This window comes from Mycetomoellerius zeteki, unplaced genomic scaffold (assembly GCF_001594055.1).
Source record: "Mycetomoellerius zeteki isolate Tzet28-1 unplaced genomic scaffold, Tzet1.0 scaffold667, whole genome shotgun sequence".
In the NCBI taxonomy this organism is placed as follows: Eukaryota; Metazoa; Arthropoda; class Insecta; order Hymenoptera; family Formicidae; genus Mycetomoellerius; species Mycetomoellerius zeteki.
This window is the reverse complement of record NW_017257683.1, coordinates 388986-461074: the sequence shown is the minus strand read 5'-3', so window position 1 is coordinate 461074 and position 72089 is coordinate 388986. Positions and strand designations below refer to the sequence as shown.

The 72089-nt window shown below is 38.8% G+C and overlaps 2 protein-coding genes across 3 annotated transcripts in view; both read right to left on the bottom strand.

Moving 5' to 3' along the window:
• The window catches only part of LOC108728920 (C-Maf-inducing protein), a gene marked incomplete at its 3' end in the record, with an annotated part of 34035 nt that extends 65 nt beyond the window's left edge, over positions 1-33970 (bottom strand). Inside the window, exons 1-8 of the mRNA XM_018457740.1 lie at positions 31807-33970; positions 6066-6251; positions 4137-4559; positions 3512-3660; positions 3335-3424; positions 2965-3217; positions 1139-1396; positions 1-236 (exon numbers count right to left, since the gene is read on the bottom strand). The exon at positions 1-236 is cut by the window's left edge and continues 65 nt beyond it. Of these exons, the coding sequence (XP_018313242.1) occupies positions 1-236; positions 1139-1396; positions 2965-3217; positions 3335-3424; positions 3512-3660; positions 4137-4559; positions 6066-6251; positions 31807-33096 (2885 nt within the window). The remainder of the gene's footprint in view (positions 237-1138; positions 1397-2964; positions 3218-3334; positions 3425-3511; positions 3661-4136; positions 4560-6065; positions 6252-31806) is intronic.
• Positions 33971-39709: 5739 nt separating this feature from the next.
• LOC108728931 (xaa-Pro dipeptidase) lies at positions 39710-61802 on the bottom strand. Of its 2 annotated transcripts, XM_018457758.1 has the most exons (10): positions 57267-57469; positions 56596-56800; positions 50237-50476; positions 44199-44260; positions 44064-44108; positions 41610-43100; positions 40816-41085; positions 40265-40709; positions 40016-40167; positions 39710-39938 (listed from the first exon to the last, which is right to left on the bottom strand). In XM_018457758.1, the coding sequence occupies exons 1-10, from the start codon at positions 57434-57436 to the stop codon at positions 39905-39907; spliced, it is 3114 nt and encodes a 1037-aa protein (XP_018313260.1). In that variant the 5' UTR covers positions 57437-57469; the 3' UTR covers positions 39710-39904. The 2 variants fall into 2 exon arrangements, with proteins under 2 accessions (XP_018313260.1, XP_018313259.1); XM_018457757.1 differs by lacking the exons at positions 41610-43100; positions 57267-57469 and adding an exon at positions 61513-61802.
• Positions 61803-72089: the final 10287 nt, after the last annotated feature.

Genomic DNA, 72089 nt, shown 5'->3' with positions numbered 1-72089 from the left:
TGCAGATGCTCGCTAATCATCTGTAGGCCGGCGTCGCCGAACTGCGTAGCCCACAGGTTCAAATATCTCAGCGCCGGTAACTTTATCAATTGTTCCGCACACGCGGACGTCACAGAGGTGAAGGCCAGGCTGAGGCATTCGAGATTACCGAGAGCACGACCGCCTAACAGAAGGGCAACGTCGGCATCGGTCGCTCGAACTGGGAGAGTTAATTTCCGGGGTCCACCCTTTTGTTGCTAGCAAAATTAAGATCGAAAATTATTTCCGGGGTCCACCCTTTTGTTGCTAGCAAAATTAAGATCGAAAATTATTCAACACTGTTAAATTCATAATGTTAAATCACACTCAATTGGGAGATTTTAATAATTTCTATAGATCACCATTGTTCCTACACAATATGTCGTTAATTTGACTAAAACAATGGAGTTGAATAATTTAATTCAAGAAAATGTATCAAATTTGATTTACTAAAGACATATACGTTAATATGGGCGATGTTTACTTTGAAACTAATCAGAATTGAATTAATTTTGACACACATGGAAAATAAAGAAAATGTTATATTTAGGAATTGGGTTATCATTGCTCCTTTATATCCAACAGTGCAGACGCTTAACTGCGAGCATGTCATTTGTGAATATGTTCTTGTACATTGAATTATTTTACGAAATTCAAGAATTACATCAATTTAAGAAATTTTATCCAAAGCTTCTTTACATGTTTTTAGTCTGGTTGGATTAACGCCACGATCGGATTTGGCAACTTGTTTTGTGACTCAACCCTAATGGACTAAGGACGGATTTAGCTTTTTGTACTTAATTGCTGAGAACTCCAAAGAGAGACGAAACGTTCGATCATGAATGACATTAATGTCATTATATATAATCCAATAAAGAAGGAAAATATTTTTTATTATTATATTTATGCTTTGTTATCCACATCATGCTGTACTCTCACATGCTCTATTTGTTTAAATTTACATATATATATAAATATATATATATATCGTGCGTATATAGAATCACTTTAGGATCCAACAGAATTTGTCAACGATTTGTCATTGACATTAGTATAAAAAAAAAAGAAGGCGAAGGGGCAGCTGATTCTTCGCGTCGAAACGATTCGCGAATTCGCTTACCAACTCCTGGAGATTTTTCTGCCTCTGGCAGAGAGCGGCGTAGCGCTCCTTTCCGGATTCCGTGGACTCAAGCGTGTTAACTATTTGAAGTCTCGCCTCCTCGTTCGGCAGTAAGCGCCACTCGAGCATCAAGCAGAGCGCTTCCTGCGCAGCGTCGCAACCCCGCACCGCCAGCAGAATGCAATCATCACCCGCTTGCTTTAACAGGGATGCGATGAATCTCTTCCGCCGACAGCAGCACGCCAGCAAAGTCGTGAGCTGTTGAGAACACGCTATTATAACGCCTGTCGCGTAAATATTTCATGTAACGTGCATTCTAAATGATGGAGAAAAATTCCCACATTTGTTTAATTTAATTTAAGTTAAAATAGATAACGTGTGTGTGTATCGCGGATTCTCTATTCATTCGTTAAAATTCCTCGATGACGGAATCGACGGTGGATATAATCTCTGCTGTAATTAAGAATGGAATTTAGAATGCAAGAATCATCGGACATCCTCCTGTTCCGTTTGTCATTCCGCGATTAACCGGATTTCATTAATTCCGTGCGTTTGTGACAGTTCGATTCCGTGTTATTTCCGAAAGAATTAGAATTGATGTTGTTTATTTGGGTCCATTCTTGATACCCATCTATCTCAAAAGAGAGATTCATGAATATTTAGATGGATTTCCAATCGAATCTCGCGTCGAGTAATCGTCTGCCATCTCGACCTTTAGGGGATGAATCGTTTCTGAACTAAATTAACTAAATAGATCTTACTACGGCGTGTGTTATCGCACGGGAGCTAGAGAGACGCAATTCGCAACGCTTGGTTCGCGAGGTTACGCTACTGAATACATCACAATCATTTCACGTGCGAATAAATTCGATACCGTTGCACCGATAAGCGCAATAATTGCGTATCCATCCGTACGTATTCTCTCTATTTCGCCGTTAGATATTAATTTCTCTTGCCACGTGCGACCTGAATACAAATTTAAGCAGTAGAAACAATTTAGACAAAGATTAATGAGAATTGTATAGATCAAAGAAAGAAAGATATATTAGCACTGTAAATTTTTGCCCCGAATATTTTAGTCTTCGCGAGAATCTAATTAAAAATTTAACCTCAAGGAAACTTTCTGTATGTGTGAAACGCTCCTCATAAATCCTTCAAATATCATCATATCGTTTCCTCACTTCAAAATGATGCAATTCAAAAAATGTGATTCTTTAGTTATTATCATGAATGAGTTAGGCAAAGATTACTCTCCATCCGTTTGATAAATAGTTTGATAATTGTGTCATTTTTACACTAAGAAAACATGATGTTATATCAACAGCATTATTTTAATTAAAAGTAATTTTGTTAATTCACAATAGCACTATTAATGAAACAAATATGTTATGATCTTGTTTTAATAAAATTTCATTTGTTTCATTATATATGTTTTTATTATATATATGTATATATAAATCAACAAGATTATTTTTAATTAAAATAATGCTATTGCTACATCATTTTTTTCAGTATAAGGTTCTTCATATTTAATTAATAAAACTTTTAAAAGCAAAGAAAACGATGTGTTTTTTAAAATCCTAGGTAAAATCTAGCACAAACTCTACACTAAAATAATCAACGAAACGTAATTATTTGAAGAAAGAAAAATATGACGTAGGTTGGTATTCATAGTCTGAATCTATATTTAAGATAAACAGTCTTAGGATAAGCCAATCACAGAATCGTATTTTAAGACAATATTTAAAACGGTCTCAAAATAACGAACTATAAATAGTGACCATAGTCTTCGCAAAGAAAAGAAATGAAATTTGATAAAATTTTACCATATCGCCAAATAGTTCCCCACGATCTGGACAAGCCGGGCTGGACGGTGCGGCGATGTGGATCCACCCTGGACGTGGTTCCCTGACGGGAAGCAAGACGCGATGCACCGTGCATCTCGGGTCTTTCGCCAGTCGTTGCATCACGCACATCAGTACGGACTCCTGAACTTCTCTCACGGCCAAAGCCTCTTCTGGGAATGGGACAGGTTGCAGCAGTGCTCCAAGACCCGAACGCCAGTCAGCGTATTCCGACCTATAACGTCGTTTCCTCGATACGTGAGAAGCGTTTAGACTCGAAAGTTTCAAGCGCAAAGCAGAAAGGATGCGAGAAGCATGTCAGGCTTTGTTTGTCAGTGAACGCAACACTTACGCGATATTCAAGACGAGCAAATAACACTGCAATGGCGGCAACGACGGTGGTTTGTCCTCATTCGATGACGCGCGACTCGACACTTCGAACCTGAGAAATCAGAATCAACATCGTTGAGAATCTCATCAGACTTGCGATACGAATATCCAATTCCATTACAACTCGGGTGAAACTTGCCTGTGAAATATAGCCGCAACACAGATGGACATGAGATTGGGAAGCACTCTCGGGTGTGGACAATCGCTACCCGGTCCATGAATCGACGAGATGTAATCCCTGATCGCTTGCTCACCGTCATTGTTCTCGTACAAAGCGGCGACGAACACCTACACGTACGTAATGCAACATCGTAACTACTCTCTAAAACTTTCAGAGTACATCTCACTCTGAAGAGTGAAATGTCATTTCTAAAGATTGAAAATTGAGCCACTTTTTTTCAAGATCGGCTCAGTTTTCACTTTTTAGAATGAGATTCTATTCCAAGAATTTAGAGAGTACACATTCATGTATCACTTATCCTAAGTTACAAGTCACTTAACTAATTAGAACAGGATAGCAAAGTCTCGTTTTTCCGTACTCTCAAATTCTTTGGAGTGAAATCTCACTCTAAAGGGTGAAAATTGAGCCAGTCTTAAAAAAAAAAAAGTAAAAAAGAGATTTTACTCTTCAGAGGGAAATTCACTCTAAAAGATTCAGAGAATATAATTCTTACAAACAAAAGGAAACGAACGGTCTCTCTTGATCTCGCCACCCGCTATGTTATAATCAAACAAAGTAACGTGAGACTTGTCAGACGCCTTACCTGTAACAGCTTTCTCATGTCCGGCGACTTGCCAAAGTCAACGGTGTGCTTCAGGCATCTCGTGATCGCCGGACTGAGCATCGGGACCAGTTGCGATCGCGGATGCTGTTGCGCCAGTTTGGCGAGTGCCCTCGCGAGCGCCGCCGGCGGTGCCGCTTTTTCCAAAAGCGGAGCCACCACTGCGAGAACGGCCTCCGCCCAGCTCCTACGATCACGAACAACCTCCTCTGTTTTCCCGTCCAAGTCAGGCTCCATGCTGGGTTCGTCCAACAATTTAGCAACTGCCTCCAGCGGGGCGCCTGCCACTCTCTCATCCTGGAGCGGTGTCCACAGGGCAAAGTCCACCATGGTGCGCAATTCGCGCAATATTACCTCTTCCCGAGAGTTCATCGAGACGAAATGTTGATACTTGAAGATACTTTTCTGCGGGAAGATGAATCAGATCCGGATCATTCGCGAATTCGAATTCGAGTTTAATCGGCGAGTTCCATCATTAAGAATTCGGAAATAAAGAGATCCTAAGGCCTATACGAGACGGTAACTATATAATATAATAAAAAAATATAGCATACTAAAGTGTGTATAACATGGTTATCATCTCTTCGATTTTCAGCCGGAATCTTCGGCTCTCCAGAAAAAAATCTCTGGCTAACGATTTAAATCTATTGACCTTTTTTTTAAAACCACTGCAAATTGAAGAGAAAGTACTGATTGCGGTAGTGGTTATCGATTTTTACCAGGGTAGCGGAATCTCCAAAAGAAAAACCGTCGATCTACACTGAAAAACTAATTGAAAGGTAGCAACCCGAATAACAAAGTAAAAAGGATTTAAAAAATTTGAATTTTTTCGATTCTGATATCCTCGTTACAATACTTTTAATATCAACAAGAGAGATAAAAATTGTTCGCTGTTAACTTAAAAAGAAAATTTTCTTTGCTAAAAAATTAAATGTCAAAACGTTCTTTTGACGCATCATCCGTATGAAGTGGAAATTGAACTGAAACAAATCTCTCGGCGAACAGGGTCAATCTCGGCAGAAGTCATCGACATTCAGATCGTCAACGTACGGACGATGTTTTCATCAGAAATATAACGCCGTAAACAATAAAATTCAATCAATCGTTATGGTCGATCCGATCGCTGCGATTTACTCGTCGCGCGGCCACGACGAGAGGCCGCTGATTAATTTCCCGACCGGATATTAAACCGCTCGCGGCAACCTCCATAAAACACTGACGTATCCGGGAGATTTGATCCGGTCGAGGACGATCGAGAACGTTCGCCTCTCGCGCTGTTATCACTTCCTCCTGCTTCAACCTCACATTGTCGAGCGTTAATAACGCTTGTTTGCCATTCTCTGCCGATCTACGAGAGGCATCGAAAAGCCAATATTAAAAAAAAATATTTCATATCAACATTCGCATTCATGAGACAACAATCATTCTTTGCTCGGAAAATCCCACCGGTCGAAAGATGAGTACAAATCAATGTTACTGTTAACTAAAAAAAATTATAAGTTAAATGGAAAAATCCATCAATTTTTATCGCTATTTACATGGTAAACAAACAATGGTAAATCTCGTAAGGTTGTCAGATAAAATATGAACGTTAAATCCAGTAAATCTCGACGAGTTGCATTATAAACGTGAATTTTATTCTTCAAAACCTTTAAAATAATTGCAATGGAAATAATTAATTAAAATTAATTATTATAATAATTAGCTGTTATGATAATTAGTTATTATAATAACGGATAATAAATAATGATGGCAAATCGGTGCGCAGTTTGCTTGAAATGGAAATTGTAAAAATTCACACAAAAATATTATTAGGCACCAAGACCTTTCATTGAATATGGTCCTCTTCATTCATTTGTGTTAAATAAATAATGATTTTTCTTAAATAATAAATAATAATTCTTAATGTACCTTCCATAATATCGAATGGTACCACTGGTCTCTCGTGTAAGCGTTGTTAGCTTGCAGAAGAAGCGAACCGTCCGGCAAAACGATGCTGAGGCAGTTTTTATATGCGGGATCCCACCTGGCGACAACGTATTTCCGGACCTCCGACATGCTGCTGTACGGAATAGGTTGCTGAAGAAAACCCGTGAGCTAAAAAAAGAATAAACGAAATTCAAAATTCACAGAAGAAGAAAATTTAATGTCCTTTCTTGAAAGCGTTATAATCAAATGATAATAACTAACGAGCATAACTGGATTAAAAGTGTTACAAGCTATTTCGAACTCGTTATCATTGAAAATAATTTAATTATGCAAAGTACTGAATGAGCGTAACGTAAAATCGTAATACGTAGAAATAACTCGATTTCCATATATCAGAATGTATATATAGATATATATATATATAAAGGCATAGTTACATGAAAACGATATATTAAACTAACAAAAACGGTAATAAAATTAATTACGTATAGTAATCGGTCCTTTAACGGTTTCGCTTATTATACATAATTAAGTCGCTGAGTAAAAATAAACTGTCATTAATTTTATGACGAAGTTAGAATGATTTTGTATTTGTTATCCCGAAAGACGTCATTTCGCAATTGGCAAAAAAAAAACATGATAATCATATTCCATGAAAAAGAGAAGTGGAGAAAGAAATTGTAATAAGAGCGTGATGTATAGCACTTGTCATAAATCAAGATAGTGTTTCGCGTTTTATTATGGAAAATACAATCAAAAGGAACCTGTTATTTGTACATCGATCATAATTTTCCGATTTATGTCAGGCGTAATCGTGTATTATTATTGTCGTTTGACGTATAAGCTCGACAAATGAACGTCATCATACCGATTATATCAATTTATACATTAGACATAATAAGATATCTCACACTTAATACCTGTATTATTCTGCGAAATTCATTACACCGATATCGTTAATCAAATAGAAAAATGCCACATCAATTTCTTTAAAGCGATCTTAAAATTAACACATAAATTGCCTATTATAATATATAAATAGTTCGAATGATTTATAATTTAGGAAAAAACAGTAAGAATTATTAGACTTCTTATTATTAGACACGTCATTTGTTTTTTTCTATTAAAAAAATTTCGTTTCTTTTTAATATAATATATTAAAGAAAAAGAAACAGTTTCATTCTAAATAATTAAAAATCTATTGAAACCGATATATTATAGAGAGTCACTATTTTAATTTACAAAAATCGCGATTTTATTTTCAACTTGGTTTGGCCAACTCAATAAATTGATTCTTGCAGTAGTTTAATATTAACTTTGAGGTAGTTTTCCAGAGGTAGTTTTCGGCGAGAGCAGAGTCCGGTCTTTAGAAATGACGCAATCATACTTGTCATAACGAAAGGTGCATGAATAATAAAGCGATACCAGCAAATCTGACCGTGGCAACAAAAAAGTCGACTTGGCAAAGATGCGAGAAAGAGAGACGGAGAGAGGAAGGGTGAAAAAGGGACGGTGAATCAAGGGAGAAGTTGCATAATACAGCCTGACGAGGACAATGCGCCCTGGTTCGCGCATCACTTCGACGGTGTCTCGAGTTCTGAGACTGTAACGGGGGATGACGCGGTACCTCGTGTATGTATACGTGTGTCCGTGTGAATACGCGTTCGCGTGCCCGCGTGTAAACGTAATATCGGCGACCAACACATGGGAGACACGAGCACCTGCGTGTGGAATAGTGAATGACGTCAGCGCGGGGTGCCGCGAATCTAGGCCGAGGGTTGAACGACTGTTGGAGCAGACTCGGCCGAATCTGGGGCACCGCATCCCCATCGCTAAACGCGGCCAAAAGCGACGCTATGCGAGCGAACCGGTGCCGATCGCGCCGGAATTCGCGCAATATTCTTATACGGAAGCGCCCGGCCGGTTCCAATTGTGCTCGACCGAGGATACGTGTTACTTTGTGCGTTCTAACCTCTTGAAACCCAATCCGGGTTGGGAAAAAAATACAACCAAGAGAGAGAAGGGAATACGAGTGAGGTGGAAGAGGAGCCAATAAATCATTGGGAAACTACACGATGCGATCCTCTCAATGCTGTGTACTGATAAATATAGATAAATGATCTCAGAAACGCAGAGAGAAAAAGAAACCCGCTATATATGGCAAGGAATCGGAGTCTTCTCCGTTTCCTGCATTTATACGGATTAGAAGAATGATTTATTTTCTTTACCCGACGAGCTGAGTCAAATCGAACATAGTTGTGCGTGTTGTTATATAGCTGAATTAAATGGCTAAATAAAATTCACTTGAATGCGACAAATAGCTTTACTTCATGAATAAAGATCCGCCCATTTAGTCCGGCCTGAGTTTATTAAAACTTTATGCATATAAGTAATTAAATAAATTTCATTGTTTACGGCGAGAATGTGGCATTTATATGTGCGATGCGCTAAAAAAAAAGCGGTCCGCTACGCTGCGGGCATTCGCCGTTACAAAGGGTGCACGACGTGAATAATATGCAACTTTTTTTGTTGTATCTTCCGATTCCAAGGTCATCTTTTGTAAACGGCTTCACGCTCTTTTTATGCATCTGTGCTACGGAGACTGTCATGCATATGCATGCACCATGCATATTCATGCGTGACGTAAACGATAACGAAACGACTGCGCCTATTACTTAACTCCGAGAATAGTTAAATTTCGTGTACTCGTAATAATAACTTGATGCACAGGTGCGGCTATTATTCCCGTAGCTCTCCCGCAATCTTCTCTCAGCGTCCACACATCCAAATCGCACGTTTCACGCGTAGCAACGCCTAGTCATAGTGGAAGCCCCGCGCTCGTATATGTGCTTCTCGTAATTAAAACGATGGATAACATTATCTTACGATGCATACACCCGCTGCTATCAAGGATGTCGAACGTCAATGCATAAAATGATGAACAAGTGTGAACGATACGCGCGCGGCTTATGTCTCTTATGCAGTTTTCTTTTCACAGAACTATCAAATTGACAATGATGAATTATACGTGGAATTTTAAGGATGTATTAGATGTATAATCCCTGCAAAGAAAATTAAACTGGGAAGTATGTTTAATATTTACGCTTCAAATAAACTATATACTTATGAAAGTTGTGTGGATAAGATTATATTTTTGTTTAATAACACATTTTTGTAGTTTATTTATTTATTATTTTTATTGTTAAAAATTCAAATTTTAAAAATGATAAAAAAATTTACAGTTTTCTTTTATAAATACTTTAAATATTCAAAATAATTTATGCAAAGTTTCATCGCGATTCACTGATTAGTTACAAAGATATAGACAAATAAATAGTTTGTTTTTTTACTGAACAACTAGTTCATGCATCGCAATTAACTCTACGTAAATAATCTTTTCATAATTTTATCATTTTGAAAATATGTATAAAACATCCTTAAATGTAACGCACGAAAACTCTGCAGCTCATTGCTTATTAATAACTGAAACGTAAATCCCTCGCCGACCTATCGTTAGATACCTGCGAATGTTAGAATCACGTTCGTTTTATTTTCGACTCCCGATTCATCTTTTTTATTTGCGATACCTTTTTACGCCTACGCGACACGCAATTGCATAATTCGTTGCAATTACTGTCAAGCGGGACGTAAGCACGACGACCCACTCATTAATGTGCATAGGCCAAGATGACGTTGTTGGATTCGCAATTGCGTGGGACCATACTGCGATTGTTTAAATGCCACGAGACATCGGCAATTCGTGTCACGAGTTCGCGATTCGCGCCGCTTCCGGTGCATCGCGATTCTGCAATTGCGGATTAGGGGTTCGTGCAAAGAGTGATCGCATATTTCGTCTCCATGAAAAAAAGGACAGCAGCAAACCATCTCCTTACATGAATGAAATTACAATATTAAACGAAGTTTAATATTGTAATTTCTTTTAAAAGCGTAATTTGAAACACAACAAATAGGAAATAAAAACCCTAAACAATCAAGCTGGATCTTTTGTGCTTAAATAATTCGGTGTGAATTTATATATTCATCTAATTCTACAAACTGTACATCGAATTTAATTTTCAATCTTGAATCGTAATCCTAACAGAAACATAGTAGTATAATATCGTAAATATATTTAGGGCTTTTATTTGTTGGAATTGTAATATTTTAAAAGCATCGCGCACAAGCGATCATTGTGAACGTTCAACTCTAGCTGGTTCGTCGCACTGAAAAGTAAAACGTCAGCTTGAATATGCATCGTGCAGAATTTGTAAAGCAACGGTGGTTGGAAAACCGTGTAAATTCCACCAAAAATTCTCAATTCAATGGTAGTAAAAATGTCACAGTCGGGTCTGAATCCGACATTGATCAACAACAAGGAACCTTTGGCTCCGTGTTGTTCGGAGAATTGATATCTTCTTTTCATTATATTGTATGTTATTGAAATTTTCCCGTTATTACAATTTTTATTCACAAGCTTGCACAAAGTAATAGAGCCAAAAGAAAAAAACGTCGGGAGGAATGACGTTCAAGCCGGCTCGTCTCCGTGGAATACAACGAAAGCACAATATAATGTTGCGACACGAAATCTCTCTTCGCTCACTTTATGTCATTGTCTGCACAGCCCGTGATGCATTTCTGTAGTAGAAATTCTCTCGATTTAGTATCGCGACAAGCGATCCAATTATATAAAGGAAGGCAGAGACATCGCAGACACGTGCCACAAAATCGCACGTGGCCAATTTGTCACGTAACATACGAGGCACGTCGCGACCCGCACGATATCGTGTCACATCTCTATGGCTCCTCGTCACTTATCGATTATAAACGTTATGCAACGTTACGTGGTTTTGCGCCTGCAAATATCGAAGAAGACATCGATATTGATAACGAAATGTGATGCGTAAAATGAATATCATAATTTCAATATTGTCATTTCTCGATAATTAAATTTTTAATTACATTAAATTCTTGGCAAGTAAAACGGAAAAATTTGATTTCAACTTCCATTTCGATAATTTTTAAGAAGATATCGTTTTACGATATCGCATAATGCTGGATAATTATTAATCCTCTTTATATCGAATAGTTAATTCATAAAAAGATAATTCTGTTTTTTATGTCGATAATAAGCGAGATCATATATAAAGCTATATTCTCTCTTCCTCCTTCTATTGATATGACGGAATTAAACAGGCGCGATCGGTATTTTCGTTCGTTGATTATTTCTGACGTCCACAATTCCTGAGGTCGTTGATCCAAGATGACGTCTTTAATTTCGAGCCGCGGGTGCATTTGACAAATAACTCGTTTATAACACAAAAACGAGCGAAACGCCATCCGTTCCAGTATTGTCGCAAATTTATCGGTTCACGCTGTTTAACATACATATTCTTTGAGTTCTGTCGAAATCGCGAGACGCATGTGACTGCGTCATACCGTACATGCACGGTGACGTCTAATTTTTAACGGAAACATGAATCCGACGCGAATGCAAGTGCCTTTTGCACACTACTTTGTGGATCTTATACGTTACTCAAATAAAATATGTACAAAGTTTTTGCTCTGAAAAGTAATTCGAGCGCATATCTAGAATTTTCTTCAATGAAGAGATTTTAAAACTCTTGCCAGAAGAACTCTTGAGAGAAACAATTTTCTCCATTCTTTCTCTCTATTCTTTGCTTCATTAGTTCTTGAAATATTAACTTGCAAAATAAGGTAAACATACCAGCTCGTGGACAGTTAGTAGACATGATCCAATTATTGGACGAAATGAGAAAAATTTTAAATATTAAACTTTTAATGACATGTACGACTCTAAATAAATTCATTGTTTATAAAATTTTAATAAGAAAAAAAAATTTATTTACAGCCATCAATATTTAAAATTTTATCGTTTCTCGTCCACAATAACTGAATCATATCCGTTAACTGGTACATTTACCTTACGCTAAACAAAAAGGTTTCGTTTACAAAATCTCTTGGTCCACCGGATAAATCACTCGAGTTGTTGCGGAGAAGAGAACCGGCCGTAACCCATCGACGCGGATAAATATCTAAAAATATCCGCGCCCGTAAAAGCATCGCCGCTGCCCCAATCGCACCGACGAAAACAATACAAGATAAACGAGACGAAATGAATCGATTGTTGGCGAATGATAGCAGATTGTGATTCGAAATATTCTCGAGAGATTGGTAGCGCAGCACGAACACTTTTCTCCCAAGCGGAATGACGTATATGGGAAATCACAAAATTTTTACGAGACCGGAGATTGCATCCGGGATATTTTTTATCATGTCCATGTGCGATATTTGTATCGCATTTGTAAGCGTATTATAAATACATACGATATACGTTATTCGTAACATTTTTTCATAAAATACGTTAAATAGTCGCGATAACGAAAGGTGAAAAAGTGAGGAAACACGTATTTTATTATAGTTTACTTACAATTCGTATTACTTGTATCTACATATTTTTTTTAATTTGACAGCAGTCACTTTTCATTACAAGATGACGAGTCAAATAAATTTACTCGAAGGTCGATAAATGTCACGAGAAATACGTACGATGCGTAGTTTTAACATGAGTCACTTAAACGTTCTTATCAAAGTGTGATACCAGATGTTTTTGAGCGACGTCACACGACTGACAGTGCGGTAATTACTTTCGAAAGAATTTCCTCAAATTCCGAGAAATCTAGATGGCGCGGAAAAAATTCCAATCGTTAAAGAAATAAGCATTACAAATTTGAAGGAACTTTCAATCGATTGCTAGAGATAAACGTTTGATGAAAACCGGGAAAATTCGACGCTCTCGATCGAGCAATTTCGTTAAATCGACGTTAAAATACGCTGATTGATTCGAGTCAACGGGGGATAGCAACGCGAAGACGCGTATCGACAGCCGGGAAGCTTGGCTGCCAGTGACATTTTCCTTCTTTGATTCACCTCACCGAAATATAAACCTTTATATCCACATGTAGTGGTCCATCGTGCCGTGAATAAAAACTTTTCATCTCCTTCTCTCCTTTCGTAACCCAGTAGATGCGGAACGTGCTGGCTCAGCCAGTAGAAACGGACTGGGGATATGACAGTGCATACGCGATGATTTACCCTTCCGTCTATCCGTGACAGTCCATAAGCGAGAATATTTGCTTGGATTAACCCTTTAACTGCTCTCATACGCGTACATACGAACAGCGGATATCGCGAATATCTCCAATTCATTCTCGTGTACGCACTCATCACGCTACTTCGCAATAGCAAAATTATAGTATGTTGTACCGCGGCGGCAGCGAAATCTGCCATGACGAAATTTGATTGACGTTGTCATGCTGATGTCAGCGCTAACGTTTGAAAATTATTCATTACAACGGAATTACACCGCGTTTCATTTGTACAATATTATAGATCCGATGTAATCCGTCGCTGGGAGATTTTCGTAGCCGCAATGACTGAATTAAATACATTTCCGTTTTACCGATGATGAATAGAGGGTTATAAATCCAGATCAAATGATCTCGGATTTCAACATTGAGCAGTTCACAACCAGCGATCGAGGCAGAATCGAGAAATTAAATATGCTCGCGTATTCAATTTGTTTTTTTTTTTTTTTTTTTTTTATTTAAAGCGGTCTGCTTTTCTCCTCTCTTTTTCTCTCTCTAACTCTTAAATACGCTCATCAAATTAATCGCTTATCTTTATTAATTAACTCGTAACACAGCGGACTTACGTCATACGTCAACATCTATCAAATGTCAAACATGCTTCTTGTGTAAATTTTCATGATAATCTTTCCGTTCCAACAGCGTACGATTTACATAGCTCTAGAAGATAATAGTAGAATCAAGTTTTCTCATTAACCTTTATTATACATGCGTCGCTTGATAGATTCAGTCGGATATGGTAGCGTGATAAATTACAATTATCATTCGCGGAAAGAACAGTTTTATTGAAATATATAAAAATATAGCTAAATACAGATCTAAAAATAATTTGAATGGGCCAACAAAATAATTATGTAGGACAATCGAACCAGTTGCTAAAATGTCAAAAATTGTTTAGATTGCTCTGCAATTTCGATGATCCAAAATTATTTTTAGTTCTGTATTTAATTTTTAGATACTTCAGCAAAACCGTTCTCTCCGTGTACGAATCGAAATGAAACTCAATAAACTATCTCTGACGTGCGTATCATTTTAACTATGTAACTTTCTCTCTCTCTCTCTCTCTCTCTCTCTCTCTCTCTCTACTTTTATGCTTTTCTTTTCTGTGTAATTCTTATCTTCTGTCACGTTATTTGATTTATTTTTGTACATTATTTTTTTATTTTTTCATACTTATTTTTTACTTATGTTATCTCATTTCTTTTTTTGTCATTTTGCTGTATGTATATTTTTAGAGGGCTTTCTTTAAAACAACGATAAACATTCTATCTAACTACCTATCTTTCCCTCTCTCGATAAATTTTCTATTCGCACGAAAATCAGTTACGTTGGTCTAAAAGATTGCAATCTCGGATCCTATACGGAATTACCTCTTAATAGCTTTGCGGGGAAATATACGGTAAAGCTTCGTAGCCAGAATCTGAATGTCGACCGAAATTTTTCAACGCGCTCCACTTCTGCTGCAACTGCGCCAAATGTTTGCCTGCCTGCCAAACGTCGCGTTAGACGCGAAACGAGTGCTTTACAGTATTCCTCTTTTACGTTCCAACAGGCGCACGAAAACGAGCTTGTATTTTTACGGCTACTAACACTGCTGTAAAATCTAACGCTCTGCATCTACGCGATTATTTTTTATACGCTGTATTTTATTCTAGTTACCAGTGCAACGGAAAGGACGTAAATTTCCACACGCGAGCGTATGTCACGTTAAAATGTCGCGAAAATTAATCGTCACGCGGAATTTGCATAGAATAGCAAACTATGAATTGTATGAATTCTTATAGATTTACGTCATCCTTAAAAGAAAACGGAAATTCAAGAAGCGCAGGAGCTTCTTAAAAATTATTCCAAAGTATTTTTAGCTTACGTAACTTAATGTCACGCGCTTAAAAATTCACAGTAATTAATAGCACCACAGCGCATGCTGTAAAAAGGAGAAAAGTTTATATATACGCGATACGGAGTTTTGTAGTTAACTACTGGGGCTTTGAATTACGCAGTCCCTCCCGAGGGATATTAACTTTTACATTTAACTCCCCCTTTTTTTTCACTTTCAAGTTTAACGAGTTTCAGAACTACATTCTTGAAATTCATACGTTTCCTCGAACCGAGTGGGTAGGCGATGAAAATTGAGCTCGCATTCCCTTCGTATTTCCCATCAAGGCAAAGAGACGATTCCAAACGCACATACGCGTCTCGTGTTTGCTCTCATTTTGTCGCTATTTGCCTACAAGTAAGATTCGCGTTAGCTCGCCGCTATTCCATGGCATTTTGCAGCTGCTAATTGGAAACCGTTGAGATTCTACGATCATGTTTTACGTAAATCGCAGTCTTCTCATCGACCAGATTCAACAACCGTGAAAACAACTTAGCTTGTCAGAGTCAACGCATGACATTATTTCTCTGATACTTTAAGACTCTCTCCGCCTTATTACCGGAGTTTAAAATAATGCGCAGCGATTCTTTGCGGGACGATTTCTTGCTCGCGTTTTTTTATTAGCAATTTCAAAAGAAAAAGAGTGTCTCACGGTTGGAAAACATAGAATCAAAACGTTCTGAGAAGAAGACAATACGCTCTCGACCAGGGAATCCCTATCATTTCCATCAACGATATTATAGTTCTAATATACCTATCGTTTATACTTTAACAATTGAAATCTTTACAATTCCATTATTTATGACCGTGAGAAGATTTCGGTGACAAACGTCTGCCAAGATATTTGGTTGCATCGCAGAATGCAAATATTTATATATTGACGGTTCTTTTCCTTTTTCCTTCTTTTCGAATTCCTTTCTTGGGAATATTACTATGCCTTTACCTTCCTATTCCTCCAATTTATAGATCTATTTTCTGTGAACTATTGTATACTTTTGGAACTTAAAGTGGGATGTTTGATATTTGAATAAAGCGAGAAACAGACTTTTAGTGCAGTCTAGTACAGGAATAAAAAACAGATCTCTTGTTCCCTCCATCGACTACCAATTATATAAGATACTCGGTTAGGTGCTCGATTATTCGTAAAAACAGAAGCTTTTTTCCAAATTCTTTAATCGTGAACTCACTATACGATCTTTGTGTCAAATTCGCCTGAGTACCCGCAGGATCGTTAATTTTCGTCGAAAATTAATGAATCATTTGTTTAATTATGTTTTTACGTCTCATTCTGTAATCCTCCAGACTTGTGCACTAATCAATTCCAGTTGTGTGGATCGCAATTAATCCCGCAATTAATCAAAATTTCTCAAAACCTCTCGGTGCTATTATTCCGTTATCCTTCTGCATCTCCTGGCGGCTCCTTTGTACAGGATCTTGCTTTTCCGTGTTTCTCCGAGGGATTCTCGCAGATGTTGTTCGACGGCACGTACGAAGGCCACGAAAAACGAGATGGCGACCGGTATTTTACACGGCGTTAACACGAGGAGCGAAGCAACCGCTGCTCGAACACGTAGCCCAGGGTCAGCTTTGACGTCAGCGGAACACACGCTCGTACACACGCACGCGTGCACGCACGAACGCTCACTCGCTCGCTTGCACGCTCGTACGCACGCACGCACGCTCGTTGAGAACCGCGCCCGCAACATCCGACTCGCTCGTGCCGATTTGTTCGTTTTGTCTTGTGACTATCCTCTCCGCCGCAAATTCCCCCGGTTAATCCGGAAAGAATTTTTCCTCAACAAGAAATCGTGTCCTCGAGACATGAGCTGATGTTGAAGATATAATGTGTTCTTCTTGGCGAACTAAGATTCAGGAGAGAAAAATCAAAATCTTATTCTTCAATCAATGGGATTTTTGATAAAATTTTAATTGGATGTTTAGCTAAACACACACAATATGGTGTACGAGAACTGGTCGAGAGAATGGTCAATGACTTTCCTTCATTTTTAAAGAAAAATCGTCTACGAATTAGCCAAGAGAGCTGTGATTTAAAGGGACAGCTTGGTGATCCTGGGATTCGTATTATATATATATATATATATATACGTGTGATATACGCCGAAACCCAGTTGTATATCACCAACCGCGATTTGTCTTGTCGATCTCCTTCCGGTATTTCTTTCCGAGAAAGAGAGACGCCGCTCTGATAATATATTTCGCGTACGTTTGAGTTACGCGTATCGATTGCGTGAAGAGATCAAAGGCGAACCCAGCGTGAACCTCATTCGACAAAGATTCGGACATTCGTGCGTCATGGCGTGATTTGTACGTGAACAAAAAATACGCGAGTACGACAAAGATTTAAGTCCCGTGAGACTGTTGGTAGAAATCTGCCTGAAATATGGATAAGATAAAAATTTATAACTTAAGACGTGAAGGACTATGTCTTTCACTAGTTTTTATCTATGTACCTCCACCCTACATTCCTATATTTAAAATAGATTTAAACGCATGCATCTTGTTCTCTGTTATCAGTCTAAAGGCCAAGGCACACAAAAAACTTACGCAATAGTAAAACGTAAGCAATAAGCGAATCGACCAATCACAGCAAAAACCGTAAGACCATAACGTGAACAGTGGCCAATCAAATACGTTGTGTGTGTGATTTCCTTACTGCTTAAGACTTACGTCTTAAGTTTTTCTATGTGCCAAGGCCTTAAGGGCTATGGCACACAAAGAAACTTAAGCAGTTTGTAAATTGTAAGCAATCACATTGGTCAATCACAGTAGAAACCGTAAGGCCATAACGTAAGCAGATAACAAACCAACATGTTGATTTTCTTAGTGCTTACGTTTTACTGCTTCAGCTTTTTAGTTATAAAAAAAGTGGTATTACATTTGTACGACAAATTATTCAAATCTGTTAATTGACTATACGATAAAAAGGTCCGAGAACTTCTCTGTCCTGCAGCCAATTAACACGCTTAAAAAATTTGTCGTACGATAAATGCAATACTGTCTAGTTTAACTCTCGAGGTCGTCTCTGTTCGGTTTGAACTGATAACACGATTTTTGTTGCCAAGATCTAATCCACAAAACGCATTTTCCGCATTCACAATCTACTTAGTTTCTTTATCATCTTCCCTTCTTTTCCAATCGTCTCGAAAAGACGGGTGGATATATTCGCGCGTATTTTGCTTATGGTACGCAAAAGTGAGCGACGCTGCACGAAAGGAAAATGCATTTAACGTGTCGCAATTTGCATTTGACTACACTCAGGATTTAGCAGTATTGCGACGCGGCGTAAAAGAGTAATTCTGATCCGGCGCGTTAACTTCGCGATTAATAATTAATATGCATAGCGATAGTGACGATCGAAACTCAATAACATAAAAAAAGATGAAATAATAGTCTACGGATACTGTGATCGTGCGTAACACCTTTTTTCTCAAGCGACGACAAAACACTTGACAATGTAGCTCTGGTTGAGATGCTGAATTTTCCTACAATCTTCGTCAGATGCTGTAATCTTTACGATAACGCGAATTGTTCTCATGCTTAGGTAAAGACTCGTTCCCAGTTAGAGACCTTATAACAGAGTATGGCCACAAGATGATAAATTTTGATTAATCCGTTGTTTTTGTCAATTTCAATAAGTTAGAATGAAATGGCATAAAAAAACTATATATATATATAGTATATATATATTTCTTCTTTCTCTCTTGTTCTGACAAAATTGCTCGTGGCAATCTCTACAGGATCTCCACTAAAGTCGATCGTGCCAATAGATACTCAATTCTTTAGAGTGAAATCTTACTTTAAAGAAATTTGAGCCAGTCTTGAAAAAAAGTAGCTCAATTTTCAATCTTTAAGAGTGAGATTTCACTGTTCGAAATGAGATTCATTCTAAAAGTTTTAGAGAGTATATAACAATAGATGTAAAATTGTTTATAATGACAGTTGAATATAATTTAGGGAAAATTTCTGGTTGATGGCAAATTTTTATATTGGCTTGTAAAACTTGGAACCAATTTCTGATTAGTCAGAAATGTCGTCATTACTTTGAACGACTGCGCATTCCAAGACAGTGTTACATCAGGCATTCTGACACGGGCACACTGATTCTTCTACTTTTATAAAAAGAAAAGAAACTAATATGCTTATCGGCATGATCAGTTTCAGTAGGGACGAGCCTTTATACATATATTCACTTTCTTACAGTTCTGACAAACACATCTCGTCATCCTAGAGCGAGATGTATTCATGTATGAAGTTGCTAATCCAGAACGTTTTATTTAACGGGAACAAGGTAAATCTCGACGTTAACGCACCTACGTCAATAGTTCCTTGTAACTATATACACACACATGCAATCTGGAACTATTTACACGTAATGATCGCGTATTCTCCGGAATGAGTTTCGCATTGGTACAAGCGGGTGTAGCAAGCAATGAATCAATAACGAATTCTTCATTCAATTTACAATTAGTCGATCATCCGGGCGATAAATATATAGACGAATTAAATTAATTACATCTTGATTATTCTCGTGTAATGATCGCAGTACGCAACGAATTCATTTACGTCAAATGATACGCCGACGGATCTTTATTGCCACACAGATCGCCGTTGCTATCTTAATAACGTGCGAATGAGCAGAAAGCATAACCGCGTTGATCGTCCGCAATTTATGAACGGACGCTACACGCGTAGCGAAAATCCTGATTTTTCTTGGACGTTGAAAAGTGTTTCGCGATCCGGCACGCAGCGCGAACGAACAGATTGACGTACGTACACGTATGTTATCGCATCTCCGCGTAAATATGCGCTAATCAACGTCGTCGGGGCGGTTATCGTGTTGCCTCGCGTCGGCGGCCGGGAAATTTTTCGGCGTTGCGCAAAAAGCGCAAGAGACCGTTACTGTTTCCTCGATTTTCTTATTCAAACCGCAGTACGAAACACAGATAACGTAACGAACGTCACGCCGGCCATTTTTAGGAGCTGATTACCGTTTCGAACGATTACAGTGGTCAGAGTTTTATTTATGGAACAACCGTAGTCTCGTATGATGCTATATTTACATAATGCGGAGGAGAGCACAGTTTTTTGTAAACAAGCTCCATGAATGCGTTTGTAACATTCGCATCAATCTTCCTGCTATAATAATCATTATGTATTCCTCTTTTAAAGACAACATTCCGGTTTTAATCAGTAATTTATCAGAAAAATACATGTATAAAGAATTCATATGAAGGACATGCTAATGTAACTTTGATTCCGCATTGACGCAAGATCATATTATTTTAACTCGCTGCAAATATGTATAGGTTCAATGAAACGCCAGTCGCAAATAGCACTGCGAGAGCGAAGATATCAAAATCGGACGGTCGCATTTAGCGTAAAATGCGAACTATGGGAGTATACGGAGATCCGCGTAGTTCCGTGAATAATTTATTATTATATTTTCAGTTCCCCTGCCCTGTCAATTTTCACTTAGCGCGACGTGCTATCGATCTTTCCATCCGATCCTTCATATCACATCACAGGAGCAGAACTCAAAATAATCCGCCAATTAAATTTGACTGTCTGTTCCGAATCAGTTCGTTCATTGAGTTATATCGTCAAGGCTCCACTCTAAGTTTAGCTAACTAAGTACGACCGTTTGATCAATCGCAGCTACGCAATATCCTATAAAGTTTCGAAGGTGGTTTCGTTTTGAAATCAAATCCGCGTAAATATATTTTCACGGAATGAAAGGTTTTGCTAAAGTATTTAAAAATTTGGTTAGATATAAGCCGATATGCATAGATTTTTACTATCCAAACATTTAAAGTAAATCTCACCCTGTAGAGTGAAATTTCACTCTTAATCTTTAGATTGCCGGCATTTTTTCATTAAAATAGTGGTTTTTTTTTCTCAAAAATTCTATAAAAATAACATACACATGACGCAAAATTTCGAGATTTTTGCAAAGCCACAAGGAACGTACGATCAAATACGAAAAATGTTTATCTTCTCAAAAATAGTGTATTTGGAGGTTTTTGGTTATCACTGATTCTGAACATAAATTTAGGAAATCTCGAACCCTCTAAACGTAATATTGACGACATAAATGAATATAAACGTATAGAGAATTCTCATTCTCATGCAGAGAACTTTCCTTTATTTAGCCAGAGCTAACGATATAGACATAAAAAGTTAATAGCTCCTTTTTTACTTTTGTTTTTTGTTTAGTTCTTAAACTTATTTTTTGTATTTTTTTTACTTTTTTCTTGTTTTATAATTTTTTTACTTTTTTATATTTTTTATTTATTTTGTATATTTTTCAATACTTATATATTTTTATATATTTTGGGCAACATACACATATATATGTTTAATACAATTAGTATTTAAAATGCCACCAAAAATGGTATTTTAACGCACACTCAAGAGCCACAAAAGTAGCTTTCCCAGCAGTCTAAAGGTTAAGATTGAAAATTGAGTTCTTTTTCAAAACTGGTTCAATTTTCACTGTTTAGACTGAGATTTTACTTTAAAGAATTTAAAGACTGCAATTAAGACTGTCTTAAGGCTTATGACAATCTTAAGATGTCATAAGCCAATTAGAGCCGTATTAGTATCTTAAGACGTTACTTAAAACAGTCTTAAAATAAAAATGGACAATAAATATCGATCTGAAAATAATTTTGAACTATCAAAATTATTATATAGGATACTCAAACATAAGGCTAGATCCACAACCTTGCTAGAGGCCGTAAGCCGTAAGCTTTAAGTTGTAAATAACGATATATTGGCCACAGAACTTATGTTTTTAGGCCGTAAGAATTGGGTTTCGCTCAATTCGCTTAAGTCTAACACTTAAAGCCTAAAGACTGCGCAAAAACAGTTTAAAACGACAGAAATTATTATCACTTAATCTCTTTCGACTTATGACTTAAAGCTTCTTAAAGCAAGGTTGTGGACTTAGCCTAATGACCAATGTTGTGAAAAGTTTTGACATTTTAGTAACTAGCTTAAGCGTCCCACATAATTATTTTGACGATTTAAAAAAAATTTATTTTCAGGTTTGTGTGTATAATCAATTGTATCTATTTAAATTTTTAAATAATTTAACAAAATCGTTCTTTCCATGCCCCCTCACGCAAACGTTATATTTTGAAGGGAAAAAAAATTATATCGAGAAATATATATTTGTTTCAAATACTTCGTATTCGTGCTAGTACCAGATATATTAGCATCAAACGCGACACTCGAGCGCCTGTTGTAGTTGCGTAACAGAAGGAAACTCAATTCCAGAAGCGACTCAAACGCACGATGTAAAAGAACCGTTTGTCATCAGCGGCTTCACCGCATCGTTCACCGAATTCCATTGACGTGAGGGTGGCGTTATACACACACATACACGAGGTATTCAGTGAAAAGGAAACCAACCGCCATCATCGATGTGTCGATGCTTCCACGTGCGACACGATTCTTTTTCTCTTCGCGACACACACGAAGGAATCTCTCGAAAATCGAAAATGATCCGATATAATTGATGTAACGTAGCGAAATATCAGCCGCTGTATTACATTGTTCGCCCGCAATTGAAACGGTGTTAATTGCGCCTGATATCCATCGACATACGAACACCGGCTAACCATTAAGCCAGCCTGTTCCTCTCAATCACTCGCGACACGCCTACAAAGGGATCTCCCTCCCGAATTCATTTCGCGAACCGAAGATGATCCAATATAATGGATATTACGACAAAGCGAGGTATCGGCTGCTGCATTACATTGTTCACTTGGCCCTCGATTGAAACGGTGTTAATTGCGCCCGGCACCCATCGACATACGAACACCGGCTGGCCATTAGCAGTATTTGCGTCGCGAGGAAGAACACTTCATTCCTGCGTCACATAATAATATATCTAATGGCATCGCGTGTTATCCAAGACGAGTTTCCTGCCCATCCTCAGTTTATGCCACGGCAATAAATGGAGCGCGTAAATGCCAAAAGCCGCGCGGTTAAAGGAGCCGCCTTACGGTTTACAGCCTCGATTTAACGCGGCAATAACACATTGAATCACAATGTAGCTACCGCAATCGATTTCTTTTATTGGTTTTTTTTATTGTATCGAGAAGCGTACAGCTGATTTAGGTTTGTAATTTTTTGAAGTGCCTTTTCTTAAAATAAATATAAATATGTATGTTATAAAATTCATTTAATTGCAACATTACTTCAATTACATCGTTTTGAAAATGTCTTTGAAAGTTTATTAATTTTTGTAATAATAATAATATATTTTCGAGTAAGCGTTAGCTATCGTCAAATGTCATACCAAGCGACTTAGCGATGTAGCATTAGCTAGTATGAATATTAAACGTATATATATATATATATATAATATGTAGTAAATATATAATATAAATATGCAAATATATCAAATATATATAATGTATGCACGTTAAGCTGCACTTTAATGTCGCAAATTCTTCTTTACTTCGTTCCATTATTTTTCATCCACTGAGACGACTTAATTCCGAGTTTGTAATCTTCAAAGTGCATTTCCGAGTAAATCCGAGCAATCAAATACTTCCATCAACTGGTACTTTGATGTTTCAGGCTCTCCCAGGTTTCTGCATTTCTGCGTCGCCGTTTTCTCGGGTATTCCGTTTCAATTACACCGTTCGACTTTCCACCGAACTCAGGTGCGTCAGAGCCATGCGGACACGGACAAGCAAGTGCGTCACACAATACAATTTTGTTTACCACTTATTCATTCCGACGTAAATTCGTTATTACATATGCACATTTTTTTCGTATAAAAGAGAATAAAGAACACCGAGATATGGCGTTTCAAAGTGGCGTTTCTCGTTGTTTTAATCAACATACAACGTGTATACGTTTGCATTAATACCTCACGCGCAAATACAATCTCGCCCTGCGTTATTCATTCCGTCGATGAATTCTATTATAACATATAGCATTTCCAATTTTGCGTAATGCGATATGCACACGTGTGTAGAAATAACAGAATTTCATGTATTATCATATTTTGCATTATTGATACAGTCACCGTTTTACATTTTACAACATGAAAATACAGGACAGTTTCGCATGTTGTAAATACTTTCCAAGAGTGAGTTCTATCATTATATTCTCGTTTATTTAATTCTATCCGGAACAAACACAATTAACAGTGACAACCAGAGCTTTACAAAAGCAAGCAGCGTTTCAATCAAATCGTACAAACGATTTTTTCGTGCCAACATAATTTAGTCGCAAATTACAAAGGATCGTGTCAGAAAAAGAGACAGATAATGCGTTTATTAGTGTCCCAGGACAAGCCTTCTAAGAACAAACATAAAGCAAGAAAGCGAATAATAACAAAATATAAATTAAAACATAAATTAAAAAGACTATATATAGGTACTACAGAAAAGTACGAAAGAAAAATAAAAAGAATATGAACAAAATATAAGATAAAGATAAAAATGAAAGAAAAAGCAAATTACATGTTATATCTATACAAAGAGAAAGAAAGAGAGAAAAATAAAATGATATGTGAAATGTTCGTCGCGGTATTTCGGACAATTCACGATTTTTATCCGATAAATGGGGTAATACGTGGGATTTACGATTCGTCGCGGTGCCGAGCGATAAAAAGCGTCCGCCGCGGTTATTGTAGCGATCCTTCGTGTCGCGGAGCAACGGCACGGTCGTTAAAAACCCACGATAATTTCCTCCCCGTGTAATAACATGGAGAAAAATAATTGCGTCAGTGTACCGACGCGGGCGCGGTGAAACTGTTACGAGCGTCCTTCGCGAAAGCGTCGCGTGCGCGCAGCACGCGCACGACTTCCCGCGAATGCAGCTACGCGTTATCTGTCGTGAATAAAATTATTGGCTATCGACAAATAATACCGGTGTGACTAATATCCATAATTCACAAAGTCGATTCGATAAAGCGACTTTTCCCGTTCTATCGGAGACCGTGCGGTTCCTCACGTCATTTTCCGAGAACTGAACGATTTTATGTTCGCACGAGTGCTATTACACACACAATAAAATTGAATTAATGCACTTATCGTTAGCCTTTAGAATCTATATAATTATTCATTTGTAATTATATTTATAATTAAATTAGATAATTAATATGACGTTATATTAATTACATTATTATATTATATTTCTGTATTTAATTATGTATTTCATTTGAGTAATTTGAACATTACATTGATACAATTCTACTACGACGAAGAAAGTCATACGAATGAACGTGACTTTAAGAGAATGTCGTCATATCGCAAAATTTGTTAATTGAAGCGACAATAACTGAAATTGACCGAGTCAGCTCAGTTTAGCGAATTGAAATAAATGAGAGAAATGAGGTGTACAAGGGCGCGAGAATAAGTTTACGTTTTATCCGATAACACTGTTAAATCTATAGTGTCAAATTTAACTATCGTTTTGGTAAAAAATAATGATATATTTAGTAGGAGCAGTGACGACTCACGTTAAGTTAAATTTGACATTATAGATTTGACAGTGAACGTTTCTGTTAATATATATATTTACATATAGCGCATATCTCGTATTAATATAAAATATCGCGAGGCGATATTTACATATCTAACGAATTGTAAAAAAAGAAGAGAAGCGGATGCGGTGCGCATGTTTTTCCTGTGATATGTTCCGCGTAGGAAGTAGCAAGACAAAAGCAAAATACTTGAACGCCAAATTATCGGACGTGTGGCCGACCTAAATAGCGGTCGCTCTCCTAAAAATATATGTTTCGCGTCATATGGTTTATCCGCAGAACATCCGGTTTAACGAACGTTTTGTTACCGAACAAAAGCTACATTAGAGTACGAAAATATCGCGACATGAACATATATGCACATTCGCGATTACACCGCGAAATTTCGACACGCGTGAACAACACGTAATAAACCTCATGGTTGTACTCTCGAAATTTCGCGGAATTAAATTTATCGAATAAGTACGTGGCGTTGCATTCTGCCGAGGACGAAACATTGCGTGTACATGTATATATTATACATGATAATAACGAGATGTGCATTTAAATAAGAATAATAATTCCGACGCAACAACATACATTTCTGTAACCCTCTGATGTCGTCCGACTGTGTTCCGCTGAGAATAAAATGTTATTTCGCGTCACGAAGGAGAAATTTTAACGACGTCCGTTGGAAAAGGTAAAATGAGGTTTTGTTGTTCGATAGCAAGTACGTGCAGATAAGTAATGTTTAAAAATAATGAAATGTATATATAAAAACCACGCGAAATGGAGGGTAATAAATAGAGATAAGAACAATCATAAATATTTATGAATTGCACATTGCTGTTGCGTGCTTTTTTTAACAGTTATCTAGTTCCATCGCAATTTTTATTATTAAAAATTGCGATAAAGAATCGCGACGTATATTTTTCATTTCGCGATTTTATCGGAACGTATTTGCTTCCGAAATAGTACGGAACAAGTACGGAAGGTCTGAGAAAGTAAGCCTTCCTTATTGCTGAATAAATAGACGATCTGTAAGTATATATAGTTCAATTACGATTAAATCCTCCTCAATCTTTAACTTTGTTGTGCGCAACGTTGAAGCAGATTGACCACCTCTTTATCAAGAACTATAATATATATACCTTCCACCTCTCTTTTCTCTCCGTCAAATAGACACTAAATTCCAGTTAATCCGATTAATATGATTCGAGTTACCTGTGCTTTATTAATGAGCTCTCATGTCGGCAATGCTAACAGATCTGAATCTGGTTAATGAATGTTATACATTGCACGCTATCAGCGTTCGCCAGGAACTACAACATCGTCGTGGAAGAATAAAAATTCGTTTCGTTAATTATTTAGTAGTTAATCCAGCCAAATATTTAAGACGGTAAAAAAGAAGAAACAGATAAAAATCCCAAAATATTCGTGGCCTCGTGTAATCATGCAAATTACCGTAGAATATCGGGGACGTCTGCTTATTTTCACCGAGACTCCGATATTAGGAATTCCGCGCGATAGCATATTAATTGCGCTCTTGACGTGGATCTGAGGCTAATAAAAGCACTTCATTTACACAAATAGCATTTATAATTAATTTTAAACATACCCACACCGCTACTATGCGCATTCTATATATAGAACGTTGCTTTCATTTCGACTTTCGTATGTCAATTTTAACGCGCATGGCGAGACGAACGTGCGAAACAAATGCGGACCGACCTTACGTTGAGTATTTTTAGCGTCGACAAATTTGCATCTGATATTATCTATTTATTAATACCGTGCACGAGGAGAGAAAGAAAGAATATCGAATGATATTAATGGCATCTGATACCGAGAAGCAAAACGGTTCCGCGATATCGAGAGGCCAATCTTTTTGACTGTTCGAGTGCGTCAGAAAAGTCACGGTTCTTTTATCGGTTGTTCGCTCGATTAACCATAGCTAAAATTGACAATCAACGGGCGCATGTTTTTCTTTTCCTCTCTCTCTCTCTCTCTCTCTCTCTCTCCTGTCGTCTGCCGTTATCGACATTTCACTCGAATTTCATGTAAGCCAAGATTGACGCACGACTCGAACTAATCAAACAATGGCCCACATGAACAGCAGAATTATCGGTAAATTAACATAATTACAACGATTCTTCGCGACGAAGAAAAGAGATGGTGCAAATTTCACGCTACGTAACGTGTCGAATGTTTGTCACGCAAATATCGACGCATTTACAAACGATTAATTCAAGAATTTGACTCAATTAAATGATCGTGGAATGTTACCGAACGATCGCAAAGTTTTATCGATGATGAGCTGAACCGTCTTTGTCATATCGTCAAGGTTCTTTTTTTCTGTGACGATATCCGATACAAGTATCATCTTCTATAAATATTCTACCTGTTATCATGACGTACATACAACACGTCATGATTACATACTATGCTAATGTTATCACTATTGTTATTTATTTGTATAGTCAGTATCGGATTATTGCGATAATTATGTCGTGTCTAATATACCTGAATATTATCTGCGTTTATATATAGAAGAAGAGCAGCTTGCAACTGTTGCAAAATTAAAATAATATATAAAGACAAAAGTTCCAAATAAAATAAATGGTCACAATAAAAAAGCCCATGAAAGCCAACTGGATGGAAATTGTATAAAAGAATATGATTAATTTCGACCCTTTGTTAATCTCCTTTTATATAAAATTAATAAATTAATACTAATTATTGTGCATACGTTAACACAGCAAAGATATTGTTGTAATTTATATTCTTTAATATAATTGGTTTATACATTTATGTTAGTTCCAGTGAGAAACTAAGGACAATACTAATCATATTAAAGAATTTTAAAACAATTTCAAAGTTGTTTTTCTGCTAAACGCAAACATTGTTTCTACAAATGTGTTTCTAATAATTGTTTCTAAAAAGTGTGTAGAGAAAAGCATGTCCGAGTACAATAAAAAATTCTGAAAAAGGGGAGTGTTAATTTCAAAGAGTCCTATTTCTTTCACAGGTGAAAGAAACACGCAGTCACACGAAGACGTTCAAATGAGTAGTGTCATCGAAAGAACGTTCAAAGGAGTGTAAGTTTACGGGGAGGTTTCGCATGCACGCGCACTGCCACTCTTTACCCGCGCACATGCAAATAATTTCTGTTATCCGCGAAAACAGAAGGAGAAACAGACACGACGAACCGTGCAGAAATCTTTTTGTGATGCTAATGCGTCAATGAGATAGTCACAACCAAGAATGTCGGAAAATTTATTTAAAAAAAATCGTTCAATTACATTATACGAGACGGGAGCACAGTCTTGAAGTCTTGTCGAAGGGTAAATGCATCGCCGGCGGGAATAGAATCAATCACGTCAACGAAGTACATCAAGTACTCCACTCCGCGTTTTCAAGCCGACTCTTCTACAAAGCGAAACGATAAATTGGATTTCGCGAAGTATGGGGTGCAGCGGCGGTGGTTCAGTAATCAGGCAATCGGCATCGAACATCGTGATTGCGCGCTGAAAGCTGAAGGTAATGAATTTAGCCGGTTTTTTTTTCTCCAACCAATATTTCTCTCTTCTTTTCTTTCTCTCTCTTGCCCGCACGCCGGAAAATTCGCAATTACGTAACATCGCCCACCGGATGAGAGAAGGAGGGATCCTATTGCTGTTCGTCGCACTTCAGTGCAGTTGCCACGATCGCCAATGTTCTTTGCCGTGTATCACGATAGCGTGCCATAAATCGCTGTTGTATCGCCCCTGACGATGCAGATTGCATTCTGATACAACGCGAGTCATGGATAGGAGCGGAGGGAGTGGAGGAACAGAGACTCGCGTAATCATCGTTACTCGAGATGGTCCCGATCTCCGCCATGGTTTCGTATGTTACGTACGAACGTTCCCGAACTGCCGATAACGAGAAATCGTAATACACGCGAAGAACGACCAGCAACATGAAGCAATCGAAAATAATGCATATGCACTCTCTGATGAGTTTCGATACTTCAACAGGCAAATTTGTAAACATTTCTCTCTAAATTCTTTGAAGTAAATCTCATTCCAAGAATGAAATCTCTTTTGGACTACTCGAGAGTAAATCCTGTCGTCTAATTTTGTTTTTCAATAAGATAATTGTAGTTCGCGATTGATTTCAGATAAATGCATAGCAAAGTAATAATTAATTAGAAATTTTAATTAATTATGTATAAAAAATATTGTTTCTCTTCTTCCACTTTCTTTCCCTCTTTACTTCTCGTAATGCTTGAAACGAAATCTCTAAATTTTTTGGAGTGAATCTCATTCCAAAAGAATGAATTCACTCTAAAAAATTTAGAGTTAGTTTCAATGACGAGAAATAAAAAAAGAAAAGTGAAAAAATATTTTTTATAAATAATAAATTAAAATTTTTTATTACATCGCTATACATTTATCTGAAATAGATTTGTCGATCGCGAACTACAATAATCCTATTGAGAGACAAAGTTAGATAACAGGATTTACTCTCGAGTAGTTACATTATACAATTTGACGAATGAAATTGGTGAATGGGTCAGTACTTCTATCGATAAATATTTATAAGCATAATAAATTTACGTGGTGAAGAGAGAAATGTTGAAAATAGGTGAAATGACGTGATCAAAATTAATACGTGATTTTTTCGAATTAAAATGGAAATATAAAAGGTGGTAGCAGATAAATTATTTTCGCGGGCTTTTCAATCACGGAATTTCTACGTCGAAGTCACTGCAAATCGCGATGATGAAGTATGAATACTTCGCCTTGCGAGTTTACATAACGAACTACGATAAACGCGTTCTTTGCGCGAAAAGCAACCAAGCAAATCGGATTATGAGACGGAAAAGTGGATATGACGCGACACGTGGGATTGTATACCAGCTAAATTTGTCATCTCCAAACTTGCCTGTCACTTCCAAAATAAACAGTTTAAATCGTCGTCCTTGGAGCTATCAAAGTTGTGTCGAGTCTTTTCGTAACCGAGAAATAACTAAATTCTTTATACCCGTTTCTCTCTCTCTCTCTCTCTCTCTCTCTCTCTCTCGCAGCAGTAATTTTCTAATTACATTATTATGCATTTATCTAAAAATCGATTTGTTGATTGCGAATTATAATAATCCTATTGAGAGACAAAGTTAGACGACAGGATTTACTCTCAAGTAGTTCGCATATTATCGTTCGCAGATTACCATAGTAACCAGTAATCCGGATAATAATACAAATGAACAGATGGAAATTCACCAGCACGCCTACGTGCGGTAACGTAACAAGCTCGGAAACGATCTGAGAGGAGATCTCGAGCAGAATTTCAGGACTTTAGTATCAATCGCAGAATAAGGATTACAGCATACAAAAAATTTACACAGTAGAACGTTAAGCGAATTGATTAATCGCACTAGAGACCGTAAGATTATAACATAAGGAGTAGCAACATGAAATCCAACATATTGATTTCCTTACTGCTTACGTCTTACTGATTAAGTTTTTTTTATGTGCTATGACCCTAAAATTGAATTATATTATCATGGCCCGGTTTTTCATCTTCCGGTTAACTTGTGGTTTAAATTTAACTTTACTTGACTTAATGATAATGTAAAAATTGTGCTTTTCTAAGCTAAGATTAATTAGGGCTCAGACATGAAAGAAATAAGAAAAAGGAACGGGGAATAAAACACAGATAACAGATATCAACTCAGAAATTATGCATTGGTATACGGTTTAACAGATTACAATCTATTGCTTGAGTGTGTTAGTCTCTGAATCTATTCCTTAATATTCCTTTCATTGCGTCTGAGCTCTCACTAAACTAATAGTTTTGTAGTGGTAAGTTTAAGAATTTATTTGCTGGTTAACTAGTGATTAGACTTAACCTGATGATAAAAATTGTATGCTTCTGTGATTAATCATTAAATTGATGGTTTTGTAGCGAATAACTTTCGAAGTTACCACTACAAAACCATTAGTTTAAAGATTAACTATAACGAGAAAATATTATTATTACTTTATTATACTTATTTTGATAAATTATAGATATTCTTTTTTTTATGCGGGATTTCATGACACTCAAGAAGTCAAATTTCAACAGATTTTGCATCACGTGGAAATCCCACCGCAAGCGCGCGATAAAGCGACACATTTACGTCACACTCACCGTCTTGGAGGACAAGCAAGCATCATTAAGATAGAGATGATGAGTTTCCCAACGTCTGAGGAATTTGCTGGACAGGATCTTCTTCACTAGGGTCCGGGTATGATTCAGATAGCACATCTGTATGTCGCCTTCCTCGAGAGGTTTGAAACGAGGCCCGGCTGGTCCCGGACTCGGGCTCGCGCTCGACGAGCCGCTGGCTGATGAGCAGCCGGCGCTTTGCCGCTCCAGATTCGGACAAGATCTTGCAGCTGGCAGGCACCCAGACGCGTCCAAGCCCTCGGGCTTCAGCGAGTCCATGCCCGGGCTACTGTCCTCACCGTAGGAGCTGCAGGTGTCAGCAGGTGGTGACTCCACGCTGGAACGCAAACTCGCGCCGGACGATAGCTGCGGCGAGCTGGTACTGGTGGTTTCCTGCCGCATGGTACCGCTGTTTACCGACAGGAAGTCGTAATAAGGCGCCGCGGAAGTAGTCAGGCCGACGGTGGACGCGGCTGCTGGGCTGGACGGCAAAGATGAACCCTCCTCGGTCTCGGTCTCCGGAGAGACCTCCTCCTCATCCTCTTCGTCGTCATTTTCATCCTCGGGCTCGCTGAAACCATTCTCCAGAGATGGTATATCACTGACAGAGGCGGCAGCCACCTGAGGGCTCTCGTCGATCACGTCGATCTGCACCGACGGCGACGAGACGGTCGTGCCACCTTGTTGCCCCTCGTCTACACGAGGATTCCTTGATGAAGACGAAGACTCCGCCATCGATTCGCTCGCGGGCGAGGGAGACGTCGAAGAAGAACGTATCTCGCCGTTGTTCAAGTTCGAGGAATCGTTGGAACGAAGACGCAGCATGAGCTTGCGACGCCAACTGCTGCCGTTGTTGTTCAACTTCTTCGGCGACGGTAGAGAACGCGTAATCTGATGGCTCTCATCCGGCATCGGAAACTGTTGGTCATTGGTATTGTTGCCGTTCAAAACGACCATTATGCCGCTAGGCGAAGTTAGAGCGTCCGCTCCAGGTGATAAGGGTTCAGGATCGAGGTAATCAGCACGGATACCCGGTAATGTGTCCGTGCTGCTACCGCCGGACATCGAGGCCTCCTGATCGATGTACCTGATGGAAGAGTTGGAGCCCTCGCTGGTCGCTTCGGAACCGCGTCGGTTGCTCTCGCTCATATTGGACGTTCTGGCGGTGGGCGATAGAATCGCATTGGTCAGTGAGGACTTGTTCTTCGACAGCGATGCGGTGGACATAACGCCACGCGATGATCGCGTGAAGGGACTTTGGAAGCAAAACATTGTGCGATTTGTAGGCAGACTCTTAGAAGTCTTCGCCAGAAGACTATCCAACGTTCTAGTCGAGAGACTGAAGAACGGTAAAAACGCCCGCTCGAATGAATAGTCTACGTGATAGAGAGGTGTGCGTTGTCCTTATTGTAGTGGGTATCTTCTTGTTCTAGTTGCATCGACATGAGACACGCGCACGATGAAAGTATCGCCGATGTGATCGGATAGAGAAGTTTACGCGCTATCTGCTTTTCTACCTGAACTTGCCCGCTTCTATCTGACACCCTCATGAACCGATAATCCCCGTCGCGCGCGTCCACAACGAGGGAGTTCCCCGTCCACGTCGCGTGGGGACGTATCTTTTCTGATATCTAGCAGCTGGACTAATTGCCGCGTGTCAGAACGAAGCATCGAATTTCACTGCCGAATTCACCGCACGCGCGTTTTTTCTTTCACTGGAGATTAAATCGTCCGATGACTCGAAGGGTAAGCACGCAAGAGATCATTTAGCATTTCGGGATCAGCATCGTTGCGAGAAGGGTGGACCAATTGGGACAAGCACTTCAACGAACCCCCGGGTATCTCGAGGTTTGTTTGGAGAAACGTTTTGCCTCGACGCCAAGTTCAGTCGCTCGTTTTTTTGCGCGCACGTTGGAACGCGCCGCAACACATCGTCGAGGTCTGCACGCCGCGATAGGCGCCGACGTACTGATTCCCACCTACGGTATCGGCGACAATACCTCGTGTGCCGGTGGCGATGTCAAAGCCACCGCGGTATACCGTTCGGCGTGAGAGAAACGTGACCCACGCTCGTCTATTTGGCAATAGGACTACTCGCGGATTACGGTTCACCCCGGAGGAGATAGGATCTGTGAAGAAGACAAGTGATCCAGAGAAAGAGAAAGAGATGGAGAGAGAGAGAGAGAGAGAGAGAGAGAGAGAGAGAGAGAGAGAGAGAAGAGAGAGGACGGAGGTGAGAAACGGGGAGAGAAAGAGAGACAAGAACAGAGGGAGAGGGGGAAGATAGAGCAAGAAAAGGACGGGAGAGAGCGCTAAGCGTGTGTTTCCGACGTGATACGTAAATGTCTGACACAACACCGAGGATAGGACAGGGACAGGTGGGGACAACCGAATAGCAAGGTGAGGAGAGAGCGTCGCGGCGCACGGCGTCTCGTGGTCGATCGATGACTACTAGTCGTGAGTTCGCGCGGGATTATCGTACGCTCGTCGTCGATGTTTGCCCTCCGCTTGGTCCCGTATCTCTCCGTCGCGTAATTTACGTGTATACACCGGATATCGACTCTTCCGAAGTTTAAATTCTCAAAGTCGCTCGAGAAAGTCTATCCACAAATTGACAAGAAACTGTCACTGCTTTCGCCGGATATTTCTCGTGTCCTCGGTGCCGAAGATACTTCCCCTTCGTTTTCTCTTCTTTCTTTCTAGTCTTCTACCTTTTGATTGCGCCAAGCTAGACTCTAATCATAGCGCAGCCATGAAATCCAAACGAAATTAGCAATTATTTTGCGACAACATTCGCGTAATCATCGGTCTCTTTCCGGTCGACGCAAATAATCACGATTGGTGAACGCTGTCCTCTACTTTGCAAGATACTTCGTGACTTCCTACGTGTTACATCGTTGCACTGTCCTTCAATTCGCGTGAAAAAAACCAAAATAGGAGATTCTACTCGATCGAGTCGGATTGACCGAATAATCCTTCGTTTTTTCGCGCAAACAGACACATTGTACCGTCGATCGACGTCGACAGATTTACGGAACTAATCCCGTCACATGCGTTCGCCATGCCGATTAAAGCAGATTGCGTTTCGTGCACAACGCAGGTGAGCGATTCCGCGATTAGATAGTACCGATGATGCTTATCGCAGCTGATTTCTTCGTTTTTACAATTGTGCGTCGTGGATTATTCCACTGTATGCACTGTAAAGTTAAATTCCAGACCACCGTGTGCAAATCGCTCTTTCACCTCTCGGCGAATTCCTCGACGAAACTTGTCGCCGCACGCGGCCGGAAGTTTTCTTCGATAATTTCGTGAACGTGTCCAGCGGAAATCTGAGAGGATTAAAGTCCCATTTTCATTACTGCACTGCATTTAATTAGCGCGTATTCTGTGTTACGTTCTCTGTAATCGTGGAGCGAATAACATTCTACTGATCCGTGAAATATTTTCTTATCTCTCCAATTTGTACAACTTGGAGTTTTCGCGTCACTAGTAATTGGCCACTAGTAATTCGAAGACGAGTTTTTTGTCACTTGTTCGCAACAAAATATTCTAAAGCATTATCCCACGACGTTGGATAAATCGGAAAGCAGTTCGCTGTGCAATCTCTTCTTCGCTAAGCGATAAACCTCCGACGTCAATGATAAAGGCAACAACGTCACGATCAATTTCAATAATTTAATCCGTCTACCTACGAGATACAAGCCGACTCTCTCACATTCGCTTGGAGTCGCGCTTTCGAAATCGGAGCGCGTATACTTTTACTCCGTCCCGTTAGAACACACGTATACACGCACACACAAACGTCAGACACGCGTCTATCTGAGCCGGAACCCGCAGAATATCGGTTGTTTGTCTTTACGCTACGAACCTTCTAACATTCGCGGTCGTAATTTATTACGAATGATCCGCCACCGCAGCTCAAGAACGCGACCGTTTTCTCGCAGCGTGCACCACTGACGCAAGCGGCGGGCTTTACTCTCGCTCTATCCCGCGGCCTCTCTTTTACTCGCGGCGCGAGTGCCGTCCAACCATCCCCTCCTCCGTAGTCCGCTGCCTCCTCGTGCTCGCTCTCGCAGTCCCGAAATTACCGCGTGCCGAAATAAATCACGTTCACCGTCCGCGCGCGGACACGCGTTCCTCCTCTCCTCTCTCGTTATCGCGGGATGACGGAATGAAACCGCATGCGTGTTGCACGCACTTCCTACCGTGCTCCGTCCGCTTCCACCCGCGGATATCTCTCGGGAACGTCACGACAGTATCACGACCGCGACTTCGCGTTTCGTTTTTTCCACATACGGAACCACGATATCGAAAAAGCGAGGCGCGTTTAACCGCTCCTTGACTACGCGACAACGCCGTGATCTCCTCGACGACGCCGTTCTCGTTGCTACCCGAGTCCCCACGAGTTCACATCTCGCGTGTTGCAAGCGTACTTCTCTCTTCCCCGCCGACAATCTTCCCTCCTTCCGCGACAGTAGCTTTAATTATTTGCGAATGACATCGCGACGCTCGCTGAGCAAGAGGTCGAGGCAGGTGATCGTGTTGCAGACGCGCGTCAGGCGCATCGCCAAGCGCGACGTCAGAGCAAGAGACACGTGGTGGGCCCAGGTCACGCAGACCCCTGTCCCCCCTCCGACGGACGCCGAGGTGAGCGGGTGCGCCTCGGCCGCGCCTCCGGTTTCACCACCGCCGGTTTTCCCTTCTCGTTCTGTCCGCTACCTTCTTTTCCAACCGTCACCCCTGCGCATCCTCGTTGTCGGCACGACGCGAAGGGGTTTATTCCGACGGTCGTCGCGAGCGACTCGCACGGCTCGTCGATATGAAAGCGGACGTCGACGGCGACGACGATGACGACGACCGCGACGGCGTTAGCGGGCATCAGGCATGCGTGTTGGAGAAGCCGCCGACTTTCACGCCTGCTTGCCGGCGTTGCCTATCGCTCTCCTCTTCTTATCCGAGTGCCTCCTTTATCCGTCTCCGTCTGTCTCTATGGAGCACCGAGCCGGTGGCGCGAAGCCACAAGTTGATTCGCGGGGAGGTACCAAACCCCCCTGCCGATAGTCGCGCTAATGTAACGAGTTCAAGCTGATCAAACGTGATAAGGTGATCGAAAGATACCTTAAAGACGTCTACACTAATAGCTATCAGAGGAGCCATGGTAATCCAATTCCTTGAGTTAAATACCATTTTGTTATTTTTAACTTCCATGTGTGTCAAAATGTAAATCAATTCCTTTTGTAGTTAATTTCAACGTAAACAATGTCCATGTTAATATATGCATTTAATAAATAATAAACTAATTTCAATCAAATTTAATGTCTACACTTTCTTGAGCTAAATTGTTTAACCCTATTGTTTTAATTAAATTAATGACATATTGAGTAGGAGCTTACTATAGAAATTATTAAAAATAACTCAAATTATAGATATAATTTGACATTATGAATTTAAGTGTATAAGAGACACTCTTCACAATTGTTTCAAGTGGAAACGTTTTTTATCGCTCGGTCTGAACGCGATGGAGAACCTTTACTTTGCGCGAATGATTCTGGTTCATTCGAGGAGAAAATTATACGTATCGAGCAAAGATAATAGGACCTTTGAATGCCTTCTCCGTTTATCCGAAAATCTATTTCCCATAATAATGACCATTCCACAAAGTTGCGAATAAGGATCTCGCCGATTCGAATCTAATTTAAACTTACGGAATCCTCCTCTAACGCATTGGATATCATGGAAAGAACGATTTTGTTATAGTATCTAAAGTATCTAAAAATTAGACATTACAGATCCTAAAAATAATTTTGTTGGACCATCAAAATTACAGAGGAATCTCAAATATGATGAGCGAAGCTTCAAAAAGTGTTGACATTCTAGCAGTCAGTTTGAACGTCCTACATAATTATTCTCATGATCTAACAAAATTATTTTTAATCTGGAGCTCGTTAATTTTTGGATACTTCAGCAAAACCGTCCTTTCCGTAAAGAAACTTTTAAAAGCCTCGCGGCGCAAACTCGTAATCATTATCATAATATCAAGCTGTTTGAGAAGAATCTCTAGAGCGAAAGCAGACTTCATCAAACGAAGCAAAAAACGACACTTCATCAAGAAAGAAAGAAAAAAAGAGCTCAATGTCCGCGAGCTGTCGAGCGCGTCTGCGCGCTTCCGCTTTGATCGCGCGGCCGACGAGCGTCGCGGCGCGTATCGTTGACACTACGACATCGTGATAAGTTTACGGTGCACCGGGTTTTCTTTTTCCCGGTGAACTAGAGACCCTGTAACAAAGTCGAGCAATTTTGTCGAAACAAGAGTAAGAAAGAAGGATACATATATAACTTAATGCTTCCTAAGTATATATACCCTTCAAGCGACATATCAAGCGACACGGTGTGACATGTAAGTGATCATGTCATCTTTGTTTAATATTGGCAAACAACAAGATTGTAATCCATTCTATTACACTGTGTTATCTGCTGGGAACACGCTATGTCTCTTGCTGGAAAGCAACCACTGTTTCTTTTTATATATGCTATCTCGTTCCAGCTTATTACCATCTTACATATTCATTCTAACTGACTGACATTGACAAAAACGACGAGTTGATAAAATGTTTATCATCTCGTGACCAGACTGTTATAACTCTGGTATAGGATCTTTATATGGTGAACGTACCCCGCCTGCGACGTGACATGCTGGCGTGTTACGTCAAACGTGTGGTCTGCGCTCTATATTCTCACAACACGTACCTAAACCGACCATGCCGGTTCTATCCGTGTCGAGATGGAGGTCCCGACGGTGATCGTAGACGACCGATAGACCGCGGATTTCCCTTGAGGTCTCAACTTCTCTGCGAAAAACGAGTGACCTCCATAAACTGACCCGGTCGCGCAAGATTAAAGGGACTTTAAATTGAAATAGATAGATATATGTATATTGCGAGTAGTTTCATCTCTCGTAGGCGAAATCAGCCGTATTTTCAGACCTACATGATCTAATTGTGGTATAATGTCCGTCCAGGGGCCGGTGCTTTATTTTTACACACGCAGTCGCGGGTTTACGACGCAATTCCTCGTCATTCACGTCCCGCTTTCTCCTTCGCTTTCTACGGTATTTTCACCGAAACCTTCGTGAACGGCGATAAAGTGTTTTGACGTCAATGCCTTAATCGTTAACCGTTTGTCTAAGGATACAGCGCGAATTTATCTTCCGTCGCGCGCGAAATCAGAGACGCGAGAGTGCTCCAGCACTCCGCGATTTCTTTAGCGGGCGGGACGTTCGGTTCGTTGACGTTGACTGTCCGATATTATGTTACTCTTGTGAAATTCAAGATGCTGCGATACCTGGCAAATGCTGACTAGTTTGACGTTTCGCGTGTCAATCGCAGTATGCAACAGCACGCGCATACATACACATCGGTCACGCAACTCTAAGGCGCTCACGCACGATAATAGCCGCGCTTAGATTCTGTCCAAGCGAATATGGAATGTAATATAACAGCGGGCGAACCTCCAACCCATGGAAGTTCGAAGCACGAAAGGTCACGATCCACGATAAAAAAAAGTATCCACGTGCATCGAATTAAGCCCTAATTCCCTGGCTCGTAACGCTAACGTATCTCTAAGTTGAAACTGCTTTCAATTCTGCCGTCAAAAGTCGCCAAGGCTATTCCAAAATAGACGTAACTCAGGCGAAGAATGAATGACTTTTACCAGTGATCTTAAATCTACCTGCTTTAGTCTAAGCCATTAGCGTGAGAAAGTCTTGCACGTGCGAACGCGTGGGTTTGAAAAATCTTGCTTGAAAAGTCTTGCTACGCGATAGTTACAGAAATATCGATTTAACGATATACCATAACGTAGCGGTATAACATTACATTATGGCATCTCAGTTTCTTGCTTTATTCGTTATATTTATGTATAAATCGATACAAATATATACACGTATCTGGTAAGAAATTATATGAGTATACCTTCTTATCACAATTGCATTTATGCAGTTAATTAGTAAGCAACTTGTTCAACTTTTCACTTCTTCGGCTCTCAAAATCTCCAAATTTTGCGAATTTTTCTTCTTGACTAATCAACTCTGCATAAAGTTTTCTATTTCTTCAACTCTGAAATATAAAATTGTAAAATAGTTTTCTTTCGAAACAATATTAACAGTAAATAAACATACTCAAAGTGAACTTACGTGCGAGGAACATCCGTCATATTTTCAACTCCGGTTTCCGTTATGAGGACGTCATCCTCGATTCTAACGCCACCAAAACCGCGGAATCTCTGCAACTGTTCTGGCACAAGGAACTTCGACTGGATCGGATCAGCAAGAGCTACGTCGAGCAACTGTAACGAAAATTATTCCACGTAAACAACCGTTAAGACTGGTTCTAAAGTTCGTATAAAAGTTATTTGCTTATCGTGTAAAAATTATCTTACTTACGCAGTCTATAAAATAACAGCCTGGTTCCACCGTGAGAACCATTCCGGCGAGCAAGGTCCGCGCGGTTCTCAGCTTTCTCACTCCCGCGTCCTTCGAGCGTTCAGGATGACCGGGCAGATATCCACCAACGTCGTGCACATCCAATCCCAGCAAGTGGCCCAGTCCGTGAGGCTGGAATACTTCGTTCAAACCTGCTTTTATCATATCTTCGACATCGCCCACTAGTAATCCACCTTCCTTCAACGATGTCAACATGACTCTGTTCGCCAACAGATGCATATCTGTCCAGGCGACTCCCGGTTTTGCGGCTGCGATGACCGCGTCGCGCGCCTTCAGCACCGCGTTGTAAATCAGTTTTTGATCCTCGGTGAATTTCCCGTTGGCCGGAAAACTGCACGTAATGTCGGCCGCGTATCCGCAGTAATTACCGCCCATGTCAAACAAGCTGCGTGACAGATAAGAGAACGTGTTACGCAAGCATTGCAACACGCATATAAGCAATGCATATAAGCAAATTGTAACGAATAAATCAGCTGCAACTGAAATCTTACCACATATCTCCATCCTGTATGACTTTACTATTCGGCGCACCGGCATGACCATAGTGCAATATAGAGGAATTATGTCCGGATCCGCAGATGCACGTGTAAGATACATGCCTGCACCCTCCCACAGCGTATACATAATTCAAAAACCAAGCCTCTGCTTTGTATTCTGGAATCCCCGGGCGCATAGAGCGCATTACAGTCTTATGAGCCTCCGAACTTATCTTGCACACATATTGCAATACTTCAATTTCTTGAGGAGACTTTATCACCCGGCTGTATGAAACAAAAATAAAAATTTACGAAGACTACAAAAATACGTCGACTTAAAAAAATAACTACAAATTTTTTGTAAACATCTATTCCATTTAGAGTACAATGTTTTATTACTATTATTATTAAAGAAACATGTAGTTACAATTGCGTTTCACACTGCAATCTCGTCCGCAAATTTTTACATCCATAAAATACATATATCACACGAAATTTATAAAGCATCTTCGGCGGTGTCCAGACTTTGTGACAAATAGGATAGCAATTTGTCGTCTTGATCTACGAGTTCTGCCAAGTTCGCGTAATCTAAATGTGCAACTCGGAAACCCAATTTTCTAACTTGTCGTTTTCTCATTACCTGCGGTCCTACTAAGAACCGTGTATTCCAGCAATAGTATTCGGGCAAATAGATTAGAATCGCAGTATTGACGTTTCTCTTTTTATGTAGATTTAAGTTGAACACCGGCGTTGATTTTAAGAGCGGATGTACAAGAATATCCAAAATATAGAAGTTTATGAGGGGCAGCCTGCTCAAAATCACACTCCTGCTTAACTTGTGCTCGCCGCCCACCAAGTGCGCCAGTGGTTTATGTATTTTATTAATAATACCCCTAATTCTCATATCTAAACTTAGTGACTTTGTGTTTCTGTCTAGATTAATCGGACTGCCACGATAATCTTTGCATTCCAACGACATGGTCGCGTCGAATAATTTTAATTTGTTTTTCAAGCGATTAACGATAGGCGCGTCCCTTTGTGTTTGCAGACTGTTCATGAGATACGAACTCAAGACTTTATCCAAAAGCTTAATGGGATATCTTTCAAGATATGTGCAGGACAGAAGAATGTCTAAAGCGTCGTTTAACTTCAAATCTGAGAATCTTGCAGACATCACCTTGTCAAACATCTTCCAAAACTCGGTCGGATCCGGTGGTTGTAGATTCAATAATCCAAATGGCGCGAGAATGGGGGACAATAACATAGACGGAATTTGCGTTCCATGTCTTATGAAATATTTTCCACATTCAGCGAGAACGTATGAATTTCGAATTCGTAAATCTTTGCAGTAATCCATGATGGAGGCGATTAAATAAGGATTTTTCATCTCGGTGCCTTTGCTCGTTACATATCTCGCCAACGCTTGTTCTATATTTTCATCGACATATTTCTTCGTGTACAAACCGCCAATAAAATTGACGAGATCTTTCTCGGTAGAAGTGGTCATACTCACGTTTGCCCATTTACTAGCACTCGTTAGACATCCTTGCGAGGACTCTTTTCCGTACAGACAGTTCAGTACACTTGCCATCTGCGAACCGGTCAACTTTAACCACTGCTCCGATAGTTTCTTTTCCAAAATGATTTGTACCATATTTTTACTTCGCTGGAAGTATTTCAACGATCTGAATAACGGAACCAGTAGATCTGGTTTAATATCCTGCTCCCTACAGGCCAGACCTACCCACAACATGTCAACGCAGTTTCTGTACTTGGAGTTTCCATAATTAACTAGAATTCTCACCGCTCTAATTAACTGCGACATGGTAAGCTCGCCATCCGTGGCTCTAATCATAATTTCGTTGCACATTCGATCTTTATAAATATTTGTCGAAGGGCTAAATCTGTCTCTCTTTAGCGCCTTTAGTCCCTGTAATATCGTCTCGTTGTCTTGGCTTTTGACAATCAGACTTACAAGTTGTTGCAGAATCATGTCTCTATTGATAGCCTCGGTAGATGATTGAACGTTCGACGAGGTTTTTCGGTACCGGTTCCATCCGCTTTCCAACTCTATCATCTTCCTCAAACTTTGGAGCGCTATCCGGCAATTTATCTCGTTGGCGATCTTGTTCTCCAACATGGAATAAACTCCTTTATTCGCGTTCCCCGAGTTTATCGCATCCAGAACCTGTTCCACATCCGTGTTTTTTAGACGTTCGATATCAGAGCAGTAAAGAATCGCCGTACCTTCATCGGTTTCTATACTAATAGTATGTTTTAAAGGCTCATTTTTCATCACGCTCGTGCCGATAGAATGAGGGATACTGTCCTTACGACATATCGCGGGTTTCTTAGTTTTATTTGACGATTCAACGGTCCTCCGGCTTTGTTTGTTGAGGAGAGCTTCGATGCTGGTGATTTTCTTGACTATTAAAGGAACTTCTTGTATACGTGCACCTTCTTGTACAAAGATATTCGTCTGCGTCAATTGTGTCTCTGTGTCTACGTGATTGCACGCTTTTGATTCGAAATATCTCTTTTTAAATTTGAAAATCAAACGGAAAGAATATGCGAATGCTCTCGCAGAGAAATTTCCCCGGCTCGGGAGTATCATCTATAATAGCAAATTCAATCAGAACGTGTTGTTGCATTTCCTAAATTAAATAAAGTTTTCTTCTTCTTACCTTTCTACATTATATTGCGAGCTTTACATATTCAATATTCAGTAATTAATAATTTCCTTAAGAAACGTCCAAAGATTCTTCTCGATCTTCATGCTTGTCACGGAAAATTAAAATATTATGATCGTAAGGAGAGAATTATTGCTTTTAATTATTTTTTTAACGCGCGTCACATTAAATATAAAATTTAAAATAATTGAATAAAGTGTATATTCTAACCCGATAAAAAGTTGTCAGAAGTATACCGATGTGGCGACGTGTATGATTCCACAAGTCGACCAGCCGATGGCGACACTGATTCTTTCAAGCAATCGATATGCGATATAAACAACAAAAACTAAGCTTACAAAAGCTCCATTTTTTTAACTATAGTAACTCAATGCGATTTTTATTTATAGTGTATATTGTGGTATATTAACTACTTACATTGTACTCTAAATCCTCTATATCGCCTAACTACACAAAATTTGTCTGCCGTTGTCTTATTCCTCTCTCTCTTCTCTCTCTCTCTCTCTCTCTCTCTGCGGCATTTAGGATGATAAAATTTATTACCGGAGAACGAGATAAAATGGACATACTTACCACTCGCATATCGCCGGGTACAAGTGTTCAAGATCCACCCGAAATCTACGACAAGAAAGTTCGTAATTATATAAATTGTTCATAACGGCCATATGCTATATTTTTATTTTTATTTTTCTCATACTTAGTACTTACTCGCCGATACCATCGAAAATCGTCTCGCGCGTTGTCAGTTTGCTGTCGCTGTTTCTGCCATTCTGCAATGCGCAAAAGAGAGAAAAGGAACGACTGTAAATCGTAATCAGGTTTGCCGCGGTTTGGGCAACACAGCAATGTACACAACAACGTGCGAGCGGGATATCGTGCGGGTCAAAGTAAAAGCAAGCCTTACGTAATTTGGATTCAAGTCAGAATAGAGAAAGCAGTCCCCATCCGGTCGGAGGCGAAACAAACGTTTACTGTGCGATTGATTTCTACATCCGCGGAAGGGTAACGTGCGTGATAAAGTTACGTATTTCACGCGAATGATAACGTCCGCATAAATCCTTAATGCGTCATGCATTAATTAAGCGATTAATCGGCACGTTACGTTACGCCGCAACGCCGCATAATACTCAAGTCTGAAAAATCAATATTTTCTCAATATGTGATAATTTCGAATTCTATCCGCTTGTGTGATAAGTAGGGTACACAAGTTTTTGTACAAATTGTACGTGCTAAAATGGTTTTTTTTACGTATGCTATATTTTGCATATAACAGTTCCTTGCGCAAAATCGATTTTTGCATAGTACACGTCGGATTATACACCTGCGTAATGACGCTAGCGAGCACTTTTTGCGCACGCTTGCGATATTGGAGAGCATTAATCGGTTTCCGCTGAGGAATAAAAAATGTTCGGTCCGCTAAATAGCGAATACCACGCCGCGAATGTGTTAGTCAGCATTTGTTGTATCGGATATTGCAAAAGGCCGCGCGACGTGTCGCATAAAAATATACGGTAGCAATACTGTGTTTGCAATGTAACGATAATTAGAATCGCGAACGTGTGGTCGGTCTACGAGAAACAAGTGTTTATCAATGCTGAGAACTAGTATAAAGTTGTTGCGGCAGCGAACTATTTACGTTACCCGGCCCCAGCAGATTAAACGTGTAATTAACACGTGTAACATTGCAACATTTGATAGCGCGATATCGCATGACGTGTCGTGGCGGAAATACAAATTTATCATATTTTATGCTCTCAATTTATATCCATTTACATCTTGAAACAATTTGTGCAAGCTTTCTCATCAGCAAGTTTCAAATGATATTTTTTGTATCGTTTTATATAAAGGTCAAATGCGGTAACCTCCGTCATCTATCTCTATAATTAGATATTTTATTCTGTGGCACACGTGTGCGACTATATCTCTACGAAGATACGTCGGTTCATGTATGCTACCGCTAAACATGAAAGATTGCATTGTGACCAACCCGTCGTCGATTATATACCCGTGCCTATTTCTGCTGAACGCTTGAACGAACCTCAGCTTTAATCCTACGCCCCGACCACCGCGGGGATCATGATGTAACGCCCTGTGACCGTACGGTTCCCAAACTTGTCTCATTTGCCATGCAGATTATTGCAGATACCACGTATCTCGCAGTCTATCGGCAATCATAAATTTCTAAACCGATACTGATCGAACGACCATATGCGCGACGACAAGACCGTGGAGGTAAAGGAATTTTAACGAGTTTCGTGCATATGCAATAAATCGTGCACGGAAATATCAAGCTTAACTTTGACGAGTTTTTACAAATTTCAACGACAGGTTTTCAAGATAAATGTAAAATTGAATGTATGGAAAGAATGATTTTGTTAAGATATTTAAAGATTTAGATAAGTACAGATCTGAAAATAATTTTGTAGAAAACTCAAGCACGATGAACAATACTGCAAAAAGTTTTGATATTCTAGCAACCAATTTGAGCGCCCTACATAATAATTTTAATAGTCCAGTAAAATTATTTTCAGATCTAACTAAATTTTTAGATCCTTCAGTAAAACTGTTCTTTCCGTGTATATTTCGTTTTAATTTAAAAATCGAAAACAAATTCAGGATTTTATCACGGTCTTTTATGAAATATATCATAAAAGACTCACGATGACGTATACACGTGCACGATAAACATGTCGATTTTGGTAGTATTATTCCGACCGTCATGAATCATTTTGTTTCCATTCGTGTTTATCAGCCATTAAATTAGCTTTGTCATGCATGAATATCGCATTGTCAAGTGATAATCGGTTTGGAAAGCTGCATTGTTTGCAAACAATATTCAACGATATAATTAATGATTAAATACCAAGAATGTAATTTAATATTAACGATTTGACGACTTTAGAATAAACAATAATTAATTATCATATATTTTCATGTTATTATACACATACATATATAGATATATAGCAAATACGTTTATATCGCATAATTTATATTTAAAACGGAAACATTAAAAATACGAGATAGATATTTCAATCGCATCGCAATTAAAACATTTGATTTCATATATTTTAAATTGTACGATTGCTACGTTAATCTTTAAAAATAAACCAGACGATTGAATGTCGAGTTACGCGTTCCTCTAAAATAAATATAAAAAAAAGTTCTCGTTTACATGAAACGTTGCGTCAGTATTATATTTAACAAAACGCAGATTGGTTTTCGTGAACAAATTGATAAAATCATTTATTATTGACAGATAAAATTCGAGATTGGTAGAATTATTTTGAAAAAATTATAAATTTATTTACAGTAGAGTCAAGATAAGATATTAAAAATAAGCCCAACATGAAAATTCTACGGATTTATTGCAATTCTTTGTCTATCCGAAAAGGTGAGCCATGATATTAAATAATGTGAAATTCCGAAGTGTTTCGTGAGAAAATTCCATGATGCCGATCTCGATTTTACACATGTTGAACGTTCTCACACATTTCAGAATAATGCAAGAGGTTGTGATTGCCTTGTGGCAAATATATGTTGTTCTATTTATTATTAATGTCCGTCGTCTCTGCACGTTTCAGCAAAATAACATTTTCCGCGAAGACATTAAATATTGATTTTTCCCAACGAGTTTCGCGGCAATTCGATTTATTGAGCGACACTGGAAATAGAGAGAAGATTCAAGGCCGGAGTCTACGTGGCACTGCTAGAAACTATTCATCAGCGTCTATGTGCACACAGACCAGTCTGAATTTACCAGTCCCGGTAAATAATAGAAATAACGAAACTCATCTCGAGTCCGGATGACAAAGATAGTCCCGCTGAATAAAATATCCCGATATTAGACATTTTGCTTCATCAGTGCTGGCTGATGTAAACAACCACCATCGTGATGTTGTTTCGCGAAGTTTCGACGAATTCGTAGAAACGAGTGTATAGCCGAATCGATTTTCAATAGCCAGCGATATAGACAGCAGTTTAAATGACCTGTCTCATAACTATTGTGGAACATTAACGACATATACGAGCTTGTGTTTTCGATCGAGCCGATCGCGCAAAACACTGACAGCTCTACGTCAATTTACTTTGACGGGATGAGTAACGTGCGTTATATACAACACAATGAGCACATCTCAATGAGCGCGAGTCGGCCAATAATCGCGCGTTACGATTCCTGGAAAACACTACCGTTTCACCGCACGAGAGAGACATTGTGAATTTCCTGGTTTCACGTAAACCATGCGAATGTCGCTGGAATCGCTTAATGCACACCGCACGGGATCGCAGAATGCTCTAAATTGCCTCAAATTGACTTAAATTGCGAGATCCCGCGTAACCGGTATATTAGTAAAACTAGTTTCGCGAATTTGCCGAATATCCTTATTACCGTGACGCACAGGTTGTTTACATCACGATGAAAATTATGAAAAATAGCCATAAAAATATAATGCATGTAGTAAAAATTGCACATGCTTCTAAACTTCGTATTTTCCGAAATAATTAATGCTTTTTGTTAATAACGATAATTGTACAGCTATTATAAACTACTATATCACAATAATGTTATCGCAAGAGCTAATACGACTTGTATAGTTTTTAAAAATATTCTAGACAAGAGCTAATATGACTTGCATAGTTTTCAAAAATATTCTAGACAAAAAGGAAATATATCTAGAAATTAAATTTAAGAAATTAAAAAATCTAAAGAATGTATCTGAACATTTCTTAGATATTTTTATCTGTAGGTACTATCTAAATAAGAATCATAAGCATGTCATCTTGTCATTTTTGGTACGAATACAAATAGAACCTCTTTGTTCGAAGCCTCCTATTGTTCCAATAATCTCTATTTGAACACCCTACTATTCGAACAGTCTATTATCCGAACAGAATATCTCCTTACAGAATGCACCCCCCTCTCTCTCTCTCTCTCTTTCTATTGAAACAACTATACTTTTCGCAGAAGATATGAAAGATAGATATCAGCTAACGGGAAACGTCAAATGTGTGCAACCGTGGCTGAATTAAATAGAAAAAAAAGAAAAAAAAAACTTTATAAAAATCTACTTGTGATCTTGGAAAATTACTTTCTGGAGTGAAGCGCTTTATTGACCAACTTATTAACAATATGAATTATCAATATATTCCCATGTGCCAAGAGTATTGAAAAGTTTAATATGCAGTTTATTGAAAATGGAGTATGAAGTCCCGCATTGCCGGTTGCAATCGATATGAGGCCAACCGTGTCTTTTGGACTTCGTGACGCGAAATCTATTTGCGGCGGCGCGCTATCAGATAAGCGTCCCACGTAACGTACTTGTAATCTACGGTTCAGGTCGCTCGTAATATCTGCGGTCACCCAGTTACGTTGTCATTGATGCACCGCGGCTAGGGACAAATTGTTGCTCGTTAGATAGCGACCGGTTGAAAAATTTATCGGTCGTTTTTCATCCGAACACGATATCTGTGTCACAGCGGAGTTATGTAAATCATCGTGAATCGGCTGTGTCTGCTGACAGGTTGCAGGTACGAGGTCGCGGATAGAACAAATATTCTGCGTTATTATAGTCCCGTCGTTTAACATGTCATCAAGCTTCAGGATAAAAGTGTTACACACGCTATCGTGTCATTTCTTCTTTTATAAACTGCGTGTGTCTTCGGCTGCGTTACGCCGCTATTTATATTTTCTCTACCGCGATTTTCTAAACTATAAAATGGACCGAGAATAAACTGATTTAAATCAGAGTCCAGACATATAAAAGCAAACTGTAGAAAATGGAAAATAAATATGAGACACCAAACAAAGCATAAATCGTCCATCTTCCTCCGCCACCCCAACTCTCTGTTTCTCTTCGGGAGGAATGTTAAAAAAATATTCCGAAGTGCGATATATTTGCATACACGAAGTATTCGGCGAACGAACGTGTCGCGCAGAGCTAGACGTAAGAAATACATTCTGGGATTCTGCTAAATCCACCATAATTCTAATCCACGTAGCAACAGGGCGGCATTTAAACGCGCGCGCACGCACGCGGTATTTCGCACGGGAGGGTATTATACGGTGGGATTTTTGCAAGTCCCATCTGTGCAGCGCGCGCTGCACAGAGAACAGGACTGGTAAGTCATCCCAGGCAGAGGCAACGTCAGACGATGCCCCCGACTCGGCAAACATTCGCCGAGTCGTGACAAATGCCGCGTCGTGCGAATGAAGCGCGAGCTCGACGAGTCTCTAATTGGAGGTGACAATGCGACAAAAATTCACGTACAACGCGCTCGCATTCATCCAATGTTTGGTAAAGGAGAGCGTTCGGGAGTCACGCATTAATGCAGGCGGAGAGTCTCGCAAAACCAGACCGACCGACGCAACTTTCTCGACACATTGTAGAGGCAGACAGTCGCGAAGGAGGCGAAGGTAAACGTCACGAGGCATGCCGCGGTGAATCGCCTTATTGCGGAACTCACACATGCACATGAAAAAGGGTGCTCAACTTGGGGATTCACACAGCAACTTGATCTGTTTTCTCTTTGTTTATTAACGACTGTGTCGCGCAGGGCGTTATCAGCAAGAAACGAATAATTTCGATCAAAGACAAAGTAAAGATCGTATAATCGGCATCGTAAAATCGTGATCGTCCTTAAGTTTGGACTATCCCCAGATTGAGTACTCTCCTCTACCTAAGGAGAAGGCAAACAGGAAAGCAGCGAGTCCAGTAAGCGTCCATCTGTTCCCAGGCGCGACTTACCAGCGTAAGCAAGACTCGCGCCGACTTTTCCTTCAGCACGGACGCAATCTCGTCGGTATAATGAGTCTCGTCCACGCCGTATCGTTCCTTGAAGTCGTCCAGAGTATGCAGCTTGCCCTCCCAAATCGCGTACTCGGGCGGTAATCTCGGCACGAAGAGGATCGAGGCACCGGTGTTCACGTCGATAGCGCCGTAACAGCCTGGCTCCTCCGCACCGAAGCACCATTGAAAGAACGACTCCTGATAAAGAGAACAAATAAAGCTATATACGAGCTGCGAAAGAGTACGGAAGTCGCAATAGCAATGCTGAATAATAGATGGGCTTCGGAAGAAGAACGTCGCGTAATAATAGCGGCGCAATATCGTCTATCATCTCTTTAAATAACTAACTCTATAGAAATAGTCTATAACAGCATGACAGTGTATATTACTATCTAATGTACAAATACTTTCAACCGTACACAAATAGAAACGTAATTGTATCGCACGAAAATTATAAAACATAAATAAAAAGCCCGTAAAGATAACGACGGAATAATGAAGAATGAAAAAGATACATATGCGATAAATGTTTTTCTTTTATTGCAAAATCGATAACCGCTTGCGTAATCGAGGTGAAGAACGACGACCGACGAGACGGGGAACGTCTGCAGCGGCGATATTTACGATTATTTCCAGAGCGTTCCCGTTCTTGGAGATGGGTTCCTTTCTCGAAATCGAACGTCGCGATACTTATTCCTCCCCGACTTCCTCGTGCAAATAGGTCATCACGCGATATTACGTGAGAAATCGATGCTGCCTCGGCGGCGCACGCCGAGTATTCCGACCGTGTTTGAGAAGATACGTTGATATCGCCAGGGCCACGTCATCGAGTCGATGCCCAGTCGTCGAGCCTCGGTCGTCAAGGAGATTTTTCTCGACTTCCAATAGACGACGTTTCGCAATCGTGCGAAGCGACGTCCTAGCGCGTCAGTCTCCTTTAAGGATACGGATCGCCGACTACGACGAACGGAATTTCTCTTTGCTTTCAATAGTCGAGTCTTTTGTGTTTCTATCTCTTCTTTTCTTGTCTCGAACGCGATAAAAATACTACAGCGGATTCTCCGTGGCGATCTCACGCCCGGTCGGGTCTTGAATTCCCTCGGAGGCTTCGAAAAAGCTTGTACAGGAAACAGGATCACGCGAGTGTGTCCACGCCGGCTTCCCCTTCGCCGGTGATGGCCGAAGCGGAAATGCCGTTCTTGGTTTCCACTGCTCGGTGCCGTTTTTATCAGTCGAACCGCCGAGGTCGCATCGCTCAAAGGCGTCTTAAAAGATCTTCCCACTTTTTTGTATTAAAATTCTAGACCTTTCTGGGATATGTGCAGGTCCGAGTGCAGGTCAAAACATTTTTTGGACTTAAAACGATTAGATAATAAAACGATTAAAACTACTGCAGTTTCAAAAAAAGGAGAACGGAAAAATGGACATTGCCTGCAGTCGACACCAACTAAAAGTAACATAACATTAATGTTATAGTTTCACACGCAATGACTCAACAATGTAATTTACGTAACATAGCGTTCAACAATATAAATGTGATATAACATCATGTATTATATTACATTTATATAATTCTTAAGTGTAATTATAACATTGATGTTATGTCACTTTTAGTTTGTGTTGGCTGGATATATTTTAGAATCACTAAAATATATCCAGCCAACACGAACGTCTCCTTTTTATTTTGCTTAATCCTTTGTAACTCATGTTTATACAAGCTGAGTCTACGCTGGTTTCAATCAATTCGTTGATAAAAATAATATTTTATCCTACTTTGGAGAGTGTGTGAGAAAGGTATGGATGGATGAGTGAGGTAGGAACAGGTAGGAACAATGTTTGTAAACCAAGTCTCATTCCTGGCTTTGTAACTGCTGAAGAGAATAAAATTCTTCTTCTTATATTACTACCTTAGACCTGAATGGCATTTTTACTTACAAATAAGTTTTCTCTAAATGAAATTTCACACAGTATTAATAGACTGTTGAACAAATGGAATAATTCAGGATTAAAAAGAAAAAAATGTATACGGTCACATGTGGGGAAGGAAAAAAAGAGAAAAAAAGAAATACGGCAGGTGCAGTTGCAAAGAGAACGGATCTACTGTATATACCTGATGCTACAATATCGCATCTTTAGCGACATTGGCGGAGGCAACGTCGCCGCCGCCGTTGCCATCGTCGCCGTGGTGAGTTCCGAAAAATCCGGCAGATCGGAATTCCAAGGGTGAAGCGATGAGAAATGAGCCGAGCGAGCCCGTACGAGTCGTAACGCGTTGCGCCTTGTTGTGTTTGGGTTCAAGAGCTGGGCCATCTCACTCTCTCCGTCTCCTGGTCGCTCTCGGGCTCTCATTTCCGTCCGATGCCGAGAGAGAGAGACGAGGACGAGGATGAGGGAATAAGAGAGTGAGAGAGCATCTTGAGAACGATCAGCCATCAGGTCAACGTGCTCTCGGCGCAGCCAGCAGGTATTATCTTAAAGAAGTTCTGTGTATATATAGATATACACAGCAGCACGATAGAGCGTGTATCTCGCAAACACACTGGCAGGGATAATATTTATTACTTTGTCGCAGCTGTTTTATATAATAAAGCGTTAACGAACGATTTTTTTATTAGACTTCTTCGCAAATCTCGCACCTTGTATGAAATATTTCTAAAAAATCAAAATAATTTTATTTCTCTTTTTTCAAAGCGTAATTTTTACAAATTATACTATTTTATTAATCTATTGAATTATTTAAGAATTATCGCTGGTTCGCTAAGAGTGGCGCATGTACCAGGCGGACAGCCAAGAACACATTGAGAATACGACGACGGAGATTAATGCACAGCTGCATTAAGAAAGAATCCGGCGACGAAAGGGTTCCGTATTGATCGCAACATCATGCAACAATAGCACCGCAATATCGAATTCAGCACGAGTACGTCGTTTTAACTGTCGAGTGAGCGGAGCGAGCGCTGCGCACAAAGAAACGAGTAGTGCACGCTATTCGCCAAATTAGAAACTGGAACACCACCTTGATTGCATGCATGCGGGATGCTCTGCAGAAGCACCGGATGTACCAGTCGTGAATCCGACAAATTTCCCATCGACTCTTTTCTCCAGAAATTGTCTGCGAAATCTGTTACCCTACTTTTAATCTTTGTCGTTAAATATTCTTATAAAACAAGAACGTAAATTATATTAGTATCGATTTCTTAGCTCGAAATTGTAATACAAATAATAAAATTAATAAAACGATCAAAATAGAAGTAATTGAATAGATCTAGGCTTAAAACTAGTTTATTAAAACATCAAGAAAGGATTAAAACTGGTTATTCATTAATATACAATGCATGAAATGTTTCGACTGTACTAAGTCTTCTAAGTTCCATGTATTGTATATTAAAGAATAACTAGTTTTAATCCTCTCTTGACGTTTTCATAAACTAGTTTTAAGCTCAGATCTATTCAAATGCTCGTGTTTTGACCTTTCTACCAATTTTATCGTAAATTACATTTCTCTATTAAGACCACTGAAACTAATACTTGGAAGTGAATGGATGAAGATGTACAATTCTCTTTAAGCTCATAAACTCGGCGCAAATGTCGCTTAAGAGGATTAACAATGACGCAAGCGTAGCACAAATTCGAGCTGGTCTGGGACATCTCGAGATAATGTTCACTATAAATGAGATAATGCGCTATAAAGACCATAGCGCATTAAAAAAAAACGTAACCAGCAGAAATGAAACAGGAATCTTCCAGTCGTGATCGAGTGCTCTTCTTACTTGAATTTGCTTGAATTTACTTCGCTCAAGTTCCGTTTTTTTCGCGAGTCAACCGCAAAGATATCATCTTCGTTGCGTTTATAATTTCTATTTTTTCTCCGTCGTATGAAAATTTACCGTAAGAATTTACCGTAAAGCAGAATGATCTCGTAGGCGAGTAGTAATTTGGGTCGAATTGTGTAGCCACGTTTAACGCTGAGTACGTTGAATGCGTATGATTATCAATCCGTGATAAAAACACTGAATGCAACATACATTAGAACTAAAACGTAGTTACATACCTACCTAACTGAATAACGTCTCATGAAATACATGTTAGTTTATGAATTAAAGAATAAATTATATATGCGAAATGATGAAAAGCGCTGGAACATTATTTTTAGATGTTAACAGTAGCCGTGACCTGAACAAACAAATTCTGAGCAATGTAAGCGATTAGTGCCTGTAAACACACAAAAATCGATCGCTGAGCGTCGAATACAATCGGCTCGGGTTCTATATTTCACATGGGAACACAGTCAGAATATATTTTAATACATATCACCTGGCACGCTCAGCAAAAATTTTGTCGTGCTTATATTCTCTCATTAAATAAAATACGAGTTTTAAAATGTAGAAAGACGTGAAATGTAAATAAAAGATGAAAATATCGCTCATTTGCTACAACAACTCAAAAAATAAAGTTTTCCAACAAAATTAGTTTAAATATTTTAATTCATTAAAATTTTATAATTTTAATTTTAAAATGCAATTTTGATGCAAAAATTGATTGTAAATGAATCAAAGAATATTAAAAAAATTTTTTCACTTTTTCTTTGTCTACTTGTTCTTTTTTGCAAACAACTAAGAAACGACAATTTTTTAATTACGTTGGTGTTGTAGCAAAAATAAGCAATATATGCAAATAAATAGAAGATATATGTGTGTATGTATTTAAGTAGATAAATAAGTTTTTAGCATAGCCAAGAAATAGATGGAACAAAATTTTACTTCGCCGCCCAGTGAAAAATTCACGGTCAATCGCTAAACAAAGCGAGGCTTTGGAGCACGGACGGATGAACGGAGCGACCGGTATGTTTTTGTAGAGAGTCCAAACGGTACCTCAGTTCTAGTAAAGCGGGTTTTAAAGGCAATCTGCCAGAGCATTCGTCTGCACGCCAGGAGCGTGTCTCGACCGGATCGTCGCGTCGATTTTCGGTTCGTGCTTTGATGAGAACGTGTTTTCGACGATGTAAATGCAGCGGAACTCCATATACCAGAATAGTCCAGTGGAGCGGTTATTCATGTGAGGCGAGAGTTCATAAACTTCCAAACAGACCTACTCCCTGACAGAAATCTCCCTGCCATTCTGCTGCATTATTATTGCCACGTATTGTTACCACAGAAATTAAATTAATCTCAGAAAATGTGAGAGTTCAGAGGAAGAAACGCAGGTCACTGCATTATACACAATAACAATAGATAAATAAAGCAAAGTAGACCATCATATTGAAGGACAAAATCGTATGCTTTTAGAAACATGCACACTCTTACTTCATAAGACTTCTACAATATTTATCATGCAATAAAATACGTCAGATAATAATATTTGGTTTTCGTATCTCGTAAAATCTGATATCAGTTAGACTGTGCCGAGTGAGAGTCCTAAAAAAATTTTATTACAATGAATTACAAACAAGTTAATAGTGCAACGCTTTTTTCTTGGCGTATAATTAATTTTTTATCGTTTGTTTTCTTCAGTATCAGCTTCATGTTATTTTTCAATATGGAATAAATATTCTAATAATAAAAAGCATAAAAGTTTTTCTTTGATATAATTATTCGATATACAATGTATTTTCGCGCAAAGTTTTAATTAACATGTTAACTAATTCCAGCATATCATAAGTGTGCACATTCATCATGCCAATCTTATCGATGACTAATTAGCCAGTATGCGTTTCGTACCAGTCGCAGTCATATGATGATAAACAATTCGAGTTCGGCGAATTCAATTCGCAACTGTATTCTTTCGCGCGGTTTTACAATCTCCTTGGCGAAATAAATCTAATTAACTTTCTCACACCGATGGCAACTACTATTAAATACCTTACAGCGAAGTTCAATTGTCTTTACGGTCATTACTCCGGCAGAGACGTGCGATAAATAGTCGTAAAAGTCGGACCACGTAATTGCGGTTAAATCTTCGGAATTCCTCTGTCAGTCACGATCGTGGACTTTGCTTTTACACGGTGTTTCTGAGAGATCAGACAAAGAAAAGCGATCTTTTCTTTTTTTTTTATCGTGGTTCACATTGTTCTTTTACGGACAAATTTTTAATTTAACAAATTTCTTTCGATACTGCTGAATTTCGAAATTTAAAATCCGTATTTAAATGCAAAATTAAAATCCAAAATTGTACCGTCTTCATAAAATAAAAAAAACTTTTCCGCGCATCTTGTCCGAAAAATTTAAATCTTGCACGTGTTGGCGTTTTGAAATACCCAAATCAATTACATTTCCATCAATCTAACAAAGAACATAATATAATAGCATGTAAGTACGCACCTGTCTGAAAGGCCAATTTATGTCCGTGTCGTTAAAGGGAACATCCACGCCACCTTGAAGAACGATGAAAGTGCCTGGGGTCCAGTGGGTTTCATTCGGTTTTGCTTTGAGACGTGAGACGAGTCGTTGGCGATTATCGCGAAAAAGGGACATGGGCACTTTTAAGGTTTCACTGCTCCGCCAAAAGTGAGATTTTCTGACGCATCTAAAATTACAACTCTTAGATTAGTAAAACATTATCGAAAAACGATTGCATCTAATCAATTATATTAATAAGAAATAAGAATGTTCCAATTTCGTATTGAAGCTACCCTAAATTCCGAGTTATTATTTATGAAAGTCATAAATAAAGATAAGGCACTGAACAGAATCTGATTCTGACGTTACGATACGCTGTTCGCAAATAATTACTTTGCTTCCGATAATATCACTAAAACTTTCTAAAAAGAAAGTAGCCACACGTTTATTGCTCCATCCATTTAGTTCATCTATGCCTCTACTTTTACAGAGGCCTTAGAACACTAATATTTAGGTGAGTCATAAGAGTTACATCATGAAAATGATAATGCATCATCGTGTTCATAGCCTTAGATAAAAAATTTCAAAGCAAGAATACAATACAATCAATGCATATACAACAATAGAACTGACGCACAAAGTACTTTACGTACAATTGAATTAATCCTGATGTTGTGCACGTCTTGAAATATTTCTTGCCCCGATTTTTCGCGGTTTCGATTTGAATAAATCTCGAACAAAGATGATTCAATATGCGAGAAGGTGAAAAAACACGTAAAACAAAACGGCTGATGAACGTGCTATGTTTAATTAGCATATTCATTTAAAAGTAACACAACTTCAACAGATAGAATCTGAAACGTTTATTTTTTTATCAGTTAAAATTTTTTGAAAAAGAATATTATTTGTTTTTATTTAAAAATTTTAATAATTATTTCTATATCATGAGGATTTTTCCAAGGAAAAGATGTATCTGAGGATTTTTCTAAGAAAAAGTTATATCGCTACTACTGAATGAGGATCGCATTTCAATGATGAAAGAATGAAGGCTCTTCATGACGTCTGTAATAAGATCGCGCGTTGTAAGACAACATGCTCGATATTTGGCCTCTAGTAATTACACAGTATGAGCACAAATAGAACACTCGAGACGCGACGTGTATTCTCACAAAAGAGCGAGAGAGAGATAGAGAGAGAGAGAAGTGGTTTCATGTGGCCTCGCGTATACGTATTCGGTTCGTATTTTAAGCCGTGTCATTGGACGACTCGCGTCTCTTGACTGACACAATTCTTGTTCTACTATATATTCCCTCGAGACGAAACGCGTGACGGCGAGCATAGGAAACTTAGAGCGTGCTAACGAGATACACGCCCGGTAACGTGTACACCGGACGCTATACTTAACCCTCTACAACCCCTATGGTAGTCGCTGTCGCGCGCACGTTTAAGCTTCCCTAAATTCCGCACGTACACTAATTTAGCCGCACAGCATCGTGAATCACTTTTAGTGTCTACTCGAAAATTATATTTAACCTGGCAGTGACGACCGAAGAGCGAAAGAGAGAAAAAGAGAGAGGGAAGGAGGAAAAGTTATGCATGTGTATGAAATTATAGATGCGTTTACAATTCGATGTTATAATATCGGTTTTCCTTGACGCGAATGACATTGCATGTAAACAAGAGACGTACATTTATAAATTGCTTAATTATCTTTATCTCTATAATACGGAATTTAAATAACGTCGGATATAGATGGAGATAAATAGATACAGCGTTTATTACTTAACATTCTAGATATAAAAAATGACTAACTAAAAAAAATTAAAAATAAAAAACGATAACGAAATAATAATACAAAATAAGAACGAAAATACAAAAATGAAAACAATAAAGACAAAAATTATAAATAAGTGAGGGAAAAATAAAGGGAGAAATAATTTATTGATATCACATAAAATAATAAAATAATAAAAATAAAATTATACAGTTCACAATAAAATAATAAAAATAAAAATAATAATGATAATGTGTTAATGATAATGATAATTATGAAATAACAATAGAGAGAAAGAGAAAGAGAATAATTATATATTGGAGTGCTCTGGAATATTCTCCTTTCAAGTGCTGAAAACAGAAAGAGAGAGAGAGAGAGAGAGAGAAAGAGAGAGTTACTACTTGACACTGGACAATACGTTCTGGTCGCGAAAGCAGTGAAAACATCGGATCAAACGTGCAATCAATGTCTTCTATTAGTTTTACGCTGCTGTCAACTTTCCTTGAGTTTACGTACGCAAACGTATCGCCGTAAAAACATGCGACACGAAAATTCCGTGTGAACATTCCCCGAATAAAGCATTCCAAACACAACAATTGTAAGTCCATAGTCGTACATTAATTATTAATTTCGTTTCGTCTGATGGACTGCATAAATAAAATTTACATCGCAATATCGAGCAAACGCGTTCGATACGAATTTCTTATGTGATAAAATAAACACACGTGATAAAAATTACATATCAGCTGAATAAGCAATGCGATTACGATCCGTTTCATGAATTATTATTTTTCGAAATATAACATCGTTGTATGCAAGACGACGTTACGTCATATTTTCTACTAAAAGGGAAAAATTGACTTTGTTATCTAATCACAGTGAGCAAAAAGATTACGTCGTTTTCCTTGACGATGCTGATTTACTTTACGTCGTTTTGCTTGACGTTGCCACAATCTTGTGATTTTTTTAGCCACGTTATAATCATATATACTCTTATCATGCGACGTGTAGACAAACAAATAACAACATTGTTTATCGACGAAAAAGACAAAACGTACCAGCTTAATGTTACATAAAAACGTCAGTACTTAAAAAAAAAACACGGTAGAAACGTATGGTGCGACTCAAAATTTAGGGGTTCGCAAACAAGGGCGATAACGACCCGTCGTTTTGTTTGCTGTAAGTGTGATACGACGTACATAATATCACATGACCGCAGCTGCAAAAGAAAAAGTTAGATAGTACCTTGAACCTCGTTCTACTCCAGTTACGTCATCGAGAAACAGACTGGAGCAGACGCAGCAGGTTTTCTGCTCCGAAATTTTGAAGCACTGGCAGATATTTAATAATATACACTGTTAAATTTATAATTTCAAATTGTACCCAATTCAAGTTAATTTTAATCATCTCTACAGGTTGCCACTCCTCAATGAAGTTAACTTAATTAAAATAATAATTTAATTCAAGGAAATGTGAATGAAATTAATTCAATGTTTTAATTCAAATTATAAATATATAAATATTTTGATTTATTTAATTTATTATTTATTAAGTAATCAAAGTAATATGTTTACGTTGAAATTAATTACAAAAATGGATTGATTTACATTTGGACACATGGAAGTTAAAAATATTATTTAATTCAGGACTGAATATTTAACTCAAATGTTACCATTGTTTCTTTGATATCTAATAGTGTATTTATAATAAATGTATTTTTATTTTACATTTTTTACAAGCAAATATAATTTCTCTAAACATTGAGTTAAGCTGGGACTCATTCTTTCATTCGTCATTGCCTTTAGTTATAATTTATAGGAGAAAAAAAAACAGCGTAAGTAACGCGCAATAAAAAGTTTTCCAATAGTTTGAGAAAATAATTCGATTGTAACTTTGACTCCCCTTTGGAAACGAAACACGGTGAGTTGTTCGAATCGGCGACCGATCTATAAATAATTCGCAGAAAAGTTAAACGCTGATTTCGCGGAAACCGTTATGTAAAGAATGCAAAAAGAGAGCTGTGTGTATTTTTAAGAGAGGTCGCGCTTCCCCCCGTCATTCGTGCGAAACGGCCAGCCACGTGCTTAGCATAATTACGGACAATACAAACGTAAACAACGCGTCATTAAAGTCCGCATGCAAAGTCGGGCAACCTAGAAACCTTCTTAAGCGGACGTGTTTTCTACGAAGAACTCCATTCTCCGCGAAATAAAGACACGTCACGTCCGTCAACAAGCGCAGCTAGCTGCATGTAGTACAAGCCAGCCACGCTCGTCAAATTATATTCTTATGAAAACGGTACGTGTAATAAACAAAAATATAATTAAGGCTTGCTCCGTAGCTGTTTTCTAATATCACCGCTGTAAGGGAAGAATCGATCAACCTGAAGAGACCCTCAATTATTTTGACCTACTGCATGCAATGTCGTTAGCCGCGAGGCTAACTCTTTGTAGCAAGTCCGTCGGCCCAACCCATTCGTTACATCTCGTACTCGCGAGTACTGTTATCAGACAGTCCAAGGGTCAACGCGAATCTAACGGAGCGTGGCTAACCACACGCATAACCTCAAAATCCGACCGGGCCAGGTCAGGGGGATCAGGGAGGGAAAGCGAGTTTGACTCGCGGACAAATGGAAAGAGCTCGATGCCAAGTCGTGGACGAGCTCGCAATTCGATTCGCGACCTATTCGCTCGAGTATTCCGTCGACCGCCCGTGTTGGGAAATCGCCGTAAACGTTCCCTCACGCAGCTTGAGACCGACGTGATTTCGAAAGGCGTTCGATTCTCCGTATCGTAAACACGAGAGAAGAGGATTGCCTTCCAGCAAGGAACACAGACGACACGAGTGTAACACGAGTGCATCATCGCATCCTTGTTGTTTCCCAATGTTAAACAAAGATAAAATGATCATTGCGTTCCACTGTCTCTCGCTGGAAAACACCGAAGATTAACTCCAATCCGTCGCAAGTAACGTTCTCGGAAGATAGTTCTTGGCGAAGTCGAACTCTCGCCGAAGAACTTCGCGAGTCTGAATATTCCCGAATGAAAACGTTCGCACGCAATTAAACCCACTTGCGCGAAGGGCAATGACACAGCGAAAACACATGAATCATGATGTATACGTACGAGTCCGCGCGGCTGCAATTCGCCGCCATGTTGCTCGCTTGTAGGTGTTTGTTGCGTGCGCGTCGCTGGCTGTCGTCGAGGTGAGGGTAGTCGCCGTCTCGAAAGCGTGGCTGTTAGAATCGACGGTTATTAGAGGAACGGTCCAGGTGATCACTGCGTTGGGCTACCGTGTTTCGAGTTTCTTTATACGCACGCGGATCGCGCGTATCGGTTTCGTTATCGCGACGACGCAACGACGCGCACCACATCTGACAGCTCGGTCATGTGGTCGGCCGACACGTGGTAGCCGAAGCCGGCCGAAGACGGCCGACCGCGCCCGAGACGATCGTGCCCGAACGCGGCGCGGTCGGCGGTGACGCGATTTGACGCAATGCTCGCCGACAAAATGCCAAATCCGACGTAAAATTTTTTGAAGACACTTATAGATTACGAATAGAAGATACTTATAGGATATATACGGATGCGGTCAAAATTAATGATATAAATGCTTTGAAGCATTTGATTGATCAATCAGAAGAAAGAATTTTATGAACTGTCTAATCAAAGAATGCTTCAAAGCATTTGTAGTAATACATTGATAGACTTTACGAGAAAGACCTGTTCTTTTTAGTTAAACTTCTTAGATAGTTTATCTTTTCTCCTTTCTATGTTGGAGAAAAAAAGAGAAAAAATGAACCGAAAATTTCAGCTAAAAAGAAAAGACCTAATCTTTCTTCGTTAAAGTATATTTGGTTTGGAATAAACAATAATTAAAAGCATTGAATGACAAATAAAAGAATGAGACCTTTTTGTACAACTCGCAATTAATGTTCAGAGAGACTATCTTTGTTTGTAAAAAAATGTAAAATAAATAAGTAAATACATTTATGTTAGAAGCAAAACTGAGATATGATAACGTAGTTTAAGAAATCTAGGAGAGTACATTTTGTATGATTCTAGTCTACATTGTGATAAAAGTAGGTTTAGGATACGGTAATAGAGTTAATGTAGAGTATAGAAGAAATAAGTTTAATAGTATAGATAGAGAGATGTGTGTGTGTGGATTAAGTTTATTTTTGTAAATTACATTGCCTTCTTGGCAATGTAAGCTGAAGTAAATAAGTATTCTAATCCTGCTTTTTTATGTTACATTTTTATATTACATATCGCTCGTTTATAACAATGACATGATCCAAAAATAGTCATTTTTAAGTTGTTTACAGAAAAAGAGACATCTCCTAATTAGCAAACTGATATTGATTTGTCGTCGTTTTGACGTCAAAATGATAAAAAATAACGTCAGCTTGTCACCTGGAGTTTCTTTTTCTGTAAACAACTTAAAAATAACAATTTTTGAGTTAGGTCATAGTAGAAAGAATATACTTTGAGAACATGTTTTCATTCTTTCACAATTCATTATATACAAACTGCATTTCCAAAGTAATGTTACAAAATTTTTATTTCAAACCATTCAAACTCATTTTCTGGAAAACTTATTTGTTTTTTTAATTATGTAAAAAATGAACGATATATATATATTTTTTTATGTACATTTACTTTTATACTTTTCTTATTAATTTTATACTTCAACAAAAAAATATTATCATTATTATATACAAGGTGTAACTGAAATAACGCCCACTAATCATACAGTGCTATTCCTAATAAAAAACTAAGTTGAAAAGTCCTCTACCATTTCCCAATTTTCGTAATAGTTAATGAGATATTAATTTCTAAATTGCCGAATAAACGAATAAAATCGATATATAAAACAATTTTGAGATATCTTTCCATGTTTTTTGTGAAATATTTCGAAGATTTTTCTTAAAAAACTCTTAAAGGTATCTTAAAGCTGTCTTATATAATATGTCGATTTTAGACATTTTGCTCATTGGGTAGCTAAAAAAAATATTGCGAAAATTGCAAAACGGTAGAAGACTTTTCGTTTCAGTTTTTTATTAAGAATAGCGCTATATGATTAGTGGGCGTTATTTCAGTTACACCCTGTATACATAGTTCTGTATATTTTACGGAGAAATTAATGTTTTGTAGTTAAATACCGTAAGTTCGAAAATTAAAATGTTAAAATATTTTCGTATTCCTGTTCATTTAATCAATATATTGCGACATTTATTCGACGCAATCACCGGAAGCGTCTTAACGAGTGTATGCTGTCTCGTTCATCTTCTTTCTTTCTATCTTTCCTGTCCAACTAGGTCGCATCGCGTTCGCTATCTTACGCCGAAATCTGTGTCGACACACAGACAAGGCCGATATCTGTTATTAGACGAATTGTTGACTTACGGCCCTGCCGATCTGAGAAATCAACTAAGATTATCGACCTCGTTCGTTCTACAATCTCGATACAGTAAAAAAATAATGTGGACCGACGAAGTTACGAAGATAAGAGAATCTCCAAGTACATCTCCACAATTGACGAAAATATTGCGTGTTATTAGTAACAACACGATCTCGACCACGATAATAAGTGCGATTTATCACGTTATCGCATTCATTTCGGGATGACGGATGACGTAATGCCCAACACGGCGTTTCTCGTACGAAACGACCGAAAGGATTGGATCGAAAGACGAATGGAAACTCGCAATCGATGATTCACTACCAGTCTGATTCACTGTATCACGTACTCTTGCCGAACGTTTCCGGCTGTCCCGGTTTCTCTCTCTTCGTCAAATTATATCGAAATCCGAAAACATCTTGAAACACGTATTTATTTCTCATCATACCGTTTTTTTTTTACTCAAGAACGTGCATAACCGAGTAAAAACTACGACACGATGCCGTCTCGCGTACGCATTTATAGCGCAAGGTTTTCTTTCGAATTTCTAGATGTAGGATTTTATTCTCAGTTTATTAACGACAAGCTGGAAGGTCTTGCCCGAAGGTCACCTGAATGTTACACATACCTATTGTATAAAGCGCTATTTGCCAATACGAAACGTGATAAAAAGTATCACCGTCGGCGACAAAATTAATTAAATAAACGATTGATATAGAGCGGAAGATTTATCACTCCACTTCAAAGTGAGAAAAACGATAAATAGAGATTTTATATATTGATTGCCCGGGCGTTGCGTGTCAGTTACTTTTATCAATCGCTGGAAAGCCTCGATATAGCGAGAAACAATCCCTTTTAACCTAATTTAATTCTTTATCAGAGTCCTGGGATTGTCTATGCGTTTGTTATACAGATGATTGAATTAAGTATTAATAAAGCGAGGGAATTAACACGTATAATCGAATAATACATTATTGGAAAATTTGTGTCGAATATAATACACATTTCACGTGTTCCAAACAGTCCACTCAAAACTTCGTTATTCATTTAACGTAAGAGAGAGAGATAAATATATTAAAAAACAACACAAATGCTGTATAAAAAGATGTTCACAAAAAAGATAATGCTGACACACTTTGCAAATAAGCAGCGGAAATATATATTTTTTTAGTATAATTAATATCTATGACACGTTAAATTAACATATCTACCTTTCATTCATTCATCTTAGAATATACATTTTAAAACGCATTATTTTTGTTACTTGTTCATTTATTCATAAATTGTGTCATTTTAACACTAATTGTAAGAGACGTTGAATATTAATTTAACAAAATCTTTAAATCTCTAACACATTTAAATTAATCACACTATGTTATTTAAATTAATACTCGAATATGTTAAAAAAATCAAACAAAAACGTCGATAGATCGTTTCCAACGAACCAATTATATACACTGAGAGAAGAAATATCTTGATACAAAAAAATAAGCTATTATGACTCATCGAATAAATAATTTTCTTATGTAAAATTTGTTTGTATGAACTTCATTAGTAAAAGTGATAGAAATGAACTCGGGACACGAACGATTCTTTCATGCGTAGTAAAGGACCGGAAAATCATTATATATACTTAATGGATTTACACGTGCCGTCGTTGCTCTTGTACGAGTTTCTACGTATATTAACGCAGAATTAACATCTGTGTCACGAACGTGCGCGCGCGCGCGCATCACGCCAGATGGTGGACAAACGCATAATATAAACGGACATGGACGTTCTTGAATTGGGTCAGGCTGCACCAAGTTTTCCGTCGTTTATTTTCGTACCGACCGGTAAGACACGCGTACCTATTGATTACTTCGGTTACGCGATACCCGCCGGCAAATGCGATTACATTCGGGAAAGTTCTAATTGCATAAGTGGTAAGAAAACGCACGGCGGTATTCACGTAATGAGACGAGGTCGTTGCGACAGGTCGCCCGCTGACGAAAACTGATCACTTCGTTAGGTAAGATTTTGTAATTCCCTCCACTGTTAAATTCACAGTGTAAAATTATACCTATAATTTGAGTTATTCTTAATCACTTCTATAGAAATCGCCATTTCGACTAAAACAATGGAATTAAACAATTTAACTCGAGGAAATGTATTAAATTTGAATCAAATTTAGTTCATTATTTACTGCATTAAATGCATATATTGATATGGACGACGTTTACTCTGAAATTAATCACAGAAATGGATTGGTTTACATTTTGATACGTATGAAAGTTAAAAATAACAAAATATTATTTAACTCCAGAGGTTGGGTTACCAATTGCTCCTTTGACATTTAACAGTGTCGAGTAATACTTTTGCGCAAAGTAACGTTCAAACACGAAGCTGACGTTACGGTTTTATCGGTCCGATTTATTCTCACACGTTGCTACAAATATTGAGAAATGTCGCTAGTCATTCGATCAAAGTCTTTGACGACGAACGAGCGGTGACTCGCGAAAAGTAGCATCGACTTCTAACAAGCTCCGCTTTCGAGCACGTCTCACGATGACATTTGACTTTTTGTCGAGGTCAAGTTTGCTCGTTAATCCTTTCGACTTTTAACGTTACGGAAAAATATTACCTGCAATATATGTATATATTTCAGAACGAAGTATGAAAATTATCAAAGCAACGGAAAATAAATTATCTTTCGGTATATCTGCTCAATATAAAAAAGATTAAACATTACATTATGAATATATTCTATTATGAAATAATTGAGTTGTTAGAAAGTAACGTGTAGGAAGCGGATGTCGAATAACATGTACATACAATTCGCAGCGAATTTAAAAAGTTCCAAGACTCGAAATAATCAACTGTCGTTTCATTACGCAATGCGATAAAACAATTGTCGTGTTACGTGTCGGTGAAACAGCTGTCGTTAATTCCTGAAAGCGGTTAATTATTAAATAACCTATCTGTCTGCCTGAAATTGAGGGCCAACTTTTTTCTCCTTTCTCTCTCTCTCTTTCTCTCTTTTGTACGTCGGTTTCAGGTCAGAGGCGTCGGACAAAATGGCTCGTAAAAAACGCGCCGGTATCGTTCTACATCCGTACTAGGACCCCGAAGAGCCATAATTTACCGCTGCGTTATTACGGTCATTATTGCAGTCAACGCTTTTGCGGAAATTACTGTGAAACGGCACTCGCTCTACCAGTTCGCTTGTTACATGTCAACGTCGTGAGCTTTCGGATCTCGCAGCGCGATATTAAAGAATCGAAAACTCGGGTACTCAACTGGAATACGGATATTAAACGTTGAAAGACCTTCGCGATATCAGAATCCGCCGGGGTAAATATATCGTGGTTTCGCGTAATATCGCAGCGGTTTATCGCGCCGTCTCACGGTTACTATCAACGCGAGATAGATCGGCAAGCAGGCGAAGTCGAAAGCAAATCTTCTAGGAGCTGGCACGTAGAAGCGGCTTTAACGCGCGCCAACGATCAGAAGGCCAGTGAACTGCCAGCTTATACGGGGTGTCCCGTTACTGTACTGCCGTTCCTAACGATGACTTTATTTGACGAAACGTAGGTCAATATTGCCCTAAGATAAATCTCGTCGGAACTTATTTTAAACGCTTCAAGTATTCCTGAAGTTAGAAATTTATACTCTCCAAAACTTTTAAAGTAAATCTCATTCTTTGATATTTATTGTGGATTCTTATATTTAAAATTGTCTTAAGTAATCTTAAAATGTCTTAAAATGTCACGAAGCAATCAGAGAGCCATATTGGCATCTTAAGACATTATTTAAGGTCTAAGGTGGCATCTTGAAATAAGAATGGACTACGAATGCGTTTAAAGATTGAAAACTGAGCCATTCTTTTTCAAGACTGGCCCAATTTTCACTCTTCAGAGTGAGATTCCACTCTTAAATAATTTAAAGTGTTGAAACCCATATAAAATTAGATTACGTTAAAGTATTAAAACGAGATTCCGCAGATTCTGTTTACGCATGAGTAAGCAAGTTCCAGCTTACGTTACGTTTAAGCGATCTCGCGATTAGCTCGAAAATTTTCCTCGAGCGAAGACTCACTCGCAAAGGAAGAACGGTAATGACAAGACGTCCCGTATAATACCAGTGTGCGCGTATCCACGATGTATTTGTGGCACGCTCCATCATCAGACACATCAGGCAGAACCGTTTGAAGTCGATGTTTGACGACGTTGGAAGGAAGAGGGAAGTGAGAGACTGGAAGAACGCGGATTCGCGGAGCGGAGGAGTAACGCGGACGATCGGTGGAAAGTTTTCGCGTGACAGAGCGCAGTCAATAGCGAGAACAAAACACGCGCATACACATAAGAACTGTTTTTCTGTATATAGCTCAAGTATGGTACACACTTTTAAGATAGTTTTACAGTAGAGAGAGAGAAAGAGAATACCGAAAATTTCGGACGCCTCACGAGGTCCAAAATCACAAATATATCTGCATAATTTGGATAAAATATTAAAATATTAAAAACTACGTGTATATTTTAATGAAATAAACGATATTTAGTATGCGAAAGTAATGAAATAAGAAGTTGATTTCTCGTACAATTTGTTCTCGTAAAAATTCAATATTAAATATCTTTTCAGAGAGTTGATTTATTACTTTTTTATGATCATTACGTAATTTTTTCATGTAGAATTTTGCACACGTCAAGTTCGATACTTCAAATTCATTATATTAAAAAATAAGAGATTTCTATGGTAACTCGATGTACTTACCACCACCTTAAGGTGAGATAGGTACACGGAGAGAACTTTCTTTTAAAATTTGCTCTGAAAATATGGTAGTAGTGGTACAATACAATATTTTAAAGATTTTTACCATGCACTTCAGTAAAATTGATCAAACTTATTTTATACTTTATTATAGTTTTATTAATGAGATTTACATTAAAATTCTTCGAAATATAATATTGTCACGACTATCATATTTTCAGGGTAAACTCTAAGAAAAAATTCTCTCGGTGTATATACGTTTGATATATTTAGCGAAAGCTAAATTGAAAGAGAGTTGTAGGAATGAAATCAGATCTGTACAGTACATACACATGTATATCTGCATCGAAACTTTGAACTTTATTTTTCATAATTAAGACTTGTCGGGTATGCGAGCCCGGCGATCACAACGAGATATAGTTTCCATAATGCACGAGTCTTTTAACGACGAACTTAGAAAAGAAGGATTGCGCTCACTCGTAGAAAAAAAAAAAGAGAGAGGAAAAAAGAGAACGAAATGACTAACGTAACTCTCCCACGCACGCTCTCGCTCGTACTCACGCACTCTCGCACGCACACATGCATCTTTGTCCGGAACTATGGAATCCTGACGCAATTCGTTCGCTCCGCTCGCAATAGGTACGCACGGTGTTGTACTAATTGCTAGCTTATCTAATTAGTCGGATAAGGCGGCAAACCGTCGTTCGAGAGCGACGCGAAGCCACGAAACGATCCTCGTTTCTTCGCCCCCGGTGTCGCGCTACATACAAGCGTGTCGTTTTATTGCGTCATTCGTATGTGCCGCGACCGCGTTTCACGCCAACGTCTACAATAAAATCCCGGACGCTGCAGCTGTGACGTCACTCGCGCGCTCCCGGGAATAATCGAGGGCTCCTTTGAATTGATTGCGAGGTTTCGGAATAAAACGTCGAGCGACGAAAAATTAATAATCAGCTGCAGTAGCGACAGCGAGGAATAATCCTCTTTAATCATTCTCGAGTGACGTAACACAGCTGTAGAAATTCTCGTATTACACCAAGAGAAAAATGTACTAAATTTTAGTGAAGATTTGTTCGAACAGTGCCAGTTGAATGTTTACTAAACATATATTTATACGAGAATTGATTTATTTTTTATTTAGCGAATATTTATTTTCCGTAAATAAATGTTATATTAGTACTATTCAATTATTTATTAAAATTTAGTACATCTTTCTCTCAATGTACGGATGGATTTCTGTCTCTCATGTCTCCACTCTCGTGAAATGAATCACGCGACAATGGAGCAACATTTCGTGTAACGCAGGCGAGCTTGTACGTGCGAATACCATGTATGTAACATCAACAGCGTGTCTCTCTTCTAGCGATCGATAGCGATAAGTAGCTATGCACTAAAACATGCACAGAGAAAGGGATATAAAGCTAAACGTTATCTATTATACACATCCACGTTAACGCGCCGGTCCTTATTTCCTCCCTCGTCTGTTTTTTTTTCCCTTTTTCTTTTTCTTCCGGAAATTCTCCGCAACGCGGATATTACCTAAATCTTTGACATTCTTGCGTCTCTTCGTTAATACTTCAGCGCATTTATTTTAAACGATACAACGAAATCCCATAGAGATTTCTCTTTACCTCATAAGTCTTTTAATTCCGCTAATGAATTTCAAAATCGCTCTATCCTCGACATACAATTTCACAAATAGACACAGTTCCACTAGCTGGGCTACGGAATTTCTGTTTACACAATGAATATCAAGCCCGATTCTCACGATACGTCTTCGTCGACGTAAACGTTTTTACTTTATGTAAAGCTTCCAACCCTTTTTGTTTATTTCCGTTTTTCGTCGAACGGACGACAGTATCTTTAGGATTAAAGATGCAGCTGTCGGGAACTAAACCGAGCCTAAGCTAAGCTATCAATGATCTCGCCTCGCATCGATCGACTGGTCCGCTCGTTGCGCTCTTCATGAAAAAATAAATGAGATCATTGTCTCTCTCCTCCTCTCGTGACGATTGTTCCCTTAATACTTCCGCCACGCAAAGGCATCGTTAATCGTTGATCGGCCGCGAATACGCGGTTTATATCCGTTTCCATCAATGTGAATTAATCTCGACTTAATCTCAATTTACTCTTTATCTTTTTCTAGTTCTAAGAACTAGAAAAAGACTAAGAGTAGGTTGAACCGAGATTAAAATTAATCTACATATCGATAGAAACGGGCATTGCTCGCTCAAAGTGGACTATCAGGATTGTCACAAATTCCTTATCCTCCATTTCAGAAAAATCTGCAAAATTCCCAGACTGATTTTTCTGATCGTTTTCAATTTCCCTGACATTTCCCTGATTTCCAGTTTTGTGACAACCTTGACTGTGTAATCCTGAAGCAGGACCTGATTGTCCATGTCTAACAACTCGAAAAGTATTTTCATTGATACTCACGTACTCTTTCTCTCCCTCTCTCTCTTTCGCACGTGCTCGATACAACTTCATATCCTCATGCGAAGTCTGTGCTATTGTTCTAAAAAAAAACGTGCCGAATCTAAAAAAATTTGTAAAGCTTGTAAATTAATTCGTGACAACGCGGAGATCTTCCCCCGTTTAACTCTCAGACTTTATTTTTGTTTGGAAAGTTACGACAGCAACGACCCGCCTTCGTCGCGCTCGGTGACTCCGGGTTTCTTTGCGGGTGGCATTCTGATTCTAACGGAAGGCTTCCATTTATAGAACGTCGACGGGAGGTTCTCGTGCGTCGCGTGAGATAACGATTCAACGCTGTAAATCGATAGGCGAGCAAGACTTCGCCGTTTAACTCGCAGGTAACCAGCGGTAGAATCTTGAAGACGGACATTATTATGTTCCCGGCTTTGAGGATTAAAAAGTTTCCGCGATACCGTTCTTCGAATTCGAACGGCAAACTCATGTTTAATAATGCAGATTCGAGAAAGAGGCTGTCATACAATAATTACAAACTAATTAACAACTATTGTTTTGTGGTACTTGTGTGTTTACGGTACCCTAGGCACGTTGTAAAGACTCTCTTTATTATGCCAAGCTACAGTCGTTATCTCTATAGGGATATTAAACTGTAAATCTTCCGGTGCCACTCGCAAACAAACTCCAATTACATAAGACAAATAATTGCACTATTAAACAATTGTACTAGAACTTTATTAGATCTTTCTTTCTCGTTTAATGCTACAATCGAGTCAACAACAGCGACTCGCTTACTCGGAATTAATTAACACAGACTTCTTATGCAATTCGACCAAGATAGTCCGCGCGAGATGACGAATGATATGCTAAATTAACTCTTCAAATACGAACGTATAATTAGTAATAATTTTTTTAGAACAACGAGGACGTAAAAAAAATAGTCTCAGATGTCTTTTCATCAAACGTCGAAGAAATAATAAATCTCTAACCAGCAGAGCTTCGTCAAATAAAAAATATATAAATATGTTGTATATTTTTAATCGTTACTATTTCGCTCAGTATTTGAAACGTTAATTAAGTTTCACGACGAATCAGCTGATATAGATACTCCATTTTG

What these genes read in the sequence shown, in the direction of transcription:
- LOC108728931 (XM_018457758.1), bottom strand. Translation starts at nt 57,436, where the DNA reads ATGAATATGCTAATTAAACATAGCACGTTCATCAGCCGTTTTGTTTTA. An exon ending in ACATCAGGATTAATTCAATT is followed by an intron (nt 56,801 to 57,266) that starts GTACGTAAAGTA and finishes TTGTAATTTTAG; the next exon opens with ATGCGTCAGAAAATCTCACT. An exon ending in CGCGAGTCTTGCTTACGCTG is followed by an intron (nt 44,261 to 50,236) that starts GTAAGTCGCGCC and finishes TGCGCATTGCAG; the next exon opens with AATGGCAGAAACAGCGACAG.